General features: G+C 30.8%; 1 long non-coding RNA gene across 1 annotated transcript; it reads right to left on the bottom strand.

Annotated features, from left to right (window-relative positions):
* Positions 1-16336: 16336 nt before the first annotated feature.
* On the bottom strand, positions 16337-71400 carry LOC128200298 (uncharacterized). The gene is made up of 3 exons (XR_008252662.1): positions 71255-71400; positions 58413-58662; positions 16337-17316 (listed from the first exon to the last, which is right to left on the bottom strand). It is a non-coding gene; the product is annotated as an uncharacterized LOC128200298 (long non-coding RNA).
* Positions 71401-72089: the final 689 nt, after the last annotated feature.

The raw sequence follows: 72089 nt of genomic DNA, 5'->3' as shown, positions 1-72089 counted from the left end.
ATTATTATAGATAACTAAATATATTTTTAGATAAAAAAAAAATTTTCCAAATCGGTTTACAATTGACGAAATTACTAGGTAACAAACATTAAAAAAATCCGAATTAGGAACCTCCTATTTTTTGAGACGATTAAAAATAGCATTATTAGTGTTACAGCACTAAACGACTAAATAAACAGAGCTTGTATTTTATCGTATTCGATATTTCAGCTACTAGGTATTCTCGTCCCATGGGAAAATTCGTTTAAATATTTACATACGTTATCTACGTGTACTTTCCTTCTCAAAGAAGGTGGTATTTTGTACGTATTTGAAATAAATTATCTATAAAATTATATGTAGCGCTTAACACTTAATATGATACTCATGTAACTAATATTAATAATTCACTTATTTTAATGTTGCCCACTGACCTTCCAAATTAAACGAAATCTAATTACAAAAGCTTTCTAGTTATTTATAATAATCCATAATAGCCATTTTAACTTTAGTAAAAGTTTTAAACGTTTGTTACTTTAAGATTTGAATCTAAATATTATCTAATCCAGGGCAATTTATTACGCACAAATTTTGCCATCTCAACGGCAGTATTAATAAGTTTGCACATTTTCATAAAGTTACCTCTGTAGTAATCGCTTTACTTGGTCCAGATGATTTTAGATATGCCAGTACAACGGCCATCCAACAGGGACGGAGGATTTTAAATGCAACTGGTTCGAAAAAGACAACATTTCCCTCTTTTATGCTTAAACTGTCTTAAATTTTTAAATACCGTTTTCCTAAACTGAATCTTAATCATTTTATACATAGAGTTTATTTTTAAACGAATTGCGAAAATGGATATTGCAATTTCTATTTGAACATTGAGGTGGCTTCACATTTTTATTTGTGGGAAGAGTGAGTTGGAGAACGTCTGCTGGCCAGTGTGCGACAGAGATGGTGATATCTGGCATTTATATTCTGGGTACGTGTAAGTTTCAGGCAACGGTCGCCGTGAAACTCGTAAATGGGAAAAAAGCAACAACGGAGAACTCAACCGCCTCTAGTGAAGGGATATCAAGTTTGGAAATTTTATAAATATACAGCAATAATGGCAACTTTATTGATTTGCTTTAAAAAATTTACAATTTCGATGTGTGTTAAAGAATTTTAAATCTAGTAAATTCAAAAAGTACTTCAAAATTTAAACAAATATTTTTACATAATATTCAGATTTTTAATTAACATAACGTAATTGGGGAAAGTAAAGATGGAATAAATACCTAAATTCTTTTTTTATTTTATTTAAAAGTAGATATTTGCAAACTCATACGCAAATGATATTGGATAAAATATATATTGTTCTACGATTGACGTTATTCATTTAGTCTAATAGAATACTACTTTTTAATTATAAAAGTAATAAAATTGACTGTATTCGTATTTTGAAATTTGGATGTTATTATAGTTACTAGTCGCGTTATAAACGGTCTTATCTACGATCGATGTAGGTATTGAAAAATCCATAGGTTTTGCGAATCACCGACAACCGCAAATAACAGACTAAATCATAATTAATACAGGGTTTGAATACCTACTTGTCTTTGTGTGTTGAAGGTCGATTCAGACTGATTAAATAATCGGGGCACGTGTAATCACTCACACGGTGAGGTAAGATGTTATATCCGCGACAATGGCACGATATTGTGGGTAAGTCGACTGAATGAGACGCAATAACAATTATTATACTATGCTCGTTTTAGCGTGATGCGGATGACACTGACAGGTGACATTTTGACAGTTTTGAGTATAAAAGACCTGTATTTTTAAATGATTAACAGATTAAAAACTTTATTTTCGCTAGTTTCATTAGATGGAATTCGCACTTATATTTCTCTGCTATCTGGGTTTAGTGTGTTTCCAATTACATATGGAAGAAATACTAGCAGTCGTTAAATTTTTGATCGATTTTCCTTAAAACTTATTACTCAGTCGTTATTGTATTTGTATTTAAGATTATGATTATAATAATTAGTGCATTAAATGAGACGTAAAAATTTTATATTCTTTTACAATGTAAAGTAATAGATTTAAAATTTTTATTTTTACATTTTTCTAAGGTAAAAAATTAAACGTTATATTTTTAGGACTCGAATTCGATATTTTTCTATTTATATCGATATCCCCACATCACTGGTTCCGTCATCAGAGCAGGAGCCGCGTTGATATTTCCACGTAGATTTCACTCCGTAAAACCTTCGACGTTTATTTTTGTATACATTTTTGGTCGACATATCTCTTTTTATTTAAGACTACTTCAATACCTCATGTAGGCTTTCGCTAGACCACAAGTTGTGCGATTGTATTAGGCTACTGAGGTTCTAAAACCAATCGTTGCTTTCAAAACTGGATACTTACTTGGAGACCAAAACGATCACTTGAGCTTACTTTCTGTCCCACTTTGAGAAAGTCAACCTACAATGTGAACTTAGTAAAGTAACAGATGCAATAAATATAGTTTTCAACTTCAACAACTCACTTCAGGAGTAGGTTTTCAGTACGACTGTATTTTTGAGAATATTATATATGTAGTTGTTCACTATTAGAATTCTGAACCAATTTTTATGATATCTTTTTGCAATCTATAAGGTTAATTGCTGTTTTGATCCTGTATGTTAATAATAGCACCGACTTTTTTAAAGTCAAAATGTGAAATCACTCAAACAAGCCTCATATATAGTCATACTCGTATATATGAAACTTATACATACTCATATAGTAATAGCATTACTCATATCACTTTCAAAATATTTATTTATTTATTCATTAGTACATATATGTGTACATGGCGGACTTAATGCTAAAAGCAATCTCTCCCAGTCAACCATAGGAAAGTGTCAGAATACTTGAATGCAATACTAGTAATTATTGATATACATACATAATAAAATTACATATATAAACGAATAAATATATATAAGGAACAAATATACTTATACATATATGAAATATACTATATTATCCACGAAATTAAGAATAATATAAAGTATTTACTCCTCGGATAAAGTAAAAATGTGAGCATGAACTTTTTTTGAAAGACGGTTTAGTCCGTAGTCTCTGGTAATGGTATCAGAGTCGTGAAGAATATAGGAGAAAAGAATTTGAAGCGAAACCAGTATGGTGAGAGGGGATAGATAGTTGGAGAGTATTACTAGAACGAAGGTTACGATCGTGAGTTTCAAAAAGGTACTGGAATTTTCCGTTTAAGTAGTTAGGAGACATATATATAGTATAAAGGTCTTGATTGAAATACAAAATATTTTAATTCGCCGTCTTTATTTGTGAAACTGAAAGATCTAGAACCAAACATAAACTCAGTTATGGTTGTAAATTTTTTAAAAACCTATCAATTTCAATAGTAATCGTACAAATAGCAATTTAGAAAATAGCTTTGTTTAATAACAAGTATCGTGTGTTAACTATTCGTCAGTTATTTACCAGATGACAACTGATAACTTTTTCATGTTCTATTCATTCATGCAACGCTATTTTCTAAATTGATTTCTGGTATGAAAGGAAATAAAAAGTCGAAATAAGATAAAATCGTTATGAATTTCTGTGATTATAACCTTCTTAAATTATTTAAAGCTGGTTTTCAAATCGTTTGTTTTGTGTTTATGTTACGCGATATCTTCGATTGAGAAAAATTTTTAGCAATTGATAGGTTATGGTATCGAATTCCGTAGTCTTATATTAATTTATTTTATGAATAAATATTGTTGATTAACGTTGATGTTTTTAGAATAATACCTACTGTATCTTATAATATAATAGAATGTTAACTAGCCGATTCTGTAAATGGGAGATAAATAAGAAAAATTGATGCGTCTTAATAAGATCAATAGAAGCCAAAATTTATTGGGGGATTTTGCCAATAGTTGCCACGCTTGACAGGCGGGTTGGCAACCGCAGTTAGACTTTGGTTATGTTCTACAAGAGATGATTTTGCCCATCCCTTGACTATTAAGTTCCTTTAGTTATCAGTTACGACACCTACGGGAAAGAACCCATTCTTTGAATTAATGAAAGAAAACTGTTCCTTGTTCCTTTCAAAGAATGATTTCGATTATAAAGGTTAAGAACATGCTTCTATTAAATTTCTATAAATCTCCTATTGACTATTAAAAATGTATTTTATATACAAACACGTCTTATTATAGTTTCAGTATGCGTACACTTGTGCTGCCTTCTAATTTATCCGTACAGAATCGTTTCACTCGTTAAGCTTGTGGTAAACTTCCGCTGTACTTACTGTGCTAGTAAGGATGTACTCACTGAATATTATAGGATAGGAGCTCGCTAAAGAATTTGTATCAAATTAATATACATAGCTTGCCGAATACAGTTACATTTTGCAACGTAAATTCAAGCAAACATATACGCTAAGTAACGGCAATATGTACATTAGATACAATTGAAAATATTTGAATTTAGAATGCAGAACAGTTTACCCACAAGTAGGTATTAATTCGTAACAAGCAGCAGGAAGGAAAGTTTTGGAGTGGTGACCCCGTATGGACAAATGCAGTGTAGAACGACCCCCCACTAAATGGAGTGTCGATCTCAAATGCATCGCAGGGAATGCAAGTAACTCAGGATCGTTCCTTAGTGGAGGCCTTTGTTCAGCTGTGGCCAGATAACGGTTGATATGATGAATGTGATGAAGCAGCTTTTTACTCTGAAAGGAATATCACAGAATTGATAAGAGACCAACTAATATGTGAAAAAACATTATCCATTACAAAAAGAACTATTAAAATCGGTTTCAGAATTGGTGACGGAATCATTTGACATGGCCATATAAAATACAGACGAACTGAGGATCTTCTTCTTCTTGGAACCTTTTAAAAATGATACATTACGTATTCGGACAAATCAGGAAGTGAATTGAGTATTATCAATTATTTTTCCCGCGATTTTCACTGCTCACCAATTACTTGAATAATCGAACACAATCTGCAACTTTATGCGTAACGTAATAAGAAAGCGTTATAGCTCAAGTCACTGTGTACTTATTACCTATGTACTTTCCACATTACTCAACTACGTTACATAACGTCAAAGATGACTGAGGCTGCACTGATTTCGTCAACAGAGCGACTGGCTGTATTTATTATGTAAAGAGAAAGCTTAACTGTACACAAATATGATAAGTAATAAACATTAGTACATAACAATTTATTACTATTAAACAAATAAATAATTCCGGTCATTCACAGAGCGCTATGTAACCTCAAATAAAGCAGTTTTAGCTTCTGGTATCTTAGGCATTTGATCTTTTTTCATACCACAATAGTGGTAAATAAATATACGGCCAGTTTTATAGTAAACAATCATTGTAACCAATGGATACTTACGACACCAAGAATGACACGTGCGTGTTACTGACCCTTAAGGAATTTTATTACGCCTCTCTTTGAAGAAGCTTACGCTGAAGCCTCTAGAGTAAACTTCAGCCGGAAAGTCATTTTATAATCTGAGTGTTGAATTTTCCAAACCCTCGGTAAATATATCGCAGTATTTGATACAATGTTTTCTCTAACTGTAATATTATATTCCAAATTTAAATTAAAAATAATATAAGATTAAAACAAAAGTAAACTATATCGGTTAATATTGACGAAGATACCGTGAACACAGAAAATGAAAACAATTGATTTGGAAGTCTCCTTCTACATGTGTACGAGTATGTTCGCCTCACATCGTAGGCAGACTTTGCCGCTTTGACTGTTTTGTCCATATCTATAGAGGACGGTTACCACATTCCATCAGGTGGCCCATTAGACACGTCATTCTCAGTAATATAAAAAATGTAAGGGTTACACATAGAATCAAGGCGCGGGTCGATGTAGCCAGTATGGGGTTTATAGACGGCGTAGTCGTGGTACTAACACAGCCCGCCTCAGCGTATGCACCGATTAACTAATATCTCTGTAGAGCTGTTTCCCTATTTATACAATGTCGTGTATAAATAGGGACTTTTTTAATAAGATGACAATAGAATATTAAACTCGCCCATGCCATCACATACAGCACAGGCGTCCAGCCTGGCACTGGCACATCAGTGGTAGATGACAGATGAGGATAAAAGCAGGTCCGTCAGCTTTTCATGATGAATTTCCTAAGAATTAACCACGATGATTTCCAGGGTCTAGAAATTTCTTCCTATAAATAGGACTGATCTCTACTCTATTCTATTCTACTCTACTCATATTTACCGTATGTATTTATTTTAATTCAATTTTTAAATCATTAAAAATAATCATATTTATTACATTAACTAGGTAAAATTTCATTTTAAACAATAATAATTGAAGATTAATCATTGCCAATTACAGTCATTGTGCCTAAACCATTATAAAATATTTATTATTTTAAATTAATTTAAAAAGATCCACTGCTGAATTTCTTGGTGCTAATTCTTGGCAGATAATAATTTTCTAAAGCCAAATGTAGAATAAAAATAATGTTGACAGAGCTTATAAACAACTCTATTTTTAAAATTAGATAAAGCAGTTTTATAGATATTTAGTAGCCTACTAAAGATCTATAAGTATTAGGCTTACATGTAATATGTACAATATACGTGTAATAATAACATCTTTCATGATCATGAAAATATTAATCTTCTTTGTTATCATAGACGTATAATGCTAAAAGTCGTCACAGATTTCTAAGAAAGTGGTGTTGAAATTTCCTTAGAATTTATGTCATTACATTATTTCCGTAGAATTTGATACTGATACATTGTCAAATTGGTTAATTTATGTTTGGCACCGCGCAATATAGTTTATGTTGATATACCTATTGAAAATTTTACGTATTCGTGTTCAGTATAGATCTGTTATAAATAATAACTATGATAGTAAATTGTCACAGTGAAGTGATACTTGTCACATATCAAGAGTCACACTCGAATGTTTACATGTATGTGGACAGATCCCAATGCGATAGCGGACGAGATGTCGACTGCACTGTCGCAGCCTCTCTAGCTCCCCTCTCCCCTCGAAAGTCATTGAACGTCTTCAGGACTAGCTCATAGTATTTTAACCGATCCAAAACAATGTCAGAGAGTGTTTAGTAACTCAATTAGAATTCAATAGATGGACAAGTTGTATTGTTTAGTTAGACATATTTGAATGTATAAACGGAGAGGCTCTTTACCTAATGTTGATTATACAAGGAAGTGATTGACAACTATTTTTTTTTGTATCAATTATAAAAAAGGAAATAGTACCTACTCAATTCATTGGATGTTTTCGTTAGTATATTAAAGTAGTATACTCATATACTTGTTTGTTTGTTAGTTCAGAATAGATATAATTTATTTATGCAGTTTAAAATGGCAAGTAACCGTTCGTATCACCTGTATATAGATATATACATATGACGGAATATACTGTTACGATTATGGTAAAATTAAAAACCTATTTTAATCTTGACAAATGAAAAAATGTATATACATTTTGGTGGTTTATTTTTTTAATATAGACTATAATTATATTATAGTATCACAGAAGTACCTACAATATTGTTTTTCACATATTTGGCTCGAGCTCAATCTATTGCATTCATTTTTGCTGCAGACAAATGCCCTTGTCATAAGATCGTATTCTGACAATGACGCACAGTGACTTTGTGATAGTCACACGTTCACCATTTGTATATAGAGAGATTTTTTATTAGATCCAATATCTGCGTCTTCATTCGAAATTCAAATAAAAATTAAAAATTGAATAACCATTGCTAATAAAAGAAATTCTGTATATGCTGAATATAGCTCGTTCCTAGCGCGGAAATATTTGGTTAACCAAATCTGCAAAAGTCATTCAGATGGTTGATTTCTGCAGACTAGCCTTTAAATAAAGACTATTTGCTTAACGACATTATCATCATCATTTCAGTAATTCATTTTGTGTTGCTGAACATGGAATTTCTTTATAGAAAGCTCAGAGCTACCTGCAATCATTGATTCTTTTTTACATATTAGGAGCTGTTACTACATGTAGCGCAAAATAATGCGATCCTCACGTTAATATACACTCTGTGTGTCTGTGTAAGATCGGCATTAAAAAGAAGATAAATTAAGATTGCCGAAAATATATATTTTGTACTAAACGCTATTAACAGAAAAACGTGTAATTGAGCTAACAAATATCAAAAAGAGCAGCATACAGCTAACCGTTTCAACTCCTATGAGTGAATACTCATCGACAGGTCAAAACAAAGTTCAAACTAAGATTGTTCCCAGCTTAATACAGGGTTGCGCTGTTGTCACCAAAATACTTGAGCATCTGTAGCGGAGATAAAGCGGTATCCGGGCATTGTGAGTCAGATGTCGTTGCTACAGTACGAGATAATTTCACCTGACCTCTGCCGGTTCATTGACTGCGTGCTGCATAGACATACGCATGTCTAGCGCGCGATTGGCACAAGTTAGAAGCGGTATTATTCAAATGTATTTAAATATAGTTCACGCTACGGCAATATTATTTTGAAACATTTCATAAATTACGAGTAGATATGCAATTAGAATTAAAAGGCGACACAGCGGTTTTATCTATATAGAACCCGTTGCGTATCATTGTTGTTCAAATAATAATCAATTTTTCAATTGTAATTTTAATATTATTAGTGGTATAAAAGCAATGCATTCCATTTATATCAATTTATATTAGTGTTTGTATTTACATTGTTATTTATTTATTTTAAATAAATAATTTTTAATTAGTTTATTGTAAAAGTATTTACTTATATAAATACTTTTACACTGATTTAGTCAGTATCTAGAACTATGTGATATTATATAATAAATAAATAAATTTTACAGAATTAATTTTATTATACAATAAACTAATCAATAATACAACGATAAAACAGAATTTGACAAATTAACACTAATTTCATAAAAGGACAAATAAAAAACACTAATTACACAATAATATTACATATTTGTAATATTATGACATGCTAATGAACTTCAAAGGGAATCCAGCATACAAAATAAACAGAATATTTATTTATAATTGCACCTTGTTGTATTAATTGTAAACGTTTATAGAAAGATAAAAATGTGAAAATAATATTTAGTTATTTTTCTAATAGTGAAAAGTTTATGCTCTCTACCAAACCAGCATCTAAGCGAGAGCCTACTGCGTATAAAGTGCTCGAATGTAAAAAGGAGACATAGAAACAGTAAGGAAATTTATCTCACCGCGCGTGGGTGTGATGGTATAGCCTATGCTAGGGACCTCATTGTTTTGTACTTACGATTATTTTAAATATTCGAACATATTATACCACAAGATTTTAGCTTTTTAACAAAGCAATTTTTCTTTTTGGTAGACGTCTTTGGCGTAAAAATATATAGATAGATAGATAGATAGATATATCATAAAAACAGAGAAATTTGAATAGTGTTAATATTTACTTAAGTGGAGTACAAAGTTTATAAACGACTAAATAATATATTCAGTTATGACCTCCATTCCATATACCTACATGGACTACTCGTAGAATGTCATAAAGTCATTTAGAACACCTACTTTCAGTCGTGTGTTATGAATTGATACCATCGGAAGTCGCTATAAACACATCTACTACATAGTAAACATGACCTTATTGACTTTAAGAAAATGATAATCATAAATCAATTTTACAATGATTTGTAATTATGATTTATGTTGTAATTCAATTTGTTAAAATCCGTACTAATATTTGTGAACGTAAAAGTGAGTTAATGTTTTTGTTTGTTACATTTTAACTCGATGAAATGTTATGGAAATTGGCATACCTACAGTACTCATATTTGGAATAGAGAAGGTCATAGGCCACCTTTTGTTGTAGAGAAAAAAGTGGCAGGTACAGTTTAATATAATTAGGTACAAATAATGATGTGCCAAACAGGAAATATATCATAACTTGCAAAGTACCTATAAATTAAACATCTATATTTTTATTTATAAGTAATACAAGACATACAAGATAGTGCTGATTTATAACTGTAGTATTAGTAAAGTTATAGAGTAGAAAACAAGCTCGCAAGTAGGAAATATCCACTGTTTTGAATCTAGAATCTTCGCTGCGCGGACTGCAGAGTGCTCGATAGGACATCGCTCGTAAACTCTCGCAGGGACACGAACACAAATGATTCCTACGATATGCATATGAATCTATTAGAATTGACACCTTACTAATATTTTTTTCTGACGGGTGAAAATGGTATGGTAACCCCGCTTGCGCTAACGGTATACGCTGGCGGAGCACCAGTGAAGGGTGATAGATGAGAATGAAAACAGGCCAATTAGCCCATCATGATGAATTTATCAGGAATTAACCACGATAGTTTCCAGGAAGAACCGCGAGGAGTTCGACCTGGTTGGGTATATAGATAGCAATGGGATTCTCAGTCTTCATTACTCACAATCCCTTTTCCCCCACCTTACTAATATTATAAAGCTATAACCAACATAGCGAAATTTTCCAGATAAAAATATATTATGATTATTTTATAAATTATGAGTGCAAGAGTAGGAAAAGTTAAAGTCGTTTTGTATAAAACTAAATCTTAAATCAATAGGACAAGCATTAAAATTGGTAGCAGTACACACTCTGGTTTATTATGTATGGTCGTTGAATCACGTCACTGACATATCATCATATATTCAAATTGCCGATTTAAAATAAACTACTGTTTAACGCTTGTTTTTCTCGACAGATTTTCAATTTCAACAGGCAACTTTACAAATCTAGCAATAGACTCAAACTCATTCCGCAGACTGTTCGACTCTTATAGTTTTATAAAAAAGTTATATGAATGTGAAATTATCTAACATTTTTCTGAAATAAGTGTTTAAATAATTTACTAAGATACTTTTGCATACTAGTCTTCAGACAAAGAAGCTACGTAGTCTTCAGATATCTGTTTAAAGAAAATATTCTAGCAGTAACGAAGCTAGTCAGGATACTCTTGAATAACTTACTTAGATTTAAGCAGCTAAATATAAAATTAAAATAAATATACTCACGACACTGAAGGGAAAAGCAATTTTTTATACTGTTTTTATTGCAATATAATATCTGTAGGTATATTTGACTTACATTTCCCTAACGTTATTTAAATCTCAATTAGGAAAAAGGAAATATATGATTGTATATAATTCTAATAGCCTTTATAAGTCTATGAACAGAACGGCTTGGTCACCTGGTGGTAGGCAACTTAGGCGACTGGCCGGTTTGCGATTCTCTGCACTAAATATTACTATAGCAAACTTTTGTCTACATATAGATGTAAGTGCATTCATTTGAATTGATTTGCAAGATATATTCTTGTTCTTTCTATAATAAATGTGAGATCAGATTATAGGTGCTAAAAATAGAGATTATACTTTGTATTAAGTACTATTTATTAGCCGTGTGGTCTCGGCATAGAATGGACCACCCTTTCCTTTCCCGTGGGTGTCGTAAGAGCCGACTAAGGGAGGGCGAGGAAGGGCAGCAGCGTCCCTCTTAAAAATCTTTAAAGCCTGACTGCTGTTGCCAATCCGCCTGCCAAGCGTGGCAACTACTGGCAAAACCCTCCAAGAGGAAGGCTTATGTTCAGTAGTGGCCAGTTAAGGGGTGATATGATGATGACTGTTTATTACTTATAAACAATATGAAACATTAAATATGATAATTATTAAAAAATATTTTTAAAATTGGTACTTCATGATAAATGTGTATGATTGATAATAACCTATTACCAATAGAATCAAGCACATGGCAAAGATTACTGTGGATGGAAAGGATATCCATTATATCGACAAGTTTTACTAGGTCTTTTTTTTTTTAAATAATTAACAAGAAAAGGAAGTAAAAAAACTTACCTATTCGTAGACGTGGTACTTCCACTTCTGGTCCAAAACGGCATTAACAGAGGACAAGCCTTTATTGAATCTAACATAATTTATTGAAAATGCATATTAGTTGATAAGTATATGCCTTTTCTGTTTTAACTTACTAAATGATCTAATTTGGTTCTTAAAGGAAGCTTAAAATCTTCTTTTTAAACTTTCACATATCATAACTTTCGAAATACATTGTACGTTACTAAAATGTTATTTGTACCACGTAAAAAACATAGTAGACATAGGAAAAAGTTTAAGTTTTCCCAGGTTTTCCTTTATTATTCCAGGAATTCTATTAACCCTGTTTTATGGTATATAATATTTTTCAATCTAAAATATTATATTAATTTTAGATGTTAGAGTGTTTGACTCTGTAATTATGTTATATTCTATTGTATTTTGCTATACAAAAGAGCAGCTAACGTTGTACATAAGGTGTCATAAAAGAACTTTACATTGGAAGTTGTGAACACACATGTGAACACATGATAGACTGTGTATTAGAAATGATGATTGATAAAGAATTTTTAAAGTTGTGCAAACTTGTGTGAAACAAAATGATAAATACCAATGACAGACCTAGAACAATACCTCTGTAAACAGTTTTCAAACATTTACAAATTTGATCGATAGACAATTTACTTATATTTGTTAAAATAATAAAACGATAAAATAACGACATAGTGTGATAACGTTACATAAATTATAGAATAATAAATTATCAAAAAGTAAATTATTCAAATTGTTGCAAATATTATTCATTTAACTTTACCAAATAATAAATCACATATTAATGACTATATTATATTCACTGTAATGTATAATTAATTTAATAAGCGTATAATTGTGACATAATTCATTTAAAAGATAATTTATCAATATACATGAAGTCACCCATTATCAAATTAATTTAAATATTAGAAAACTTAAAAGATAAATATAATTCTAATTTATTGACTATAACATACATAACATGGTGTCCTAAAATTGTTAATGTGAGCTATACGAGTAACATTTATACGTCCCTACATATATATGCCTTTATAAGTTTCTATATATAATATAATACTACTTTTTCTTATTTAAAAGTTTTCTCTTGTCGGGGCAATTCTGGTTAATTCATGCATTCTATTCTAGCCAGCTCTATCCAGACCATATCTTTGACCTCCCTATATGACATGACATCTAGTGTTTCCTTTATTTGTCCCATGTAGTTATTTCTCGGTCTTCCCCTTTCTATTTTTCCTTCTATTATGCTCTTAAGAAAATTATTATGTCGTATAAAGTGGCCTAGCATTTTGCCTCCTCTATTCTATGTTGTTTTTATTAATACTCTTTTCTCATTTACCATTTTTAAGAGTTCCTAATTCATTATCTTTTCTGTCCAGCTTATCGTTTTCTTTCTCCTCCATATCCACATTTTAAATGCTTTGAGCATTTAAAATGTGGATATGGAGCTTAGTGGAACTTAGTGGAGCAAAACTTACATTTGGAGCATAGCATGCTCCAAATGTAAGTTTTTATAATTTTTGTTATAGATAATAATTTTCGACATTTTTGACATAAATATAAAAATAATCAAAATAAATCAGTACTCATAATAGAGGTAGGACTAGTTTTGCGTAGTTTGATCAGATTTAAATGGGAGAAGATTTTGAGGTGTCATATTTATCTTAGTATAATTAAATATTCAATTTTAGAGAGCGGACTAGATATTATTTTCGAAATTATAGATTTTTAAAAAATAATAATAATATAATTAAGCATGCTTGCTTAATTATGGAATAAACAATAGTTTATTCCATTATTAAGCGTACTAAATAACTACACCAGCCCAAGGAGAATATCCTTAAAAAACTGGAGCATAAATGATCGTTTTAAATATTATTTATAAAAAAAATTAATTAATATCAACCATATAACTTTATGTATTCTAACCTAAAACAAATCATCATATCACTAATGTAACATTGCGATAAGGTTATTATTTTTTATCCATTCGTTATTGTGATGTCTTCATCTGCCAACACTAACCGTTTTGTGGGCGGTGGTATGGCCAATTTTGCATAATTTTATGATTCTATTAGCTTATGGAGCTGTCGTATCGATAGCGACGTAATGAAAGCATTATCAGTTCCACGTTGAATGATTTATATTTTTTTTACCCAGAAGGCTTTTGACTAGGTAAATTATTTATTCTTTTATATAACTAGTTATTAAATACTAATTATATTGGCAATCTTGTTTACTTATTACCAAGTCGCAATTAATTAAGTGTAAAGATATATAAGTAATTCTTTTTAAATAACTGACAACTTAATAATAGGGAGGAGTTAAGTTATATCCCATAATTCTCTTAACAGAGTCTGATAAGGCATTTACCTGTTTTTACGTCCACCATCAACCCGAAATTTTATAACACAAGGCATCGTGATTGGTATTATAAAATTTCGTTGAAATCCGTTCAACCATTTTCATTCGGTGACGCAATAAAATTCTAAAAATAACTGATTGTGTTGGTTATTTCTAGCTTTATCATTTTCCCAATAAAAAAAAATCGGACCTTTTAACCGTTGTAATTTTAATGTTCTTAATACATTTTGTATACATCCTTATTGTCATATGGTAACCAAGTAGGAATAACATTGTATTATTTATTAGCCTTTTTTATCCACAGGATGTCGTAAGAAGACGGTCACGGAGCACAATGTATCAGTACAAGAGAAGGAAAACTCGAAATATAAAGGCAGTCCAGGGTAGTTAAATACTAAGGGTTATACGGAATAATGTATTTTTAGTCGAGAGGTTAATAGGTCAATATGCATGGATATCCTTATATAAAAAAACCCCGCGTTTATTCGTGCTAATCTTCAAAACCGTTCAACCGATTTCAACTTGACAATAGTTTTTTTATCCCAATAAGTAAAAAAACCAATAGGTGTATAACCATAATATATAATTATTTTACAAATATTGATTGTAATAATAGTAATGTTTCTGTAATGCATTTTGTTAGTTGTCCGTATTAGTAACTGCCCATAAGTGAAATTCAACTTTAATATAGCAAAAATAACTCATATTTAATATATACTATCATGTAGAAATACTAAGAGGATAGTGGAATTTTCGAAAAAATTAACAACAGAATTTATCACTTAAATATTACTTTAATATTTCTAATCAAATCGTAAAACGAAATACAAACCATTGTTACTAATTATCCATTGTGTACTTAAGACTGTGTAAGTAATTAACGCGGCGCATATAACGTTTTGATTTAAACGTTAGCGTTGTTAACAGAATAATAATTCATAAGTTGACAGCACGTGAATAATTCGCGAACGCGACGCAAGTTATCAGCGCACTTGCGCAGTGCAATCGTCCTCTTGTTCGCGCGTGCCGAGTCCAGCCAGTTAGTACTATGAAATCCAACGACTGCGAACACGTTGTAACGTTATCAATAAAAACGTTATACATTGACGCTTTTGTCTTTCACATCACTATTTTTAAACGTTACTTTGTACGATTTATTATTTAATAAAAATATTTCGACTTATTTTACTATAATCCTTTTAAATAGTTTAATATATATTACGTTTACGTTAATTACAATAGTTTTTGGATAAGGTTAAATTAATTACTTATTAGAATAATATGTTAATATGTTTTATCTTTTAATAAAAAATAAAGTTTTGATTTTTATAAACAGAAGTCAATGAATGTTAAACATAATTCCCACACGCTGCAGCATTTGACGTCAGCCACGACTAATTGCCCGATAAGTCGTCGATTCGCGTCTCGTTTTAATAAGGTACGCTGTGTGCAAATGTATGTGTGGATGTCGATGGAATGCCACGGTCACTTCAGTAGTGAGCGAGGATTGTCTATGTGTGCGAGTGACGTCTGCCGCACGAATCGACGACCATCTTACACAGACCTGCACCTCCTCCCAAATATCTCATAATTCTGATGTGGGCGGGTAAACTCGGTGATTAAATGAAGATCAATATAAAATGGCCATATTACAGTAACTATGTGTACGTTGTTGCCACGTGAAGGCACACTGTGGTTTGTTGTGATTGTGTGTAACCTCGATTCGGACACACTACAATATGTGGCATTATGGTTATAAACACAGAATAATTCGCAGAATATCATTATCCAAATGAATAACCACTTCAAGAGCAGCGGTCAATATACTTTGTGATTTGATTGGCTGTGTGAATATGTACGTTGGGCAACGAGACGTGAAATGTTATTATGTGGAACCAGCCTAAGCCTTTTGGGGTCATTAACTACATTTTTTGCGGATGCGTTCATTTGATTAAATATATCATTCTATTTTTAAAATAAAGAAGATCTCACGATGAAACAACTTGTACTAATAAGCGATTTAAACGCGAATAAAAATCACAGGTAGGCACTTAAACTTCAAGTTCGAAAGAATTCGCATCAAAATAACAAATGAACGCTTTATGTTTTACTGTTCACACCGTATACGCAGGCTTTTCCCACGGTTAGTTGACTGTGTGCCCCCTCTTGCCCCTACTACAGCCAACATCCCCCCGCATCGGCCTGTGTTTGTAGTTCAGTACGGGTTTAGCATTCAAAGCGGTATCATGCTCCCCCGACATTATACTTTCATATTTATTGCTAAAACGCCTCGTCCTACATAATACTTAGATGCACATTCGACCGCTAAAGAATACATGTCTTAAGATAAGGACAATTTAAATTGAATCTTTTTTGACATTGCCACTAACAAAATAATAGTTCTACGAACTATTATTGTTATAATATTAGACAGCTACGCATAGTGCGTAGCTATGTTTTGCCTTGTTTAGAGTAAATTTATCGTAAAGAATTTTTATTTTATAATCGTATTGAATATTTTTTTATCATTAAATAATTAACATTGAATAAAGATAAATCATTAAATTTCGTGTTAGTTTTATTTAATTCTACAAAATAAACACACTAACCGATTTCTCTACCATTTGTTTTATTTAAAAAATAATATAATTCAACCTTACAAATATGTCTTCACCGAGCAATTATTATACTTTGAAATTAATCTTTGATCACTGTAATTAAACAATCAACAATGAATAAACATTAATCACTTTTGAATTTGCTGATGAACATGTTTCATTGTTTTTACCTTAATTACCAACTAATTGACATTTTAATTAATTTGGTAATATTAATAAATTTGTCTTAGAAAAAATTGTCCATTATTTTATGAGCAATATAGCTCTTTGTCTAGTTAAAGCATTTAATTTGATGTCGGTTAACAATTAATGAACCCTCCACGCTTCCAATATGGATTTATATCCTCACTGGCCTAGTTCCAACCGCGCCGAATGTAGACGCCGAAACCGGAGGATCTCTGAAATAAATAAGCCAATTCATCAATATATAAATAAAGTTTATTTGTTTCAGTGTGGGGGAACGACTTAGTTCGTCTCTCGCGTTATTTTCGTCGCCACCTTACGCGTCGACAATTATTCGGGAATTTCAAAAGATCACCCCGGAGCGCCGGTCGTTGCCTTCACTGACTCACTCTTTTGTTTTTACACACTGTTCACTACCAGTATAAGGATAAAATACGAACTAATGCTCGTACTCGGTATCTGTTCAATCGTAGTCACGATTTTATACGTTGAAATTTTCAAGTTCTCAGGATAATCTAATTAAATATGAAACGGTCGTCTGGCCAGCATTATGGCAACAAGTTGTTTCATGTAGTAATGTAGGATCACAAACGACGAAGTTTATCACTGATAATGTATTTGGTAATAGATTTAAGTACATAAAGGGAATTATTTTAAGATGCCATACAATATTCATGATAATAAAGTACGACCATTTAGGTCACTGAACTCATCTGTAGGATTTCAATGATCGATGACAAGAACTTTATTCCATCTTTCATTCACTATTTCTGTGACATTTCGGTTTTGAAAATAGTAAGTTTACTAAAGAACTGGTTATTATACATATAATTATTAAGTAATGTATGATATTTATTACAAAAATATAAATTTTCTGAAATCTTTAAAACTAAGAATAAAGATATAAATAACACTATGAATAAATGAAGTTTATAAATCAAAATTACTTCTTTTTCTGTAAGTTGTGTCAAAACTAAACCATTAGGATATAGGCACGTTTATTGTTTATTTATTGAACATTGAACTTCTAAAATTTATGACTTTACACTCGATAAAATAAATAAAAATGTTAGACAGAAAAAAGTCGATTCAATCGATGAGTTATAAATAATTTTCGCATTAAATTATGTTAATTAAAGAAATAAAAAAAAAACATTACAGCAATTTTAATAAATTATAGGAAATGGAATCGATTAGATAATCAAATAAGTATAAGAATCAAATCGAGTAGCTGCACGTAACATCGATCTGCCGCAACACGTACACGCTACGAGTAATTTGGATGCTGCTAATTATAGGTGCTATTGCGGTTATAATAAGATCCTCCCAACTTCCCAGAAACGAGGCCGAGCCGCTTTATTAATATTTATCCGATATACGCCGAATGCTCGGTCCCAAGCTAACTGACGCAGTCAAAGAAAACATGCTCGCCAGAAATAAAGTCGTAAAGCACCGGAACGGTTTCAATCGATGTTCTCGATGTGTATATCGAGTTATAAATACGCAGAAAGTATCGAAGAAGCACCGATTAAAGTAATCGGTTCAGTTTTGTTAATTTAAACTACTATTATCTCTATAGAATATTATTGACGCAATAATTTGATTCTATAGATGTTATAGAATTTTAAAATGATTAGAATTGGCGATAAGAAAATTATGTACTTAAAAAATCTTGAAAATTTTTAATTACTTTATTAAAAGCCTCAGAAATATCTTAATATCTTGAACTTCCTAGTAAAGATTATTCTCATAAAGAAATACAATTTAGTCAATATTTACAACAATTTAATTAATTTAAAAATTCATATTCCACCTTCAAAATAAAAACATAATGTGTTAACTTTTTCCCATATTAATAATTCATATTGAAATTAGTATTTTGTTTTGAATTGAACTGGCAGAAGAGCTAATCTTAGCGATCAGGAAAATTATTTGCCATGGGCTTCTATAGAAGTTAAGAGCTAACACGCATATAGCACCGCACGCGCTTCCAAAACGCGTTTTATGAATGACAGACATGCCTATAGGGAAAGTGAAATTCTTTTTAAATCGCCTCTAAGATTATTCTTTATATAATATATAATAACAAAATAAATGAAGTTTCATTAAAAATAACAATAACTTTATTCCTTATAAATGATATCTATCGTTCCTGATGAATGGAAAATTTCGTTAACAAATTAAATTAATTTTTAGACATCAACGTGTTTAATATTGGTTTCAAATTAAATAAATCATATTTTTGCCAACACACTTGCAAGTTGAGTGTTCTTCAACACGAAATTTACTATCTCCTAGATTCTCATCTAGAAAAACAAAAAATTTACAATTTTCATAATTTTAATTTTGGATTGGAAAAAAGAAATTAAAAGAATGTGCATATTATGTAAAAATTGAGATTAATCCAAAGAATTACAATTAAATTTAATGAAAATTACTTAATATGAGATGTTGATAACTATATTAATATATATATTTTTGATGAAAATATGTAGCGTAGTTTTCTAAACGCTGTCAGTTTTCCAAACGAAACAGAATAAAATATTATTATGAAAAGGGTTGAAACACCTATTTCTTCGATGTTGCTGGTGCTCCTAGCAACAGAAGTCGGGAACCAACAGGAAAGCCGCGTGTTCGTTTATTTCCTGTGTTATAAAAAAAACCTGGTCGACTGATGAATGCACAAACCAAGCTACGAGTATTAGGTATAGAGAAATATTTTTTATGTTTCATATTTAAAACAGAAAAAAAAAATAGAGTATTGAGTATTTATAAATTACAGAGGCAGACTTATGCCTTGAAGGAATTTCTTCTATTCAACCTTGAGAAACATAAAGGAGAAAGAAGTTTGTATACAAAGCGTAAATAATGTGATAAATAATAAATGTGTAAGGGTTTTCTGTAAGTGAATATTGAGAAAAGGTTACGCGCAGAATAAACATTAAAGTTACATAGATAACATTTTTCCTATTATGTTTTAATTCCCAAATGTGATATTTACAATGATTGACGTAAGTATTTATTATAGCGTTTATCCGTGGTTACCAGACAGAGGACGTGTTGGCCATACGCCAACACATTGGCCTCAAATTGATTTTGCCACTGTTGTAACAAACTCTTTGCGCACACTGCATGAATTAAAACTTTATACATTTTTTACAAAAGTTGTTAAAACAAAATAGACAAGTTAATATAAAGTTCATAAGGTATGGTTTAAGTTGTTAACTCGGTTGTTTATGTGATATCATTTCGTATATAAATAGTCGATCAAAAAACCAAAACTATACAACATTGTTTAATTAATGTATTAATAACGTGTTATTGAGTAACTTCCCAATTTGACTGTAGGTATATCATCACCAACATATCGGCTTTTAACTGTCCACTGTTGAACATAAGCCTCCCCTTAGGAGGTTTTTGCCAGTAGTTGCCACGCTTAGCAGGTAGATTAGCTGCAGTTAGGCTTTCGAGTTGTTTTAAGAGCAACGCTGCTGTCCATCCCACGCCCTACCTTAGTCGCCTCTTACGACAGTCATGGGAAAGGAAGAGGTGCCTTATTCTATGCTGGAACCACACGGGATATAGGTATATATGTGGATATAACTGATAATAATTATCAAATGAGTTCATAATGATAATGATAGCATACTATAGATCTATACTTTACTAAGCATATATCTATAGTATGCTATCATTAAGTACTTCTAATTTAGAAACATTACTTTTATCTATTGTAACCAACTTAATCTGTATTATTGTAATCAACTTATAATTTTACCATTCTTGTGATATTACCATACATGAAAATTGTATTAAATCATATTTAATACAATTTTCATGTATATAAATATTAATACTTAGTTACACATTATAAATAGTACAATATATACATAATTATGGGTCTTCTTCGCCACCCGAGTATGAGAGCTCAGGTGGAGGTTTTGGGGTGAGCTCCTTTACCCCGACTTCAACTCCGAGGGCGACTACCTCCGGATCACTACTTCTGATGTCTTGATAGCTAGATTCATTGGAGATTAGCTGGTAATATTCTGGGCTATGGGCTTTTTCCCTTCCTTTTTGATGCATTTTTTTCCGTAATATACACGTTCGATTCTACACTAAAAGCGTAACGATCAGAAAATTGTTACACGTAGCCAGTGAAAGCAGGTGGGTCAAGACCGTTCCTTATAGCAGTCTAGGGGAAAACTCAAATTCAGCAGTAGATATTGACAGCTGAAATAATGATAATGGGATATTGTATAAACAATAGATATATATTTATTTATTTAAACTTTAATACACAGTAAAATTCTATATACATTTGACGGACTTAACAATATTATCTACAAAATATTAAATGTTTCACTGAATAAGAACTTTATTGAGTAGCTATTAGCTAGCATTTAAGAGTGGTGACAGCTTAGTTGAACAATGCTTGAATGCGATTCAATTATTATGATGATTGAGTCCCAGCTTTTTTTTAATGGGCGATATTGGAATGGCAATTCCACCGGCGCTATCGGTACACACACCAGTGAAGCATGATAGGTGACGATGAAAGCAGGTCAGTTAACCCACCGTGTTGAAGTCCACTAGAATTAACCACGATGATTTTCAGGGGGAACCGCGTAGAGGTCGACTTGCTATGGTGTATTGCTAGCAATGGGTCAGTTAGGCCCCATTACTAACAATCCCTTTCTCTCCTTGAGTCCCAGCTTTAATCTTTGAATTTTCAAATTATTATTATTGTCGCTCTGTTTATGCTTCGAATTCCAAATTCGTGGTTAAAGGAACGTGGTCTAAAAACTCTGAACACTAAAGGGTAACACTATCTCACGAAAAGAAGCAGTAATACCAAATAATTAATAATTTGACGGAAACATTTGAAAACACTAGATAAGGTGTTTATTAGTCTATCACTATTTGGACCTCTTATCTCAGACAACGAACATTGTAACCCAAGACCGGTCAGATGTCTGGCTTGTCGCCAGAATACTTTGGTTTAAATTGCTTTCTACTCTCTCTACTTTCTCATGATTTTCAGACATAATCTAACTAAAAGGTATCTCCATATATTCTTAGATATATATTACAGTTCGATGTATCTATCAAATAAAGGATTGGTTTACTAAAATATATTGTATTATATGTATATTTCCAAATTAAAATGTGTGTGAGTGTTCTATGAATCAAAAATACGAAAGCGTAATTAAAGGTAAGTTAAATCCTGTATCATACTGCATAGCCAACATAGTAACACACACACACACACACACACACACACACACACACACACACACACATATATATATATATATATATATATATATATATATATATATATATATATATATATATATATATATACACAATGAACTAGCTACTCTAAAACAAGAAAGTTCTTTGTGTGTGTGTTCTAATTCGATTTTACATTTAATTTGGTGTTTCAGTACAATCGTGATAAAATTACTACAGGACCGCCAATAATCGCCTCTACTGATTACAAAGAGAATTTTCAAAATCATGGAATTACGCATAAAAGCACAATTTAAATGATCAATGAACAATCCTCCCAAAATTTTGAGGAACTGCGAATAACTTAAGAAGAAAACAATAAAACATTATTTATCACTTAGTTAATTGTTATCTAAATTATATATATGATAAAAAGAAAACATTTTATTATTTTATTTGTAACGGATAAAATTAAGAAATACGTAACCGATTTTGAAGATAGGCTACAGTGACCGTCTACCATTATATTTGCCACCTTTGTGATATAAAAAAATCATATTCAAGAACTATATTATCAGTGGATAACATGGGTTGTATTTTAATATTTTCTGTACTCATACAAAACCAGAGCGGATCTCTAGTGTATTTCTAGTTACAAACTTTGTATCAGACTAACAACAAAGTATAAGAGAAAGATACTCTTAAATTAACAATATAAATTATATATTATATTTTGTCATAACGGCAGATGCTTTCATTATTAATGCGACAAAGTACTTCCATGTTTAAATTAAAAAAAAAAAACTTCAGAATTAAGTAGGTATGACGTTGCAGGGTGTCTGTATTGGTGTCCGGGTGTCGTAGCAAGCTTATTTCTACTGGCCGGATGCCAGAAGCCTCTGTTCAAAATTGCTTTTACCCTACAATGTAACAATCACAGAATAAATTCATATAGAAAAGCCATATTATTCAAAGTAATCTTGTATACTCATCGTCCGCTCACAGATCAGACGTTTAATTTTATCAATAAATCTAATATTTACTGTCGCAAAAATGTAATATTAAGTAAACACGATATATAATATTTTATTATATATTTATTTAAAACTAGATTATACTCGTGATTTTCATCTCCTTCTCTATCTCATTTAGTAAATTTAATTTTGATTGAAGCTGTTAAGGCACTAAGAAGTAACAAACAAACAAACTCACTTTCACATTTATATTATTAATAAGAATTATGAGAAAACGAGAGGAAGGTGACAATGATTTTTATTTAAATTCAGGCACCAGTTGATTTCAGTGTTAGCTATAAGTATTATATGACCTTAAATTATTATATGTACTTTATTGGAGAAAAATTAATAATTTATTTTTAAGCAATATCCCATTACTTCACATGGTGATGAAGTATAATAATACCAGCTATAGCCAGTTCTTATCATCCTAAGGAGATTGTAAATGATGATATTTGAACGAAGTAAACGCAGAATGCTCTTGCTTAGTCAATGTGATAATTTTAAATTATTTGTTTGAGAAATTAGTTCAGGGTACGATAGAGCTTATATACTTGAAGAAAGTAAAAGCCCTTGAAATAATATTTTTAAAAAAGTAACAATCTTCTCTAATGGCAAAAGACCAGAAACCAGCAGAGATGGTAAATAATAATGATAATGATAAAGAAATAAATAATTAAAAATTCTATTTATGGAAGCGACAGATAATTTTTGTGGAAACAATGGTAGTTCCATTTTATTCATTTCTAAGATATCAATGACACTACTATATATCAGTTGCATAGAATCCGTGTCGGATATAATGTGCAATAACAAATATTTGATCAAAATATCACGAATGTTCCACCAACTTGGTTTATCTGTGCAGCATTACGATACAACTTATAGCCGACTACATATGTGGGTATCTTTTACTAAATACTGTTCTTGAAAATAATCATTATTGGGCGTAGAACAAAGTACCATCTAGTACTAAGCAGAATTTGAACTATGAGTACTAAACAAATGAAAGAAATAGATAACTGATATACAGTTTTTGTAAATACATACATACTCGTATTGTGCATAGAAAATACTGAAAACAATACAAATATAAACATAATACAAATATTTGTATTGTATGGAGTTAGAATCTGCAACTATTGGAAGTGAAGACGATATGTTAACAAGACTTTTAATAGCAGTAACAAGTAGGTACAAAATATTATGTGTAATATCTTATATACCCACGTATTCAAAGATCAATTAGAAATATTTATTGTCCTTATAAGATCGTCATTTTTTTTTGTTCAATTCTGTTTTCTTTAATTTAGTAGTTTAACGAATACCAAATCAGTTTGGGATACTAATAAACCAATTTCTGGCTCAGTCGTTTTAAAGAAGTTGATGTTCATACTTGACACACAAGCGAAAACTTCACAAGCCCATCAAATTGCAGTTTCAAACGTTTACATTATGCAAATTTTGAATACGTGATCTGCAAACGGCGATGACGATTGACAGTAGTCATTTAATATACCTAACCATTCTGAATACCCTTAACTGTTTATAACAAAGTATAGATACGCGCCCGATCATTACCGACCCAAATTCTAATGACCCATTTGTATCTTTTCTTTTTCGCCTCGAATTTAATCAAATTATAGGTTGAGCCGTATTCATAATATTTCAATACTCGAACCGATACCGTTTGTGGAATTTTAACTTTTATTGTTCGATTTGTTCTCGTCTCGGTATAATTTCGAGGGTCTAGACGTATCAAAAAAGATCGTTTTTGAAATTGTTTTGTAAATGTAATTAATCATGTTCTTTGATAGTTACAATTTGTTTTCTCTTGAATTGGAATTATTTGTTGACTTCTATTATTATTATATTAATTTACTCTTTATTTATGATAAACGATTATACACCTTACATAATTGTGATTGCCTGTTGATATGTCTAGTTGCAGTATTGTTAGAGGAACCTATATAAAGTCAGCATGAATACCAATGTCTCACACAAGTTTTTGTACCTAGGCAATGTTCTTGTATGATTCTTATTACGGTTTAAAAATCAAGATATGACAGTGACATTTATTAGGTACAGAGTTATTATATCTCAATCTTTTAGACGCTTCATTCGTACTTGACCTTGGGCCGCATGGGCGGAGCTTTCCCTTTTCTCCCCGCTACCCTCTAAGAATTATCACGATGACAAACAGTACAGTTAAAGACAATGAAAAAAGGAGACCCTCTTCAACTCTCCAATAGGTAATTAATATAAATATAGGATTTGGCATCAAAATTTTGAAAAAAATAAATATTAAATATACAGATTCTATCTACCGGTTTTCGCGAAATATTGATTTTTATAAAATGAAAGATATTTTTATTCTTTGTAACTTATAATTCAGTTAAAATAATTTTAAACACACAGATTATACACTAGTTTAAGAATAGAATTTTTATATATATTTTCTTCAGATATTTTCCTATTAATCTATTCTAGAAACAAAGTTTTAAAAACGTCCTTTAATGACATAATGCGTCTTAAGAATAGCAACACATTTGTCAACTTGTTTACCATTGCCATTTCAAGTTGTCTAAATTTTTGTATGAAATATATTGCAAAATTAATCATTTTAGGATTATATCACTGAAGATGTCAATTTAGGTTAATTTATTTTCAAACTAAGTAAACAGTGCTGTTAGTAACAAGTCTCAGAACAAATTCTAAAGTTCCTTTCTTTATTTCAACATGAATGGTACCTAGGACACTTTATTATTGACTATATTGATATCCTACGCTGTGGATATATATGTCTTTACGCTAACTCCTTTACACGATAAACAGATAGAAATAATTATGGGTGCTCTATTGTTATATACATATGTATAAACTCTTGGCACATCCAATTTCAACTTTATTGGTTGATAAACTATTTAATTGTTTAATTGTCATATGTGTTGTTAAACTAAAGCATGGGACGCTTCACTTACCTCAGATAACATACAAGTACGAGCTACCTGAACATGATAAGTTAGTTTAGATCTCTCCCTGTACCATCATCCTTCCAATATCAAATTATTAAACTGCTTTTTCATCAGAATTTCACATACAATGTGAAACTCTCCCCATATACTCATACTGACTTAGCCTGCTACATACCATGTTAGTCTAGGTAGCATTTTTCATTGTTTCTCATTTTAACTTCGATAATAATAGCTACATATAATTAACGTTTATCTGGAATAGAAGTTATTAAGGTACATAAATAATTACTTGCAATTTATAAGAATATGTCTAAATCTTAATTCAGCATAACAATGATGTTCTGCAACATCGAGACAAGTTTGAAAGTCATACGACTGAAGTAACGATCGTCTGGACTCTTGAAGGTGAACAAAAATTCAGTTAGATTCATACGAAAATTCGACTGCTAAGACCTTCTACGGGCAAACAAAGTAAATGGTAGCAATACGTACACTCCACGGTGACTTAATGTTACATCGTACTCTCTTTGTTCAATGGCAAACGATGAATAAGGACAAAACTTTCATGGCATTTTCATCCCTTTGCACAGACGTGATGGAACAAATACATGAATATAATACTAAAAATCTAGAATTTACGTGCGTTTATTGTAAAAACAACCTAATTTACTAATATATAAGGTAAGTATTGTAATGGCTTTCAAAATATTTTTTGAATTCCTAAGGTAAAAAATTCTGAGATTCGATTAAATTGCGACTTTAATTTACCTTTGCGTTAAGTCTATGTTATGAAACAATATTTTTGCAATAAGACTTTTTGGTAATGCGTAACCATTGGCTATCCTTTTCGTTTCGTGTATTTTATGAAAGAGAGGGGAATAAGGGGTGATCCTCCACCTCCAGGCATCGCGGGAGGTAAAAGATTAACCCAGTTTTGTTATTTGTCCACTGTCAGTTGAGTACCTATCCACAATGCGGCTGGAGTCTGCTCCACTGGATCTTGGGCCGTTTAACGTAATTGTAAATGATTAATGTGTCTGTACCTAGTTGTAACAGCGACAAGAGATTGGAAACCGATGCTCCCATTTTGATTTATAACCTTGTATTGCGTAATCAAAGTATGAACGAAATGGAATGTACTTAATAGTTTAAACGTTAATAGATTTTTATATCTAGAGATAATAATTTATTCATATTATTGGATTATATGTTTTCATTACAAATGTTTCATTTAGATGAAATCTAAAATAATTTTTGAAAAATAGACGTCAAATTTTTTTAAGTAAATACGCTATCAAAGAATTTTACCTATTATAAATGAGAAAGCTTTTAAAAGAACTTTGTACTTCAATTACGCCTTTGCACTTGAACAGATTTTAATTTAATTTTATACATGGATAAACCATTGCCTTATAATGCATGGCATACTTTTTATCTTAATTCAAATGGCTCTATCTTAATTAAAATTCAAATTCAGAGGGAGATTTGTACAAAAGCAGTCTACATGGGTCAATATATGGGGCAATATCAGTCACAAACGGTAGACCTTGTATGACTGTATTTTGATTTGAAAGATTAGATATGACAGTAAAAATGTAACACATTACAACACAGTACAAGAATGGGATAGGGCTATTTAGTTTTTTTTTTTTACGCTAGAATTAATTAGATTAAAGACGAAGTTTTCTAATACCCGGACTAGCCACTTTTATACTATTCCAAATTTCAGAACCATAAATAAATTCACGTTTAAAGAGTTATGAAATCTTAATACGTCCTTTTGAAAATAAAATACGCCTGTCGTAGTTTTAAGAAAGACCTCGGTAGAAAGCTCTTTTCAAAACATAACCGTTCGCGGGAGGAAACTGTTCTGAAACCACACTGTATACGAGCATTTCTTATCCTGAAGTTGCAGTGATAAGTACAACTATTTTATACCTCCCATTTTATCAGCATAGTAAAAATTAATTTCTAAAAGCAGTTGTTATTGTTTTACTTACAAAATTAAGGGATTTTTTTTTTCTTAAAAATGGCTAATAAAGGAAAATTGTTCGATATTCTACGTGAACTCTTATAATAGAGACGTAAAGCATGTCTCGTGGTTAGGTTGATCAATTTTGATGAATATATACGCAGCGTTTTAAGTTTTATTACTGTCTTATTTGTTAATTTATTATGTCCACTGAATTATAAAATTTCTTTGAAATCCGTATACCAATTTTTTCTTGATGACATATATTACTTCTAACAATATTTATTTTAGCTTAACTATATTACTCAACAAAACTTTGCAACTCGACTTATTTGTTTACGAGTGATATTAGTATAATAAATTTCATAAATAGTCGTCTTATTACTTACATTAGTTAAAGTGTACAACGTTAACAAGTTATATGTCCAATGACGTATTTAATCGAACGTATAAGTTGAGTTTCGAGAGTAATTTCGATACGAGATGTTCACTTGATCAATCTCTGTAGTTATCGGCTCCAATCTGACCGTATTGACAAGAAAAATAATATATCAAAATATAGGTAATAATAATAATAATATATATATATATATATATATATATATATATATATATATATATATATATATATATATATATATATATATATATATATATATATAATATAGGTAATAAACAGAAAAAATAAATAAATGTAAGCCTGATAACATAAATAGGTATTTATCAGCGATATCGTAGCATATATATAGTAAAGGTATGAAATTAATGAAATAAAATATTACATTTTAATAAATAAATACCGCTGGATATTAATATATCCAGTGGTATTTGATAACTGATGACGAAGATAGGTTTTTGAGTGGTGACCCCATACGGGCAAAGGGAATGCAGAACGACAATTACGGGAAAGGAAGTGGTGGCCTTTTATATGCCGGGACCGTACACGTAAACACCCATTATAGCTAATTAAATTAATAATTTTAATAATAGTTTTTTTTTAATTTAATCCTTTTTAAATTTAATAAAAAACAAAACTCATTCTGTGTCGTATCGTGCCGATACATGGTGTATAAATTAACAAATAAAAAATTCACATAAAGTAGGTTGTATTCGAGAATGTGTCAGTGTGTAAGCTGTTAAATTATCGATGAATCATCGCGTTTAAAATCAATATGAACTTTATTGTGTCAGATATGAATTATGTATTAGGTACTAACTTCTAGGTTAATGCAGTTTCAAGGTCTAACGAGTGTGAATTGTATCTTTTTCATTAAACAATTTAAAATACCTATAAATTCTCGCATCTGTGTGACTTTTGAACTGTCGAAGGAAATTCCGCTTTTTAAGCTGAATCTAAATAGGAATAAATTTATACGGCACTTCAAACGGACGAGGTCCTCAATTTGCCTGAATTTTTTGTGTGTATATTAAAGCGATATTCTTGCCAGTATTGAGCCGATATCGGTGATTCTTTTAATAGAAATGATTTGTTGTTTTTTTTTGTTCTTAATTGCTTATTTCACATACAAAAACTACAGTCATATTGAGAATTTTTCATTTTTGAAGTTTTTCTTTTTAATTATAGTTTTATGCATAATGAAGTGAGATTTACTTTTCTTATAAATTTCTGACAATATTACATCTAAAATGATAATTACTGAAATACATAACATTAATAAATATATAGATACATGTTTGTTTACTACAACATGTTTACACGCGTATTGAAATGCGAAAAACAAAAGAGAGCATTTTCATATCAAGGGGCGAGGAAACGAGGAAAATCTAAGCTCCCTCCGTCCTAAGCCCCGATCCTCGTGTTTTTCTCTTATATGCCGATAATGTTATATCTATAAGGAATACAATTGTCAGTTATGAGTGTAATAAAAGTACGTATAATGTGTGTATACATTTAACAAGTAGATTTTGTTCTGCATAAAAGAAAAGGACAGTGATGTCGAGTTAAAATAATATTGACGGGTAGTCTGATTATTCCGATCACAGATATATATTTTATATAGAGTAGGTTTAAATAGTAACTATGTTTTACCTGCGACTTCGTTCACGTTACTGGAACAAAAAGTAGCATATGTTCTTTTCTATTCCATATAGTACACATACTATATGAAATAGAAAATCATGTACATATATACATGTATATATGTATGTATTAAATTTTACAACGTTCGTGAAGCTATGGCTACGGCTATATTTATAATGCCAGTAAGAATTCATCTTAGAATCTTGTTTCAAAATTATTAAAACACGGATAAATGATAAGATTACTCAGATACATTTGAAATTAGAACACGTAATCGAAAAGTATTTTTATTCACAATGAAAACGGTCGCTTTGATCCCAATTAAATTATTTGTTTATTTATTTATTTAAACTCGATTGATCAATAAAATGTAGTACAAAAGTCGGATTTAATGCTATAAGCATTTTATACCAGTCAACCTTTAGAATTTGCAGAAATACTCGGTGGTGGTTTAAATAATAAAATAATTTATATTTTAGTGTAATAGGGTATATTAAATACATACAAATAATTTAATTAATATGGTAAATAAACAATAAATAAGTAAACGCAACAGATTACAAGATATATACAGTTTAGAATTATTGAAGATATTGTGTATATAAAAAAATATATATAGTAAATATAGACGAATTGAGAACCATTTCTTCTTGGAAGTAGATTAAAAATAGAATGCACAAGTTTTAATTGTGAAAATTATTTTGTAGCTACAATATATTAATTGGATGTCTACTAAATACACTTTTTATGTTTCATACGTATTTCTGTTACAGTAATTATTTTAAAAGTAAGGTTTAATCATAAAATATAAGATATTAATTTGATATGTGGTACGAGTATATGATTCAGAGTTTAGCTCATTTACAACTCTAAAAAAGATTTTGTCTTTAACATAACTCTTTATTTGCGCGGTACATAAATAATGCCTCAGGTTCACTTTTCGGAGAAGTGAAATAAGCAAACCAATTTTATGTGATAATTTTAAATTACTAATTATTACCAGAGGGACACATTGTACAAAAGTCGTTTGCTTGGGTGCCTCTGTCCTATTCGTGTTTTTAACGTGAAGCATTTATGTTTGCATGGCTGTGTTTCGGTTTGAGGGGTGGGATATGGCAGTGAATTTACAAGGTACAGAGATATAATATTTTAGTTCTCAGAAATAACAACGTGTAGAAGGTGTCATGGACGAAACAGTATAGGTACTTTGTTACGCCCATGGTACTGTTCATGTCTATAGGCGACAGTTACCACTTTCCATTAGGTGGACCGTAAGCTAGTTTTCCATTTTAAGTTACATAAAAAAATACTCCAAAATCATTGCACGACAAAAAATACTTTATCTTGGATGCGACTCTGAATTATTTAGAAATATATTTTACCCGCGACTTCATTCACGTGCCCTGGATATATTGATTGCCTAGGATTAAACAGTAGCCTATGGGTCTTGTCCATCCCCAACGAGTAGTAGTGCGGTTAAAGCACCAAGAAATAGCAAACAAACTCCATTTTGCATTTACCAGAGGGAGACTTTGTGTAAAAGTCTGCATACGTACCTCTGTTCGATCCTTGTTTCCGCCGAGAAATAGCTATGCTTGTGTGGCTGAGTTTCAGTTGGAAGGGTGGGATATGACAGTGAAATTAAAAGATACAAAAACATAATATCTTAATTCTCAGAAATGGTAATGAATGAAAGGTGCCACAAACGCCACAGTGTATTCACATGTTGCAGTCTTCTATTGAACAAGAATATAACAAATAGGGATAATATTGTCCTTACTACTACTATGGCTTTATACCCAAATAACCTCTCAACCCGTTCTCGGATTAATAGAAACCTGACAATTGATTTTTCCTCGTATTGTTATGAATATTTGAAGAGATACCCTGACAAATCGTATTTCTTTGAAATTATTATAGCTGTCTTCGAGAAAACTACCTATTATTATTTTTTAGTAGTGTATTTTTTACAGAATTGTTTTTCTAAGAGGTATGTTTTATTTGATTTCATTATATCTTTATTAATATTAGAAAAGGAAAGTGACTTTATTTGTTTGTTTAGATTATTATCTCTCCAAGTCGAAGTCGTTAAGACTCAACTAATTGACATTAAATTTAGTGCACACTTAGTATTCTGACCGTAGAAAAATTTAGGCAACATATTTTTTTTTATACAACATAAAAGGGCAAACAAGCTGACGGTCCATCTGATGGAAAGTGGTAACCGTCGCCTATAGACATGAGCAGTACCATGGACATAACAGAGTATACTGTTTCACCCATGATACCTTCCATGCGTTGCCATTCCTGAGAACTCAGGTGTTATTCCTCTGTACCCAGTAAATTCACGCCATGTATCTCGGTCAATCTTTATCCCAGTTATGAGGACCAAGACGCGGGTATAATTATAATTGTTTAGAGAGAATTATTGACTTGTGTCTTATTCACTCAAGGCTCTTTATTAATATCGTATACCCGCTCTTGGAAACACTAAAATTATTCTGTCTATTGTAATTACGCATCTCTCTCTGAAATTATGGTAAATAGCATTGATAAATCTATTAATAGTGTGCTGCCATTTATATTTGTACTTCGGTGAATTATTAGCATAGTAGATTTTCTAATTATAGATAAGTATAAGTATTTATGGGAGTCAATAGATGCAGGTGGCTCAGGATTTTTATGGAAGTCTATGGGGGAGGCTTATGTCTAGCAGTGGATGGATAATGATGATGATGATAAGTATTCATTACTTATTTAAATTAGAAAACAAACAGTACAAGTCAAAATGTATAACCATTTCGAAATGACAGTTCAAATTTGTTTTGTTATTATTATTGTTTGTCATTATAAAAGATACTTCATAAAACATCACATTACGTGTCTTTTCTTTGCTTCACGTAAAGCTGTATATTACATGATATATATGTATAAACATCAGGATGCTATGTAAATAAAATTATACGTGTTTCTTTGACTACGCCATTATGCTTTCAGCCATCTATATAGCTCTTGTTAATGCTTTTTAAATTTTATGAATAAAAATCTTCACTTAATTGTAATTATACAATACTCAAAGCGGAAATTAAAAATAACATTTTTTTATTAATTATAAAATTATTATTATAAAAATTATAATATATAATTATGTATAAATATGGTCTATTTTCGGGCATCCATGTATTTATACATAGACGATTAAAACGACTATTTGAAACTACATATTATTAACACAGTTTAAATAGCTTTTTAGAATTCTCATATAATTTTCGGATTATACTAAAGACGTTTAACAACTGGTTGTTCCTCACATTGTGCTATTATACTGTAATCCTTCTTTTCAATAACATAAAAAATAAATAATTGTCAAAATTACGTGAAGTTTAATTACACGAATAGCGTAAAGGCGAAGGTTAGCGAAGCTTTTCTATGCCCGAGACTTAACCCGCCGCGATTTTTAAAATCAGGAAGAGAGGGACGGGAGCGCCCGGCGATCCGTACCCTCCACGATTGCGTCCCCGCCTGAGCAGCTTGAAGGGTTGAGACCGAGGGGACATACCCGAAACGAAGAAAACTGTTATTAAAACACGAGAGATTATATTAAAGATTGCATTACACTGAAAATTGGTTTAGAATACATTGCTGCCTGTATTTGAAATGTATTTAATATAAAAAATATACATTTTCATTTCGAGTTTTTGTAGGTTGCTGCTGATATGTGCGCTAATTGAATGTATGTATACATGAATTCCATTTATATTTGTATATTGTTTAGCTACATAACTACTTATTTATTTGAACTTTTGCACAGATTAAAGTATGTCTACAGGGCAGATTAAATACCTGATGGTATTTTCTATCTGTCACTTATTTATTCATTTATCCACTTGTATAATTTTTCTGAATAAATATATTTTCAACAGTTTCGAAAAAGGTTACAAAAGAGGTCAATTCGGTTGTATTCTTTATATTTGCTACCTCATAACTCCGTCATTTATAATCACATTTGAATTTATTTTTATTTAAAAGGAGTTTTAAATTAGTCCCATAGAAATTTTATAAGGAACGGTTCAGTAAGTTAGTTATTAAATTGAAATAGCTTTTAGCACAATCGAAGTCGGTACTTTTTGTGAAACAAATCTTTAATTATTTTTATATCATTATATAAAGGTATATATTTATGTATATGTATGTGTGTATTTGTACTATATAATATAATCTAATTAATTTAATTTTGGCTATTTAAAAATTGTACACTGCTGTATCCGCTGACATTGATGCTTCTTTCCACTTTGGGTTTGCTGGAAGAAAACTCTATCAGAGTTAAGCTCGCCTTTGTACTTTTGTTTACCTCTGTCATATTTTTATAACTAATGTGTACAATAAAGTATTAAATAAATAAATAAATAAAGAAATTGTGGACAACTTGAAATCTGATCGATGTTAACGAAGGCTACGAGATATTTTTTAAATATTCCTTTTTAATTTTAGTTGATTTAATTTGCTACTATAAAGAGACTTGCCATTTAAATAAATAAGCCTTTTATTGATAATGTATGAGTCAATTGTTCAATTAAAAAAATATTCAATTTATTTGCTTTAGAATTATTGTCATCATCTATCAAATATTAAAACCCTTGAATTAACACGCGATAGTTCTGTCATTTGTCCAAGGAATAACAAGTTGTATTAATAGCTTGCAGTCAGTGACTCTTTCCGTATAATAAAAAAAAACTGACCTGTAAACGCTTGTATATCATTTTATATCGTAGAGATCTTTAAATAAATAAATGAAGTGACTTTAAAAGTACAAACGCTTGGGCTGACCATTCAAATCGGTTGAGAATTGTGGAAACAAATGGAAGTGCTAATATTCCGCCCGGCCAATACGACAGGCGTAATTTAATCCCAGCGTGGCGGGGCATCCAGGGAAAATCTATAAATCTGCCGCCATTAGAGCGAGGACTCCCCAGGACTCTTATTTACTTCGGGCACAAATTCAGATGACAATGTTTTAGGGGAAGGAGCCTGTTACTGGCCCGCCAGGGTTGGCACTTTAAATGTTTGAAAGCTTAATAAAAATGTTCAACGTTTTATATTTTTTGAGAAAATTTTACAAAATTTAATTAACAAGAATTATATTATTTTTGCCAATAATGGTTTTTCTGATCAAGATTCCTTACTACTTGATTCGCGTTGGATTTACTAAAGGGTTAGTTTTGAATTAAATCTAATTACGTATATCCAATCGCCATATTTCAGATAATGATACGTTTTTTGCAATGGTTACCATTTGATCGTTTCAAATCTCTTCCTTTTATCATTGTGCATCCAGCATCCTATTAGACGAGAAGGTGAAATAAAAAATGAAATTAATATTTTATTGTTTACATAAAAGATTTCATTATTTCACACTAGTTGTTTCCCGCAATTTTACCCTCGTGAATCATATATAAAGCATCATATGTTCTAAGTTAGAATGTAACCTATTCGTACATCGAATTTTATTCAAATCTGTTCAGTAGTTTTTACATGAAAGAGTAACAAAAATCCGTCCATTATTACGGATTTATTCCGAATTATAATTCAGTTATACCGTTAGTTCAGTATACACTAATATGTAGAAATTAATTTCTTAGATGATCGTATTTTAAATTTGCCTGTTTTATTGCTGCAACCCTATCACTATCCGTCCCCTCTTGGCCCCGTCAATTACCAACCCTGACCGATCCGAGGCGAGACTTATTGACGTACTGTTCGCGTTCCATTGCTGCCTTTTTGTTCTAGCCAACGCTGTTAAACTGAGCAGTGACAATGTTGTTTTATTAAATATTGACTAATTTTATAATAATACTGGCGATCCGACCTGGCTTTGCACGGGTAGTTAGATTTTCGAAAACAATATAGCTTATATTACTCGCTAATAATGTAGATTTCTATACGTATTTTTTGAATTTATCCATTACAAACAAATAAAACAAACAATCAAATCTTTCCTCCTTGTAATATTAGTATAGAATAGGAGAAAAGGATAAACATGAACACACTAATATATTATAGTTTGAGTTTTGTGTTTTTTCTGTTCGTTGAAGTGGGATGATTTGAAGGTATTTTGAGATGACATATGTTCGCTATCAGTATACGCTTCATAATGTTAAATACTAGAGTTCACATAGATTACCACCACATAGACGTATATATCTTTGGTGGCATGAATATCTACCAACGTTAGCAGTCAACGCGGATCATCGTCAAATATGACGGATCACATTGTAAGTTTCTTACAAGCAAATCGATATATTGACATTTCATCGTAGACAATAGGTAACTGAAGATCGGGATAAAGGCGCTAATCAGTGCTATGTAATTTTTTTATGGGTACACGATTGTCACTTACACTGCCTTACTTAATTCTAGGTGTTTAGATATTAGGCACATTTAAGGCTATATATTTTTTTTATGATGTAAGGACTAAGAGTCCAGATGGACGTTTGTCACTAAATAAAGACAGGTAGTTGGTTTCTAGAGTGATTATTAAGTAGGTTGTTACTATTTAACACGGTGCGCAGGTGTCAGGGGTGTAGTTTAAGGGCCGTCTCTGTCGCGGCGTCTTTGTTTCAAAATATTGTTTCTATCGAACACCGATAGCGTACACTCTCTATTCCTACAAAAAAAAAAAAATATATATATATATATATATATATATATAGATATTCATTGACCTAATTTGTACCCGTGATTACGTTCGCGTGACCGCGATATACTGATATTCTATATTTCTATTTACGTCTAAATTTACGTACCTGTAGCTATGAGTATCTATACCCACTAAGAAACCTCAATATGGATAAATTTCAACAAGAGAAGTGGTAATGATTCAGCAACTTTGTGCCAATGTCAGATCGATATCTCAGACATTTATCTCGCTTATAGCACACTCACCATTAACCGGTCGATTTCTGCTGCATATTCACATTCATGGCTTTTTATTTATTTAGATATATAAATAATACAAATTTTATTGTAACAATTGAACTACCGTCAAAAATAAAAAAAAATACCGATATAATAAAATCACAAGGTTCACTTATAATCCAATATAGTAAGTACAGGCGATGCGTAAATATAAACGAAAAGGCCAGTCCTAATTTCTTTCCTAAATTCTAAGGGAACGTATTCGTAGCAATAAATGTACTGCGAGGGTAGACAGAACAGGGAATCATCCGCGAATGATACACCAAAAGCTCAATCGAAACGATATATCCAACCGATATGAGCCATGGCGGACGCTAATCCAGTTATGGGTATCATAGAGTAATACCGTACTTCAAGTAGAAGCTACTTATATTTTACTTAACAGTTTTAGTTTTAATTTTTTTTATGTTTTTAATAATGCATATTTTTGTCTTTTTAATTATTTTTTATCATATTGGTTTTTTTTTTCAAAGAAATTAAGTCTAAATAATAATATTTTTAAGGGGAGGTCTATGTTTTGGCAGTGGACAGATAACGGATGATATAATGATGAAAATAAAAAAAAAACATTTTTTATATCATTTTAAAAACAATTAGACTTTCACTGAATTTTAAATTATTGTCGTTTTCCGAAATTGAAACCAAGAAATCTTAATATTTGTTTTTTTCATGAGATTAGGATGTCATGAAATGTATAAACCTTGATTCCATAACATACAAAATATACTCGCTACGTACTTTTTAAATATGTAAACAAACTCTTGAAGTTTAATATTACTACCTATAAAAATTAGGAGGATGTTTGATAAAAAAAATTAGAAAAAACGAGAAAAAATTAGATTCTTTATAATATGCTTGAATTTTGTGAATTAATATATAAAAATGTTCTGATTGTTACTTCTGTCCCGCCTTGTCTAGTCTTTGGACGTGTTGCATTTATATTTCATGCAAGCAGAGCGGTATTGGCATTTGATACCTGCAACCCCAGCCTCCGCGTGAAACATGTAGTGATACAGTAAATACATTAACTTGTTTACTAATATCATAAAAGGGTGCCCTGAATGTGTTATTAAACTGCAATACATATTATGGTATAATACATATAGTGTACTCATATATGTGTTACATACAAAATAATCTGCTTATATTTATAATTACAATTAATTATTTTTTTGTGTTAGTATAATTTTTAGATAATGGAGAATAAATAGTGTTAACGACTAACGACGGCTCTCTCTTTGTTACGTAGGTAGATGATATCCCATGTATTTAATAGCTCACTCTAGATACAAATAAAATTTTGTTAGAAAACTATAGATTGAAGTATAGTTTAGATTAATTTTTGCATAGGAAGAAATATCTCATATTTAAACCTAAGGTTTGAACACATATTTATATAAATTTTTAATCATATAAAATAATAATAGTGCTATATATTTTAATAATAAAATAACTCATATATATTTTTGCTGGTTATTTACGATTGGTTTTATAAGTATGGAACCGAACATAATAAGCAAAACACTAATTCCTGAGTAGGAGGAATAACACTATTAAGTAAACTTACCACTTTTCATTGGATAGCATAAAATATTTGAACAAATCACATTTTTTTTAATATAGATATATTGAGATGAGATGAAATAATTCTAGTTAAATACTCCTCTAGAATTTAATACGTATCTTCCCTCACAGTTTACACCATAACAGAGATTCTATCGATATTTCATAGGAATGGGTAATATCGGTTTAAAGTGGCCGACTTGTTATTGCCTATGCGAGGTTTATGGAGCGCCACCCCTGATACATAAATTTGGCAAAGTGCACCGATTTTATGGAAAGGTAAAATCTGCTATATTGCAAAGTATTCATGTGGTCACTAAATCACATTTCAGATACGTAGTTTTGTTGTAATTTGATGTTTGTACTCAAAGATTTAAGTCAAAGACGACATTAATCTCTGGATTTGACAACATGCATGATATTATATAAGATCTTTTCTTACGAGAATAATAATTTAATTATGTTAAATATTTTTTGAAGTATGCAAAAGTTTAAACAAATAAATATTATGATGAAAAATAATATACAGGTGCCATACCTAAAGACAGAAATCAATCCGAAACAGTATACTCTGTTATGTCCATGGTACTGCTCATGTCTATAGGCGACGGTTATTACTTTCCATCAGGTGGATCGTCAGCTTGTTTGTCATTCTAAGTTGTATAAAAAAAAATCCAAAAAGATGTTTAATAGAAATAATGTGGTCCTTGCCTCAAGTCAGTTGCAAAATAATACATACCTAATAGTTAAAGTGAATTATGTCTACACCTAATTGCAATAACTTTCCTATAAAACATTACATCTGTGTAGATGCACTATTATAACAATTGCAAATTTGATATTTGTTGTAAAATACATCAACCCCAGTATAATACATGTATATTAAGTAATCTACAGATATACATTTAGCAAGGCATACGGCTCACATACAATGTTGTGGGGCCCGTCACAATCATCTCGCGTCCACAATGGCGTCCCCTTTCAATCTTCACTGTAATAAATAAAAGGGGCAATAAAAAATACGAGGAACATTCGGCGGTGGTACCCTCTATTCATTCAAATTCGCAGATGCTGTAAGTATTTATACTTTGATATAGGCCTTATTTAAGAGTTAGAAGGTGAAGCTTCTCAAACAAATGGGTTAGACAAGTTGCTAATTTGTGGAATTAAAGATTTGGAGTCGAGGGTTTAGAAATCTGGTGACAGAGTTTTGTGTCACGTACCCAAGAGAATATACCAGAACGAAAAATATAGGGTTAAAGAGGAAGGAGGATACTGAGAAATAACTGCATGGAACTGATAAAGAAAAAACTAGGTGTCATGTCATATGAGGAGATCAAATATATGGCCTGGAATAGAGCTTGTTGAAAAAGAATGCATGAATTAGTTGGCCCGACAAGAGGAATCTTTTAAATGAGAAGAGACCCGAGTAGTAACTACTGTCTGGCCTATTACGATTCTGTAGTTAGTTTTAGTTTATTGTGTTGTTGAAGACTAATCTAAGCGATCTTTCTTTTAGTACTACCTGGTGGTAAATGATGATAAGATCTAGGATGGAGCGCGCTTACCCAGAAAATATTCACTATCGACTTAAAGAGTCCCAAATTATATTATCTATCTAAAAAATGGTACTTAATATGCACTTACCTAATTCCTCAGAATCGGACACAGTATATTTTTGATGGCTGTAGTGTTATTCATATCATAAATTTTAGAAGGTTAACACTTTCTATCAGGTGGAGTATTTTAACTTGTTTTCTATTCTCGGTATCTAGTTAAGAAAAATCATATAAAACCATTACAAACGCTTTTAACTGGTTTGTCGTCTCATTATAATGAAATTCAATCTACGGTTTTATATGAGTATAATCGTTTAAGTTTAGCATAAATTGTTTTTATGCTAAACTCAAACGATTAGAATTTTGTACCACTATGGTGGTAAACTTAAGCAGCCCTTACAGTACCTATTGAAACATATCCACCTGAAATATGTGAAATAATCAGGGCTTAAGTTTGAAACAAACATTTTCATGATAAATAGTAAAGTTTGAGTTCAAAATACCCATAAATGTGACACGGTGTGCGTCGCTGTAAATACAATATGTACACTGGGCACCTCGCGAGTATGTACACCCACCCCAGATGAAAGACAGATATTATGTAAAAACCTAACGGGAGTCACTTCAATCAATACACGTTACTAGTTGTAAAAGCTTTCTTCTTCATTCTAAACTAAATTTAGAGCTATAAAACCTAGGACATAAAGTTCATATTCGAATCCTGGAAAAAAGGGATTTTTTTCTCCAGACAGTGTGAACAACAACCATCCTGTTGAAGAATAATCGTCCTTAAATGCAGGCGACAACATCACATATTTGAAGCTCCTGGTGTTTTAAGTACCCCGTAGAAGAGTTACTTTTTTTTGTGAATATCAAAATATGAGCCCCCTTTTACAATCCCATTGTATCCGATATTGATCCTCATAATAGTTTGAGCTGGTCCACATAGTCTCTTAATAAAAGGGAAGAATGATGAATGCAATGTAATAAAAGTAAGTGTTTTGTTTGTTAGACATTTCACAGGAAAATCTATTTTCAGGTATCATAACAAAACACACTAGACAGACTATTATTTCTACTGCATTGTACCTGAACACTAATTATGTAGTATGTTGTTATTTATCTATATTTAGATTTTCAATAATTCTTTAATATAAATGTATATTAAATAAAAGTATATTATTCCTTAAATTTGTCTAAGACAATGTTTTTATTTGTAACATTATAACTAGTGTAACTACCGATACTCTATTTAAAGGGGAGGACTTTTAATAATAATAATACTCTATTAATGAGGTCGTCAATGGAAAAATGGAGAATATATGGAAAAAATATGTGTTTACATACATAGATCACAAAAACATTTAAAAACTTATATCAAATCATATATGAATTTTTTAGTATACTTATGAAATAGTATATGAAAATGAGTTTGTTTGTTATCTTAAAGCGTCGTAACGGCTTAACCAATCACTATGAGATTTAGTATACGCATACTGGATAGGATGCAGAAGGATATACCTAGGTATCCCAGTTACACGAACGAAGTCGCAGCTAAAAGCTAGTAATATATACTCATAATTCACACATTATAAATTATGTTGACAATAACATAGGTAAAACATACAAAAACCTACAAAGTTTTACATGTTTAATTTTCTTCGCGCTATAAAAAAAAACCGTGTGCGTTTTCAATAAAAGCTAAAAAAAAAAACATTAATACGTTTAGGAGACAGTTTAAGACACAAACGTCGTAAACTTAAACATTTATGGTTCTTTATAATTAATTACATCCAACAAGGTGTGATCTGATTAAATATTATAATACTGATTAATGAATGCGATAGTGTGTTGATGAAATGTGTTTGTTTTTATGATTTAGTTAAAATGCGTTTAGCGAAATATTAACATAATGGAATAAGATTAGATTTGTATCGCGTACATTTATTCAACGCTAATTAAGTAAACGGCTTCAACTAACAATACGGTGTAACAAAGAATGTTCGCCATTATTCATAACAATTAGCGAAATCTCTCGTTGAACCCACTGTGTGAATTTTAATAGAATTCTATTGAAACAAATGTAAGTATTTTTAAAACAAGGTGCTATAAACGTTCGCAATTTAAAAAACAAAGTAATGAGTAGATGTTAATTAGAGATAAATGTCGTTTCATTTTTAGTACATACGAGGAAGCTTGTGATGCGTGAAGTGTTGTGAACTACCTGTGATAACTATGCAAATCACTATGATCATTATGCAGATGTTATGATAAGTGATAAGAATGATCCAAATAAAAATCATCTATATTTTTCTGGATTATAAGAAGATGAGATGACGATATCCGTTCTGTGTAAGTATGCAGATGTTATCACAAAGTACAAGAGAAGAGATAAGAATGATCCAGAAAGAGAAATTTGTTAAATAAGAATATCAGTATCTTGTACGGTATATCCGGAATTATTATTTTAATGAACGGTATTTATCATCACTGGAGTATCATTAATGAAAATTTTGTGATTAGTCATCTATAATATAACAAAGAACAAGAGTTTGCTTGTTTGTTTAGATGCGGTAATTTCTGGAACTGATAGTCTGATTTGTAAAATATTTTTCATATTTATAGCTCGTTCCTTGAAGAAGATTATAAGCTATTTAATATTACAATAGGACCAGGAGGAGCTGCAGGATACAAGTAGTCTATGATAAAATGTCACAAACATTTATTTTGTAGTATGGTAAACATAAATGACACTACTTGCCTGACACAATAATGACACAAATTAATTTTATAGAGTTAATTTAATAATAACTATCGATATACTGAAGCAGTTTGATTACAGAATAATATGAGTGCTAATAACAATGCCTACGTGCCCGTAAATATAGATACCTACTATTAAAATAATGTAGGCAGTAGTGTAAGTTCATTTTATTACGTTGTTGTGATATTACTAAGGTTTTCAAATGTTGTACAACATTCTTCAAAATTCCTCCAACTTCCATTACGGAATTATAATTTGAATACATCTAGAATACATTATAAATTCATCCATTATTAGTTCAATATAAGCCTCTCCATTGAAACTCATATCTATTTTAGTCTTTAATATACGACAAGCTGCTATAAATATGTCTATAAATGTCTAAATTGTGCAAGTATATACAAATGAATTCACGAGATTACACTGCTGCTTGCACTATTTTCACTATACCCGTAAGCTACGTTTAGTTACGTAACCGCGTAACGGACCGGTCAATGACCTCGCGGCGACCTGCGCGCGCGCCTGTCGTCGCCCTACCAGGCCAACTTGGTCGATAGAATAGAAAAATCGTAGACATGGTTATAGGTATAACACTTATTTATTAATAAAGGTTTCATATTTAATATATCTTATGAATTAATAAAACTTGAACTAGAGGTAATTGTTTCATGGCTATGACGGAGAGGATTTTTGAGAGTTTGAGGGTTTACGAAGAAAAGAATAGAACAAATACACCAAGATAGTGAAAAACATATTGCATAAAAAATATAAATAAGAAAAAGAATAATAAAAACTAAGCAGATTATGGCTATATAATGAATTTCACATTTTTGGAAATATATTTTATCTTATTATAAAACGAATCAATTATAAATGAACCATATCTATTGTACACATGAAATAATACAGGTAAATTAAGAACTTTTACAAGTCGTTTATTAGGTACTTTCTTTTTAAAGAATAAAATTATTTAAAGGCCCTCTAAATAAAATACATATATAAATAAAACATTATAAAAAGTTATAAATCACATATTTGCAAGGTATCTTTAACAATTATCTTTTAAAAATTTATATATATATATATATATATATATATATATATATATATATATATATATATAGAGAGAGAGAGAGAGAGAGAGAGAGAGAGAGAAATTAAGAAATATTTATTCAGTGCTCAAATTCATACATAATTATAAAGATACATATTTTTTCTTGAATTATAAAAAATATTAAGAAAAAATCTTTATTGCTAAACTAATTATATACATAATTTTAAAATATTAGCTAATAACTGCTACGTAAAAGTTTCATGCCCAGTCTGTATTAGAATAATCTATGGCCGTGGCACTAGGACGTGTTTCGTTCTCGTTAACAGATCTGCCCTGCACCATGGGACGCCAAACAACGTGACGTTTATGGCTCTTATTATAGCCTTTGTTAGGACTCAGCGGTACCTCCTGTCTCCCGAGTAATTGGCCGTTAATTTATTTTGAACTTAGTGCAGTGTTAAAATGAGTAAATTACGATTTGACGTTTAGTCCGACGGCCGTCGTTACAGTATCGTCGATACAGTTATATACTGAGGAAATTGACTTGTGAAATTCAAATATCAATTTTAATTGATTCTTTGTCGTCCATCTTTATGTTTGCTTGAAATTATTTACTAACAGAATTCGGTATATTTGTTAGTATTGCCCTTGATATATATATATATATATATATATATATATATATATATATATATATATATATAGAAAGTTTAAGTTTTGATCACAAGTTTATTCATAATTGTAAACTTCTAAATAATGCAATTAAATTCTATAGTACTTTTTTTAATATACTGAATTTTTATTTTATAGAAAACAAGCAGGTATTGTTAATAATAAATTTAACATTATACGAGTATTATCAACGTGATCACCAGAAGTGAAATAATTTATAATCGATTTTGTTTATATGAAGTATTTATGACATGTATGTATATACAAAAACAAAAGTATTTAAGCATAGTCTATCCATTGTCTAGTACTAATAGAACAAGCTTTGCTTAATTTGAAACTAGATGGTGCTCTGCGAATATGTTCAGTGGTATTTATTCAGTTTATTTCACATAAAACTTCTCTTTGTATTCTAGCGTAACGCCTAAGGGTTAGTGATCCATCAGATACGTATACGTAAACGCCAATTGATTTCCGCATACTGCGCCCGCGCTGGCGCGCGCTTAGACATCATCTGATTGAGTTAACCGTAAAGTTACGAGCCGCGGTGTTTGCACACACTATAGTACCTTCTGACCGGTATTTAAATAAAAAACGTTTACAAAATTTATTTGATTGTATACTAGCTATAATCTACAGCTTTGTCCGTTAAGATATATATAAAAATAACCTATATGTATATCTATCTGTGTATTAAATTTTATTCAAATTAGATTAACCATAAACATTTTTTGAATATGTAAACATTCATATATATTCACTAGAAATTAAAAAATAACCATAATTAGTAAAAATTATAGCAACATGTGAAATTACATAGACATATCTATATACGATTAGTTTAACGGTCTGTTGGTTCTAACATCATGTCAAGTTCATACGAGTATGTAAGTTATTATAAACATAAAGCTGTGGATATACTAGCTAAATAGTTCAAATGATTAAAGAGGGGAAAAAATATTTCTTGTAGATGTAAAAGAAACAAATGTAAGAATTTATAAGTATAAATAACGAATGGATGTACGTATGGATACTTTTTTTAATGGATGTTGATGGAGTGGTAACTTCGCCTGCCCTAATGCTGTACGTTGGCAGAGCACCAGTGATATGATAGGTGAGAATAAAAAGCCAGGTCGGTTGACACAATGTGATGAATTCACTTGGAATTAAAGACAATTGTTTTCAGAGAGCCGCGAGGAGGTTGACCTGAAAAGGTGTATTACTAGAAATGGGGCTACTAATACCCATAACTAACAATCCATTCCCACAAACAAATAATATAAATATTTTTTTAAATACATAAAATACATTATATTTTGGAAACATTTAGACATTGGTCTGAATGAACAGAATTTGCGACCATCGGATGGTAAGACTAGGTGAAAAATAATAAATCTAGTCAATCACTAAAAGTATAAGTAATAAAATTAATCATAGCTTTAATTACAAAAGCCAGTTTGTCATAAAGCACATAATTAAACTGAACCGGTGCAGCGTTAACAAATTATCACGCAATAAGCTCTGCCAATCAAACATTGTAGGCTACTCATATAATGGCACGGCAAAATGAATTAGCTATAAAATACAATGTTAGCAGGAACGCTGTCAGAAACACGATACTAACCTTAAATAAATACTATAGTTTGTCAATATTAACTTACTGGCCACTAGATGGACATTTCTTTGTCTAGTTCCGCTATCGGTACGAATGTAGAATAACACTTTTATTCATAAGAACGTCAAACGTGTTATAAACCTAATTTAGCTATTAAACTGTTTTGTCTCTTTTTTTGGTAATAAATTCTCAATTTGAAAAAAAAATGACAAAATACTATATAGTGGTATAATAGTTAAAATGATGTATATTAAGTTTTAATTTTTATGAATAAGGTTAAATAAAAATAGGTAAATTGAAAAATTTTCGAAATTCATATAGGATGAATTTAAAAAAATTAAACATGCTTCTCACATGTTTCGTATCTGGATGGGTACGTAAAGCCATCGTCTAATCACTTCAGAAGTCTTATGGCAATCATATTCTCATTTATGGGACTTAAAAAAACTTTTGATACCAGAGATGATATTCTTTGTATTAATAATATTAGTAAACATATAAAGTAACCACGTTACAAAATACGAGTATAATTATTTCAGCCGTTGTCAGTCCACTGTTGAACATAAACCTTCCCCTTTGACTGCCCTAAGGACCAGTCCTTAGGGGAAGGTTTATGCTGTTATATATGTGTATGTGTATGTTTATCCCGAGCCACCGACATCCACTGGCTTCCTACAATGCATTCGTGATCATCGCTCCATCCAGTGAGGGTAGTTCTACATTGCCATTTGGGTCATCTGTCTATACGGGGTCATTATTCAAATCTTTCTTCCACATTAGTTGTCGGTTCTTTGAGCTATATGACCAGCCTATATTGACACTTCAGCTTGTTTATCCTTCAGGCTTATTTGGTCGCTTTGATTCTTCTGCGGATATCGCCTCCGTGAAATTTATTTATAGGCGTTGACATAATAGATCATAATGAGTTAAGCACGATAATTTCTCTAAGGAGGAATACAAGATTTTTATATAAAATCTAAAAATAAATTCAAAGACTAAGAAGATATAATTGTCTAATTCTGTACACGATAATTACTTACCTAATAATAATTGCGGAATTAGTAAAAATAACTAGTACAAATCTAAAAGTATGATAGACTTGTTTTAGCTATATTGACTAGAAGGCAGGGATTGTTAGTAATGCAGGCTACCTGTCCTATTGCTGGCAATACACTCTGTCAGGTCGACCTCCACATGGTCCACTCTGGAAACCATCGTGTCTAATTCTAGGTGAATTTATCACGGTAGGCTAACTGACCTATTTTTTGTATTTTCACCTATCACTCCTCATTGGTGCCTCGCCAGTGTATACCGTTAGTACAGACGGGGGTTATCATTCCATTATCTGGATGATAATGGAATTAAAAAAACTATACTGACTTAGTAGGAATAAATACATGTAACAATAACATTTAGATTGCAAAATGAGGATAAATGGAAGTATGTGTCATTCTTTAATATGAATTAAAATCAATTTTAATATTGAAGCGATTTATAAAATTTGTCAGAAATAGTCGTAATTTACTAAGTATATTTTTATAAGAGTTACAATTAATTTAATAATTAATTTATGAAAAATAATACAATTAATACTAGATATTTAAAAAATTATGTACATTATAACATAGATACAATGAAAGAAACCACAAAAACTATATTTCCGTAAAAGTCTTTGATCGATATTGATGCAATAACGGAATAAATTTACTAAAAAAATTGTTAATAAAATTTAGTAATAGAAGTAATCAAATAATCCCAGACGAAATCTAAAAAAGTGTGCCTATCTATCTGTCTGACTGAAATTCGCAATAACTTCCTTTTGTAGTCCACATATAAAGGAAGTAGGTTCTATTTCACGCTTTCTCAACTTTAACTTCATTGTCATTGTGTTATTGTATGAAGATGTTTTTTCCTGATTACACAAATAGTCGTAACATTTGATCAAAGTATTTTTAATATTCCGAGTGATTGTAAATCTAAACATTTAACTAAACAGCGAGGCACTGCTTGCGGATTGCAATTGTAAATCTTTTAATAGGTGATAATAAAATGGTAACCCCGCCTGCACTATCAGTATACGTTGACAAGGCATCAGTGAGGGACGACGATGAGGACGAATTCCACTAAAATTAACCACGATGATTTTCAGGGGCATCCATGTAGAGGTCGACCTGATAGGATGTATTGTTAGCAAGGGGGCAGTTACATCCCATTACTTATAACCCCTTACCATTCTGTAAGTGAACTACTACTAAAATTGTCAAATAGATCAACTAACTTTTTGAGTGAAAAAGTTAAGCTCTGTGTAACAGTTAATTTTTAGGGAAAGAAAGTTAGTTAAATTAGTTATTATTCTTTCTCATGGTCATAGAAACTTAGATCCGTTGAATTTTATCTCCTTCTCTCTCAACTTTAGAATAATGTACACTATCTATTTACTAGTGAAATGTAACCGCATAAACAGCTCTTGCCAGTAATCCAGTTTCTAAGTACCGTATATGAAATTACCGGCTTTTACCACTTAGTGAGACAAAACTCATTTTTTGACGAACGATTCATATCGTGTGAGCAAAATAACAATCTCGAGCAACATCTGTACCTATTTAACGGTAATACATAATTGATGGCATCGTCTGAAAAAAAAAATGTAATGGTTACAATACCGCAGTTACAAAATTTGATTAGCGGAATGGTCACGTCGGAATTCGTCTGCGGATGCATCGGTAGAAATCAAGAATGGCGTATGGATGTGGCATATGCATGGGAAACAATATGTCAATAATAATAATTTATAATCTGTATCATTCATTGAAGGAAACAATAAAGAGTTTATTCATTTATTAATTTAAAAATAAATATTTGAATATGTATGTTTATCAAAATTAATTAGTATTTTCAATCTATTAAATTGTATTATAAATTTAGCATTATCCATGTACTTTGGAAAATGGCGTTTAAGTAAATCATTTTTATAACAACTTTTTTGAACGATCTTTTATACATTTACATCTGTATTTAAATGGGAAATTATCGTAGTAGCATGGAAGAAAAGATCGTCTATGGTGGTAGGTAATAATGATTAACGAGTAATGATAATAATAAAGCATTTTTTTAAGATTTAAGCTGTTTTATTATTTTAAAATTATATAATTATTTTCTTCTGTATTATGTGATGGCCAATTGCGAAAATGTTCGATTAAACTACTAAATGTATATACTATTAAGTGTAAATAAAGTAAATTAGTCATATACTGTTCACAACTGATATTAACAATACCACAGATAAATACAATACTATCCAATCATAGATAAAGGATAGTACACATATCCAATAGAAAATATAGATTGTAAATGGTATAATTATACCATTTACAATATATAAAGACAAATAAGAGTTCAGTTCATGAGAACAAGAAAATTTTATGTTTTTATGAAATTAATTAAATGTTCTAAAATATTTTACTGAAATAATAATTAAATTAAAGGAATATCCATATAATCACGTATATATATGTGACTTATGTGAATATTCTTTTAATTTTTTTACTATAAGTTTGCGTTATTGTAAATTTTTAATCATGAAAAATGAAACCACAGTTGCAATAAATATGAAAAATTTATTAATTTAAATATGTTTATTTTAGTGCAATCATAAGAAATGGCAAGTATAATGAAGATATTTAAAAAAAGAGTGAAAGCGGAAAATATTGCGAATAAGGCTCTTCATTCCTTTGTGAGAAGCGAGAATGACTTCGAAGATGTTCATTCAGCTGTTTGTTTACAATGGCACCAGAATAAATGCTTTTAAGTACTTTATTTTATAAATTAAAACTCACACTAGAACTAAATCCTGCGAATTTGCTCTCATGGAACACCCACCACCGGTATCTATGGAAATTCCCACCATGGAATTATATTAACAAATACAAGTTCTAGTTTCAATAGTTTTTGCCCTGATAGAAGAGTTAGAAAAATATATTTATTTGTATAGACAGAATAGACGCCTATTTGAATATATTTATAATATGTAAATAATAATTATATAGACACGATATTCGAAATCAAGTTTGAAGTCGAGACAAACGTAAAAAAAATAATTATAGAAAATATCGTTTGCTCAAATTGATTTATTACGAATGCCTCCTCCAAACCCCAAATACGCATTACATTAACAAATGAGCGGGCACTAGTTTCGTCGCGTTCAGAGGCAAGTGGAACGGTACCGCGGCCGACGACCCGAGATCTCAGTCGATAACTCATCGCCGTGTTTATTCACTATTATCGAATCGTGGGCAATGAGACTCGGCACTATTGTGATTTGTGTCTAACATTTGTCAATGATGTTGACGAACTTTTAGGAATGTATCTTGGACGTCAACCAGCTTGTGAACTTGTGGACAATGATCCTTATAAATAACAAAATTATTATGATTTATAACTTTTATATTATTTATAACTTTTATACATTATGTAAAATGTTTTTTTTTTTCAGATGAAAACCGTCGCTACCATATGAATCTCCCTGATATCCATTAAAGGTTGTCATTACTGAAATCTAAGTTATTATACCTCAATATGTATTTATTTCAATTATAACTATTGTAAATTAATCTTAAATTTTTGTTTCGTACTCACAAATAGTTGAGAAACGAACATTCAGCCTAAATTATAAGAAGTCAAAAATTATTTTAGTACTAACGCGGTCAGCGTGACACATAGAAAATGCTAAGTAAACTGAAGCTCTTTTCCTCAGAAATCTCCAGAAAATATTTTAGAAAACACCGCTCAAGATCACAATACATGTTTAACATTATTCTGTACCAATGAAGTATCTAAAAATGTAGATTTTGACGTTGCCGATATATCTTAGAAAAGATAAAAACAACTTATGTTTTTAATTTCTGATAAACACATTATTTGCATATTTATTTTGCCTATTTAATTCTACGTAAAATTGCCAATGGTATAAATATTAGATATAACAATCAAAACTTTTAGAAATTTTTGATATAAAAATTAGACAACCTCATTAGAGTCAATGTATTATATTATAAAATTATTTAATCAGTTATTGATTTATTGGAATTCATTTCGCTTTAGGGCGTACAAGATTAACTCTGATTTTATACAGCCTACGATTCAGTAGACATAACGTATTTTTATGGCTTAGCTTACAGTATATTTACTAACTTACAAAGATTTAGAACAAAAGAAAACAATTAGACAGTATTTTCTTTATTGAAGCTATTCAAAGTGACTACACTACATTTAATGGTAAGTAGGATATGTAATAAGGAAATAAGACACTTATTTCCTTATCATCACAGAAATAAGCTCTATGCTCTATGCGTTTTGATACTATTTCTAGTTTTGAGATATTTACTTGTAATGTATGTGTAGTAGTACTAAACTATTTCGTGATTGTGCAAAAATTACCAAAAACATATAACAATTTACATATTACAAAAACCGGCGCTGTCATACGAGTATATGATTTAAAAATACTAGATATCTACTTTTCTTGTTATTTGCTCAACGGTTTGCACCGTAAACACAAGGTAATTGTGATAATCGGAGTCGTATTCCACCTCGAGTTAACGGTGCAAGCGTCGCTTATGGACACGGAGGTCACGAGTTCGAATTCCAATGGAAACAATAAAATCTCCGCGCTTAGTTTAGAAGCGCTTTGGAATCACCTGTCGTAACAAAATAGCGCAAAAACTATTTTCTTTTGACGTATTACTGTGAATAAGTATTATATTGTAATGTTGGTTGATTTGACTTTTATTTCTATATATAGGCGTGATTCTAGTGTGAGCATTGATTTTTGGGAAGTTAGTGGATAATTTATTCAGTACTCTGACCCGCAAGACTAATGTAGTGAAATTGATTGACCCTGATATGTAAACATAAGTCAAGTGATACTTGTTTGAGTCCTGTTAAATCAGATCTAATCGGGAGGGAGAGAAGAATCATTAGTAATGGGGATGTTAATCCACATTGCTAACAATATATCCTGTTAAGTCGATCTCCACGAGAATCCCCTTGAAAACCATAGTGATTCATTATTGTTAAATTCAGCGCAAGGAGCCAACTGAACTGGCTTCATCCTCTCCTTTCATCTCCCATTGGTGCCCACCAGTGTATACTGATAGAGCAGGCGAAGTAATCATTTAATTATGATCCATTAAAATTAATCAGTTCTAATCTTCTCTAGTTCAAACAAATATTTTATATTGGTCACTAGGGTCGATTTCGAGGCGCTATCTATTTAAATCTATCTCCTAAATTAAAATTTGATATCACAACATAATCTTTATACTAAGATTTAAATCTAAATTAATATAAATTTATTTTATAATGGCCCATTAAACAGTAATTTCGCGAAACTACGAGTATCAAATTAAAATATAAGGTTAAGAGATAATTTACAAAAATGGCGCCTTAGAATCGAGTCCATTAGAAAAATGGCACCTTAAAATCGAGCCCACTGTTAATAAATCTAATTAAGGAATAACGAAAAAAATTAAAAGAATACATATGCTCACGACTACTATCATTAACGGGACAGTCAAACTTTTATCGTCAACTACAAACGTAGTAAACATATTGCTCAATTTGCTCACTTCTCATAAATTATATTAGAATCTATTATGTATCTTACGTATGATTTAATATTTTAATATGTTTACAAGATAATTTTTTTATGATTATAAATGAATAATTTTTATACTCCCTTTTTAAATATACGATAAATAGGCACTATTATATTATAAAACAAAAAACAACGCAACTAACAGATACTTTTAAAATACCGTTGAAATTTAACAAATAGAAAGAAACTGGTTTAAATCTTTTTTAAGTGTTTAATAACTCGTGACATTCCTTGTACTGTCATTGGTACTTTATTTTCACTATGATGAAAAGTTATACGGTTTCTAATTTGTAACCTACAAATACATAATTAGTATAAATTAATTACTATCAGAGTACTAGGTCATGATATTATCTGACCTCTTAGAAGTTGTTCTTCATACTTTCGATGTTTACATACTCGTACATTTCTTTAATAATAAGTATTGGCAATTTATTAAGTAGTCATTATTGTCATATTAATATGTTTGAGATAATTAGAGGTCATTAAAAATAACAGTTGTAAGAAACAAACTGACCAGTGATAGAATAATCATCATACTAAATGGCAGTGTATAAACTATGTATTCGTAGTATCGATGTATTAGTAAATTCTATAATTAAAAATTACATTTTATAATCTCGACAAAAAATAAATAAGGGCTCCAATTGAATTCGAAATTAGTTGATCGTCCCGTAATTAAAAAATGAATAGAGCTGACATACATAATCACAAAAAAAAATTGATTTTACTTAACAAATTACAAGAAATTCAAATACCCCAGATCAAGTCACCTGCCAAATGTGGCAATTACTGGCAACTCCCCCCCCCCCCCCCTTAAAAGAGAGGTCTATGTTTAGCAATGGGCAGTTAATGGCTGATACGATGATGATGATGATGAAGGTCAATATATTATTCAAATACGTGAACGGTTCACGATTTAGACAAGAAATAATTATCCAATATTATATGACGCCAAGAATCCTAGGTGTAATAAATTGTCTATTATAAATAAACAGGCCGCATATATAATATATTGAAATGCAGGAACTGGTTTGCCTCCAGCCCGAGGGAACGCTTTGACCCCGGGCAGACTCCCAGGGAATATACATAGAATCGCGACTTACGATCTTCTCAGTGCCAGGCTTGCGAATAAAGTGGCACTCGCTTCTTGAACAAGAATTATCCTATTAAAATATTTACCTCATGTTTTCTCATTTTTATTATTTATAATGCTGTGGTATAGAGTAAAATATTATTGTTTAATTGTATTAGAATTGCTGCGTCTACACAATAAGGGACGTGACTTGGAGTGTAGATATGTATATGTAAATAACAATAAAATTTTCGTTCGTCCTTTCAATTTCACAAAAAATCTTTTTACTATTTAAGCTATGTTTATATAATAGATATAATAAAAAAAAATTGTACATACTTATTTTTTATATTAATAGGCTATAATAATGTTTCACAAACTTATTGTCGTACGACATGATAAAGAACTGTGTATCTGTAACGCATTTATAATTATAGATTTACTTATTTTGAATAGAATTGAACAAATCCAAGTACATGTTTATTAAACATAATTAATTATAATGCAATAAGTGCATAACACGTATATCGTCGTTTGCTGTATTCAGTCTGTATGCAATCTCATTAACAAAGACAGGAAAATGAAAATATATGTTGAAATATGCATAAATATATATATTTTTTAATGTATTTACTCTTTATAATTTAGAAATGTGTAAGAATTTATCATAAATACTAAAATTTTTAGCTAATTATGATATACGAATATAATATATAAAAAAATAAATATACGAATAAAATACACCTAATTAATATATATATATATATATATATATATATATATATATATATATATATATATATATAGGTATATTTTTAGGTCAAATATTTTTGTCTAGAGTTGTCACTCTAAATAAAAATATTTGACCTTGATACAAGGTTGTAATTGTGACAAATGTGCACTCAGAACTAAAGCTAAATCCACAGGTAGGAACAATAAAAACATGACAGAAGGATCTTTGATGTTGTTATATGGCAATGTGTGTCCTTAAAAATGGAAAAAAAGTGCGCTGTCGCAAGGTTGGCGACGTTCGGTACAAATATCTATCTACCTAAAATCACTTTAATTGATACACATTTTGTAAAATTTCAATACATTGGTGATTATGTTCTGTGATCCATTGAAGCATTACCAGTAAATCAAGCAATGGATTTTTACCTAAAGAATGTCCTCGCAAAGTTAGTACTATATGTCTTAATTTTTTTCTCTGTACGTTTACCATATGCCACACACGAAATCTTAAACGTATATCGTCTGCTTGCTTCATCACTAAGTAACCTGTTTATAAAGAAATTGAATAACAATCAAAGTGCTTACTTTGGCTTGCTTCAATTTGATTTTAACAATAACATTTTTTAATACTCCTTGCAACATCTGTACAAGTTTACATCTTATATAGTACAGTTAAAAAAACATAGATTATATTAAAAGTGTACGTACGACAACTCTTTGCGGATTGCAGTGGGACTCAGATTGGGATGTTATTAATATTTGTAAACAGCATCGGTGCATTTGTGGGGAACTTGTGGATTACATAGGTCATCACGGACTGAGTTGCTTAAGGTGAGCTGGAAGGTTTCCTAGACATCATGCTATCAACGATATCATTCGAAGGGCAATGCGCAGTAGTGATATCCCTTGTGTACTGGAGCCACCTGGTCTGAATCGGTCGGATGGGAAACGGCCTGATGGTCTAACTTTGGTGCCTTGGAGGCGCTGTTTGATATGGGATGCAACTTGTGTGAGCACGTTCGCTGTGTCTCATCTGCGGGATACAATTCTTGTAGTTGGATCGGCCGCGAAAACTGCGGCTGGAATCAAACATTCAAAATATAAGATTCTCGAACCAGCTTACATCTTCGTTCCCGTTGCTTTTGAAACTACGGGCGTGTGGGGAGCGGAAGCCAAAATCCTTTATAAGAAAGTTGAGTCTGCGCATTGCGGATAGGGGCCATGATCGCCGTTCTGGTTCGTATCTGGCTCAAAGGATATCTCTGGCAATCCAACGCGGAAATGCCGCAAGTGTCATGGGGACCTTTGGGTCGGGTACGGATCATGAATGGGAGTTCCTGATCCCATTTTTTTGTGCTTTTTTGTGATTCTAAGAAGTATATTAGTTTTATATATATATATATATATATATATATATATATATATTATAGATTATGTAAGTAAATAAGTTCATAATTAAAAGTGTTAATTATTTTAGACACCTAATTACTTACTTTTAGAATTAATCTTCTGTGTATATATAGGTATGAACTTTGTAAAAATGGAGGTTTTAATACCACTATAAATTGTTTATCTTTGTTTATATTGTACAGATTTTAATGATTTATTAATTTTGTTAATTTTACTTGACTCGAATTAAATTATTAATTATATTATATGATTGGTATGGAAACGTATTTTTGTTTTTCATAAACCGATTAATTTACAAAAAGATACTAAATTCCTTATTATGTACTTAACAATACCTTCCTCCCAATATTATTCTCAAGCAGACCCTCTTTCTATATTACAATTTAGTTCAAGTCATCGTTAGTGTCGTTACTGTACAAATAATAATAATGTATAATCATCAGCACAGCAGAAAGAAGAGTTCTTGAATGGCGACCGCGTACGGGCAAACGTAGTGTAGGACGACCCCCCACTAGTTGGAGAGACGATCAGTGGCAAGTGAGCAAGTGGCTCAGGACTGTTCTTTATGGCAGTCTATGGGGGAGGCTTATGGCCAGCAGTGGATGGATAATGGCTGAAATGTTGAATCATCAGCATTTTGCTGAATAATAAATCTTCAATGTTAAAATCGAACTTTAGACTTATATTTCATATTCAATTTTTATAACATTAAATTTCAAATTACCAATCCATAAAGTACCTACATAATATAAAATAAAACGAGGTAAATAATTTGTTTATTTAATGAAGATGTCGCATTAATGTCATATGGTTAACAATAGTCTTAAACCACGCTTACGTCAATACTGCACAAAATAGTCTGAAGAACAATTAATTTGGTACTTACGTCAATGACAACATACCAGACTGCGATTATATGATTATATTATATTTATTTCTTTTAATTTATTAAAAATTTAAATTTATTATATTATAAAAAAAATAAATTTTATTGTTTTAAGTTAAGGAACTAAGATCATATACCCAACCGAGGTGAACTTAAGGGTAAGGGTAATGGATAGTAATGAAATGGTAATCCCTCCTGCGCTAATAGTATACGCTGGCGGGGCACAAGTGACGGGTATTAGGTGAGAATGAAGAGCAAGTCAGTTAACCCATAGCGTTGAATACACCGGGGATTCAGCACGATGGTTACCAGGAGGGAGCACGTGGAGGTCGACCTAACAGCGTATATTACTAGCAAAGGGACTAATAATTCGCATTACTAACAATCCCTTTCCTCTCACCCCACCACTTAGAGGTAGGATTTTACTTTCTTCCAAATATTATGTTTTTTCTATGGGAAAAGCAGATACTCCATAACTGCGATTCGTGATCAATAGTAGAATTATAGATTGATATGCAAGATATCAAGTATTATTTATCAAAATTTTAATCTTATAACTAACTACGTTATTGTAGAAATGATTGTTAGTATAACGATCAATGGCACCATTGCTAGCAACGCCAGATCGACCTTCACTCGGTCGTCTTTGGAAACCATCGTAGTTTAATTGCTGATGAATTTGTCACGATGAGTCATTGATATGATACCACCCTCAACTAAAATCCATTAGTGGTATGTACTCGCCACTGTAAACCTAATATGTAGGTTAAGGCTATCATTATCATCATAATCATCATCATCATCATCTTCATATCAGCAGTCGACTGTCCACTGCTGAACATGGGCATTTTCCAAAATGGGGATTTCACCAGTAGTTGCTACGCTTAGCAGGTGGATTAGCAACCATAGTTAGGCTTTGGTGATGTTTTAGGAGGGACGCTACTACCCATTAAATTCTTTTAGTCGCCTCTTACAACACCCACGGAAAAGGAAGGGGTGACCTATTCTCTGCTGACACCACAAAGTAACTATGACTTTCTATCATGATAAAAACGACTACATCTATTTAAATTAACTTAACGTCACGGGATTACAAGTAAATAGTACTTACATACCTGATTTTATTGCCGACGTACAACATTTAAAATCTTTCACATCAAATAAAAGTAACCTACGTATAGACAGAGATCGTATCGATCTTCTCCCAGTACGTAGCATTAAATATAATCCTACTGCGGCATGTTACTGGACATTTAATGGTGATTTGATGTAGTCCTCTTGTATCGCCATTCGGTCGGATAATACGCACTGACCATCCAAGTGTGGGTTTATAACAATATGTAACCTGCGCTGAGCCGTCGGCATCTGGAAGTAAAGTACTTTTGTTTGTAAGCGTTTAAAACTAAAGACCACCCGAAACTGTCAGATGTTGACGAAGCTAGTTTTGTTCTTGTTTTGGAACCTCGTTTACACAATAGAACATTGACTAGTGTGTCACAAAAGGCTTCATAATTTATGAAGATATCTATTACTCAATCAGGCCTACAAAACAGATTTAGTAAAAGACAAGCACACACATAAACAAGTATAAGTATTACATATGTATGTATAAACTGTATTATTATATAGTTTATCGGCAAAAAAGTAAATAAATAAATAAAATAATAAACCGTTTTGAAAATAACTATTTAGAAATTTTCTCATTCCAGTAATTTATATCTGAATCTAATTCTGAAATACAAGCAGACAAAATCACAATTGGAAGCTAACTTGAAATAAAAGTAAAGGTTTCAGTTAATATGCGGATCAGTATATGGATATATCGCCATCCAAAAGTCATCAAATCAATGTTCAACGTTTTTTTTTACTACCGATGTTTCGTACAAACGATCCAATAACAATATCGGTTTAACAGCAAACACGCACATATAAAAGTACCTTATCTAAAACATCGCAAAATTTCCCCTATTCTGTAAAACGAAACGCGTACCGATTAAATGAGGTGCTCGCGTTTCTCCAGATAGCCAAGCTTGCTTGCCCATCTCTCTCACACGTACTGAAATCGCATCAATTATCTCTTTCCCACTAGCCTACGCAGCCTCATCTCGCCGGCACCTCGGAGTCGCCTTCAAGTCACATATTTTATTTGTGGAGCCTTCCTGCATCCAGAGCGGACTAAAGCCTCCTATTCACAATAAGAATTTATTTTATTAGTCCTAAATCAGTTCAAAACTTGACCAGTTTTTTTACTCTGGTCAGATGTTTATCCAAAAGTGAAGATTTTATGTATGCAATCTCTATAGATATATGATAAATTTAAATTAAAACCTCTACTTTTCGATTAAACCAGTGTTCAAATAAACAAAATCGCATTGAAAACAATGGATGAATTTGGGAGTTATAATCGCACACTAAAGAAACTATATTATCTGAAGTTGTGAAATTATTTATAATACATACTATCGAATATTCTAAGTTTTTATCTGAAAATTAACCTATATTAATCTTGAATATAGTTCATGTATGTAACAAAATTAATTTAAATCCATGTACGCCTTATATGAATTTCGAAAATATCTTTACAAACTTATATATACTTATTGATATAAAAACGTAGTGATAAAAATTAGATGTAAGTTCCTTGTATTATGTATTGCATGAATCCTGGAAAACACTAACCTAATTTGAATATTCAAGTAAAATGTTTTACACGAAAGATTATATTAACTAAAAAATTATTAAGTAGCGAATTGAATGCCAGAATTATTCTGTTTGTCGAGTCAGGGACCTGCCAATAATATTCACCCACACGCTTGCCTGGATGCAGTAATCGTAGCCGATTTTATGCATTTAGCTATGGAACATTATTAGATCTAATGCTTTACATGGCGTTCAGCTTCTTTGTTGGTATATCTTATAATCTGAATTATTGTAACTCCTAAAATGTTCTGTGTATTACAGTTTGAATGAATTCAGAATGTATCAAGAGAAGAAATATTCTGATTTAAAATCTTAGGTATCATGGCGCCTGGTCAGCATGGTAAGTAACCAAATATCTTTTTTCTGTGGAAAGAACCCCGTGCTCACCAGTGTATCACAACTATACGTCAGTTTTCCTTGAATTAGCTACATTTAAGAAATGGTTTATAAATTGCTAAGTTATGTCACATTCGTTGCATCGAGTTTCTTACAATAGAAGATATTGAAGGTGTCTACGAGTAGTTTGTGAAACAAATAGTTGAAAATACAAATACAAGGATTCCCTAAATGGAAGTTGATAACTATTGCTGTAGCTATAAACTTCATTGTGGTCATCAAAGATATGCAACCCTGCATATTAAGGCACCTTTCAACACTAGAACTCAAAACTGATGTTCTATACTTGGGATTATCTTGCTGTTTTATTTAGACACATAGCAATCTTCTAAATCCGCCATTTGTATAATTATTAATATAAATAATATTGCAAAGTCATAGATCACATAATCGTAGAGATATTTGCTTGTTTCAAGATATCCAATCAAATAGCTCTGGCAAACCAAAAATATTGAAAGAACTGAATGATTTTTGATTCAATCGAATTGGTACAAATTGAAATCACACCGTATCAAATGCGTCATGCATTTGACATCGATGTGGTTACAATGTGATGCCAAATACAGTTAAAATAATGTTAACTCGAGTAGATAATAGTTATTTTCCATAAAAGAATGGATCTGCATCATAAGTTTAAATATAGATCTATGAAACAGATCTTAGTGAATATGCAACTACATGACTCACTTACGCATTGCATTCCATTGCATTAGGTATACATGCTCTGCACAATTGTAAATAGTCTTATGGCGTACTTATAGTATATGAACTAGTCATCGTGTCATTACCTCCACCTAGCGAAGGACCCATATATAATACTAATGATTTAGTCCGAATTTGCTTGGGCAGATAGAATTTTCGAAAATATTATATAGCCCATGTTACTCACTGATAATGTAGTTTTCTGTATGTGAAAGAATTTTCAAAAGCAGTTGAATAGTTTTTAAATTTATTAATTTCAAAACAAATATGATTTTTTTTCCTTTTTGTAATATTAGTATATGTAATCTGTTTTGTAAAAAAAGGAAAGCAAGACAATATCCACATATATACAATGAAATTACACAACGAACATTATAATAGACTGCCATATCTACTAAAAATTATCATAGGAACTTATAACAATCGAAAACTTTTCAAGACGATGGTGAATATATCTGATAGATGAGGACGTTTCATCTGAGGTCTTAACATTAGGTGAGACGGGATCAAGTTCGAAGCCATAATAAGATAAAAATATATACTTAATAGAAATAATCATTATAATGTTTTATTTTGATGATAAGAGCAAATGACATTTGACCTGACAGACGCTGTTCTGTGAATTGTTTGTTTTTAATCTTACTCTACATACCTTAATCGGACTATTGTAATAAGATACTATTACATACTAGTTGTATCCTGCAGCTTTGCTCACTTAATACAAGAAGTATCCTATATACTAAGTTAATATAACCTTTCAGGTATATGTTACAAATTTCATTTTAATCCGTTCAGTAGTTTTTGCGTGAAAAAGTAATATCATTCATTTGTACAAATACATAACACCTTAGTGCTTTGGAATGGCAACGCATGGGGCATAGGGGGTATCATGAGCGAAAGATACCCTGTTATGTCCATGTTATACGTACTGCTCAGGTCTATAGGCGACGGTTACCATTTTCCATCAGGTGGGCCATCAGCTTGCTTGCGATTCTAAGTTGCATAAAAAATAAACAAACTTTCCCATTTACAATATTAATAGGATTGGATTTTGTACTATTACAAATATTAAACATATTACAAATCAGAATAATCTTTCTCAATTAATACCTACTCGTATAAATGAATAGCTAACTGAACAATTCTACCATAAAAAAGCATTAAATTTTTATTTAAACAGATTATATTACGATTATTTATGAATAAATAAGTTACTATTATTATATTTTAATAGTTCTAACTACATTAATATTGTTTTAAACGAAATCAATTACGATTTCGTGGTATGTTTAAAGATTTCATAGAATTCTATTATTATGAACTCTGCGAATTGACTAAAAATTTGGATAATAAAATGTTACCCGTAGTTAAGTCTAGTTTATTGTAAAGGGTGCTTAATTGCGGTCGAAGGTACATGACCCGGAGACAGATCGGTTACGGTCTGAATCATGTTATAATAAAAAAAAATGTAGAAAAACAACGCTTATAATCAGAGATGGGTAATTTGGATTGGTAAAACCATTTGTGGTGTTTATACCTAACTGTATAAATAGTTGTAATTCATAGGTGATACGTTATTTGCATTGAATTTTATTAATAGATCTTTTAAATATACGAAGGAAAGTTTACAGAGGGAGACTTTGTACAAAAGTCGTTTGCTTGGGTACCTCTGTCCCATTCGTGTTTCAATCGTAAATCAGTTGTGTTTGCATGGCTGTGTTTCGGTTTGAAGAGTGGGATATGGCGTGAATTTACAGGGTACACAGGAATAACACTCGAGTTCTCAGGAATGGCAACGCATAGGGGGTATCATGGGCGAAACAGTACTTTGTTATATCCATGGTACTGCTCATGTCTATAGGCGACGGTTACCACTTTCCATCAAGTGGGCCGTCAGCTTGTTTGCCATTCTAAGTTGTATAAAAAATATATATAAAATATATAAATGTAACAAAAATAACTATGTACTTAAATCAGTTTATATTAAAAATTAACGCAGCGTATTTTATTAAGCGACTAGGGATGAAAAGAAGTAGTAACATATTGTATTCTTATACTGTCACTCTATTGAGATATCATCATATCAGACGTTAACTATCCACTGCTGTACATAGGCATCCTCCATAAGGGGAATTACCAGTAGTTTTCACGCTTGGCAGGAGGATTGGCAACCGCAGTTAGGCTTTTGTGATGTTTTAAAGGGACGCTGTTGCATATCCCTTGATAATTAAGTTCCCTTAGTCGCTTTTTACGATACTCACGGAACAGAAATGGATGGCCAATTCTATGCCTATAAATATGTCTAATATTACTATATTATTCATATTCCATTCTAAGTCATATTATTTGTGATCGTATACATATTGTTAGTAAGAAGATATTTTTGTCATGTCTTAATAATATAGTGTTTTTGTAAATTAAAATACTCGTAGGTATCATTACTTTTAAAAGCATTGTCAAGAGTTTATAACCACAGAGGTGATATTACAATAGCAATCGGACCATTTGCATCATTTTATGAACACACTTCATTAATTTACGTGACGTTTCCGAAGAAAACGTTTAACTCAAGCCCCTGATGTGTACTGCTAAGAAAGTACTAAAATGCTACATTCATTATACACTTCCCAAAGTGATCAGCTTCAATGTAACACGAATGAATGTGAATAAAAATCAAACTAGTGCACTACAGTATAAAGTTGAAACTGGCTCAAGTTGTAGAATCGGCGCAAAATTATTTTTGTCTCACGTCGTGTCGATAATATTGTGGCCCTTGAATTTGTGTCTTATTTTATTTGAGGTACGCAAAATATTTTATGGCTCTACAGTGTGAGGCTTACGTGTCAGTATTTTTATGTATTTTCGATACATTCTCTGCATGCCGCTCTTGAAAATCTTTGTGTTAAAGGCAATTTACATTTACGTTCGCATTCATGATTACATCATAAACACGGATATGTCGCATTAATTTTGCCTATTGTCCACGTGTAAGACCAAACTTAGACCGGCGGATTTTATTACTTTAGAATTATCAACCTTGTATTGAATAAACAAGTTATTTTTGGATTATAAATATTTTTAATCACGTAACAGTCATAAAAGAACTGAACTCGTTCACATAAATCTTGAACAAGTAAGTACGAACAAGTAAGTACATATTCCGGATTACATACTACAGAATTCTCACAAAATAAAATATTAAGTACATCTCGTATTTAAGTTACACACATTTACATATACAAAAGCAGTAAGATAACCAGGAAAAGATGCACTATTTAACAAAGCCAAGACAAAGGAACGGTGGTCGGCGTTCTCGACGCATATTTAAATAAATAAACTCAGATAGAACGTGCATTATTAAACTTTGCACAAAGTACAACACAGTTATCATACAAATATATGTATATCCTAATAATTCTAAATGTTATCCGAAATTTACAAACCTATAATTTTATCCACTACATGGTTAAACTGTGTGCTTAATTTCCATTCAATTCGTTCTGCATACTTATGTAATCAAAGGTTTTTATAAACCTTTAAATTTATAGTATTATAACCGTTATTACACATGTTCCAGTTTCGCACGGGTTTACTAATAAAAAAAGTACCACTCACTCACTTTTTCATATGGAAATTTATTACCTAAAATTGTTCATTGTTTCATGCGATTTTTCAAATATTTTCTTTTATAAAAATCTTGTCCTGATGATTACAAGTACAACAAAAAAAGAATTAGTCAAATAGGTGCAGTCGTTATAAAATTATGCGCTTACATGGATTCGGCAATTGATTTTTATTTATATACATTATTTAAATGTTTATTTATATATTAGAATGTTTAAAAATGTAATAAAAAAATATAAATTATCAGGTAAGAAGGATTAAAGTTTTATCCTCATGAAAAGCAACACCTGAACCCTACTTAGTACCTATTCTGTAGTATTCGTAATTTATCATTTTCCTATTCTGAATCTATGTCGATAATTACTTTTGTACCAAATCAAAAGAAAAAAAAATAGGGTAACGGTTTATCAAAATTTTATAAACAAAAGCATAATGTTTATGAGATAGTCCGCTAGATTTATATAAAAACTATGCAGTAACTGTCACGCTTCACAGATTTAGAGTGGTATCAAAGATTACAATCACCTTCCACGAACTGTAAATAAGTATTGACAAATAAAAATAAATGACGATCGTTTGTGTAACAGTATCACAGAACGAACAAAACCAAGTAATTAATTTTAAAATTATGGAAAATAATGTTTATAAAAAAATATTAATAAAATAAAATTATTTTTCTATGTATTTTCCCTAATAAAGTATTTTTATTATTAATATGTATATACACTTCACTATACTTTATGTATAGATAAAAATGTTTAAATTAATATATAACCTATGTTACTTGTTGATAATGTAGCTTTCTATAGGAGAAAGGGTTTTTAAAATCGGTTAAGTAGATTTTAAGTTTATCTATTCCAATAAGCAAATGATTCCTCTTTATAATATTAGCATAGATAATTACGTTTCTCTCGTGCAGTAGGTAAAATATATAAAATGTGATTTGCTTCAATTCTGTTATGATTCTTAAAATATAGATGATATGAATTATTATAATAAATATTAGAAATTTTGAAAACAACGAAAAACTAATCTGATTTACAAATATTTCAAAACTATAAAAATTAATAAAATATAGCAAAATATTACAATAGTTAATTATTGAGTAATTGAAAAATTTTGAAGCTGGCAGTATTTCAGAACCATTTAATACGATATAACATTTAAATAAATCCATTGTTTTAGTCAATAAATATACAAATATATATCTTATTTGATATGTAAAAACTATAATAAGATTTATTTTTCTATGTGCATTAATGAAAAAATAAGATAGTATAATATTATTCTCTATCTATGATCACAAGTTATTACAGAAACAAAGTAATTAAAATGTTTCTTTAGTTAATGTTAAATGTTAAATAATTTCAGAAAATATACCTATGTATATATTTTTAAAGAAAACTTAATTTAAATAAATTAAATGCTTATAAGCATAAAAAAAATAATATGATATCAGAAACAAAGCATTTAATGGATTGGATAAGGTGTCATCTTTATATCGAATGTCACCACAAGGTCACTGTGTTGACAATTGCGAGAATGAGTTTTCCTGCTTCCTGACCTGTGCATCTCGCGGAACAACCTCGCTCATCGCATTTGAGGTCGCTGTTCGAAAATAAATTTTCTTGTTTAATTATTGATAATATAAACTATAAGGACATAAAAATAACCTAATATTATAATGTAAATAAATCCTTAGTGATGTTGTAAATATAAAAGTGAGATTGTTACTTTTCAATCACTTAGTGAATTGTCATGAAATTTGGTTATACAAGCACTATTTAGGATTGAAAATGGCATGGGCTACTGTTTATCCTAATAACGATGGCGAAGTCATGAATAAATATTATAGAACTATAAAGATACAAAAATAAAAAAATAAATATGAATGAATTAATAGTTACAATAATCAAGTCCCATGAATTTGAACTAATCTTGTAACATATATTAACAAAAACATTAACAAAAAATATACAATAAGATATTTAACCCGACAATGTTATTCAATTCTACAGTTAATAAATATTAATCTATACTGTATTGTTTTGAGTTTACAATACAACAAAGTTACTAGTATTATATCAAAATTTCTTCTTCTTTTGTTTTATAAATTGTGTAAGTGTATTTATTTTGTTAGAAATATTAATCTTAGTATAATAATACACGGTGAATAGGACACTTTCTTATTTTCCCAAGTTGTTGAGATAATCTAGTAATAGGCAATTATGGGACTCTCTCTCTCGCATGGTGAAAGTATGTTGCATAAGTGACCCTACCATATCTACCGCAAACCATAGAATTGACTTACTTTTCAGCATTGGTTCTGATTATAAGGAATTAACATGTATGCTCTGAGGTGAGGAAATTGAAGTGATTGCGAGAGCCTATTGAAGAAACTGGCGTTAAGCAATAATCACCGAAGTGTGACCGACGTCGAATTCAAATAAATGTAACGATTTTAATCGTACATCTACAAATTATATTTTTATGGCCATACAACTAACCTATTTAGTCTATCACCACACTAGAATGCTTATGGAGTGGGCAGGAAGAACTAAATACCTTTATTCACTTATATAACACGTCTTACGCATACTTACTTTAGATTAGTTTTTCCCTAACATTTGTATCTTTCTATTTTATATCATATAATATATTATTATATACTAGCTTTAACTCGCGACTTTGTTCGAGTGACAGAGATATGTTTACTGACCAGGATAAAAAGTAGCTTATATCCTTCTCTATCATATATGTATATAGTATGTATATATTAGATTTCATAATGATTAGTTAAGCTGTTAAAGCGCTATAAGGCGTTATAACTAATAAACAAACTTACTTTCACATTTATAACATTAATAAGAAATATATAGATATTGCATTTACCAAAGTATTGGTAATCCCTTCATCCGTTTTCTTATACAACTCAAACTGGCAAATAATTTGACGGCCATCTGATGGAAAGTGATACTTGTCACTTGTAGATTTGAAAAGTACTTTGAAAAATATACTGTGACGTCCCTGGTATCCCTCATTGTTGCCATTCCTGAGGGCTAATTTATTATACCTCCACATCATGTAATTTCACTGTTATATCCTATATTTCAAATGGAAGCACTATTTAGGTATACGTAATATTGCTTCAATAGTAAGCACGAAAACAGCAGCAGTAAAGGACAGGCTCACTCTCTACTAACTTAAATAATGTGCTAGGCGAAATGCAGACATGTGGAGTGTTAAGTTGACCGCAAAGGTAATACTAATCGACAAATACTTTTAGTTATATAACCCAGCATAGAATGGGCCATCCTTTCCTCTCCCGTGGGTGGTTAAAGAGGCGACTAAGGGAACTTAATGGTCGAGGGATTGGCATCAGCGTCCCTCTTAAAATATCACCAAAAGCCTAACTGTGGTCGCTAACTCGCCTGCCAAGCGTAACAACTACTGGCCTATGTTCAGTTAATATCTGATATAATAAATAAAAATGCTTTTATTAGCAGCGATTATAGTGTTTTTTTTTTTTTTTATTATTATTTTTTAACAATAAATAATCGATTTTTAATGAATTAGAAACAAGCAACAGAAATTAACTTACGACCACTTATCATGATTGTGTGTGAATAGTAAGTGACTAGACCACAGTGTTTTCATATAGATATTTGGCGGTCATATTCAGATATTATAACAATGAAAATTACTAAAAAAGGAAGCGTGGTTATTATTAAACGACACGTAAGGAGTGAGTCAATGGAACAGACAAGCCGAGACGGGTGCTTCTCGGAACCCTTTTGTTGTTGCATATCATGCTCATTGCCCAATAAGACAAATCCAACTATATTACACTGACGTTTATAACAGCTCTTCACTTAGTTGAGATTTCTAACGATTATACTAATATATTTTTTAATATCAAATATAAAATTTATTTACATTATGTATGATTTATATTTATGTCAAATGTAGATATGTGTAAATTTTTTTATAGATGGGTAATTAATAAAACTTTAGTTTTACAATATTTATTCAAGTTTCTCACTTTTAAATGCTTATAAATAGTTTACTTCTAAATAGTAAAATTATACAAATTTAATAAAATAGAATTATTTAGTAAAAGGTATTTTACATGTACAGTTAGCAGTCAATAGAATGCTATGAAAATGAAATCAAAATGAAGTAGATACTACGTACATAATTCATAGAACTTGCTTTTAATAAAAAAAAACAATTTTATCGTGTTCTGTTTCAAAATTAAAGTTATAGCTAAATAGCTATAATAAATAAAAAAAAAAATGAGCCTACAATTGATACGTTGCAATTATACGCTCTCTTTATTAGAGCGTTTTTCAACGCCCATGTAGAGGTTTGTGACAACGGCGCGTCGGCGGTCCCTTGGTCCCGTGGGTCGGCATCGGCAGGTAATGACACAAAACAACATACAAGTGAACGGCCACATAACTCACACACGGATCACAACAGAGATTCGAGGCATACCAAGAGCAAAGTAATAAATAGACCACTCAATAAAAGATGCCTCATAGCTGTTTGTTGAATCCGATGATGTGGACTTTTTGTTTCACTTATACATATAACTTTTTCGTTATAAGTACAAAGAGGCCGTATAGCAACGAGAAAGCTGAGGAATTGAAATCAAAACATATTTAAAAGATCGCCAACTTGAAATGGTAATAAGCCGACCACGAAACTCGGAATAGCAACAATCCATGCGAATATGTTATTGGTTGCTGATCCTGTAAACACACATAATATAGGATGACCTGTACTGGACCGAGTGACAACTTCAAATACATATGTTGCATGGAGTCAAAGAATGAGAGCTGCTTAAAACAATTCCTTGTGGTAGTTTGTTTGTGGATATAGAAATATATAAGTGGATATAGAAATATATAAGTGGATATAGAAATATATAGTATATAAGTGGATATAGAAAGGTTGACATAATGACAATGAAAATCTAAAACACCCCGTAATACGTATCACTGTTTCTGTTGTCAGTCTGCGGTACGTAAAATATCTTTAAATAGCAATCATATAATTTTTGGTTTATCGACCAAACGTTTAAAAATCTTTACATCGTTAAAAAATTCAAATCGCAGAAGCGTATAGGTATGTTATACCGGAAATACATTTTACCATGATTTTAGAAGTTGTTGTGTCTGTTATAAATAAAATAATAACTATGTCTCTGGTTTATATGTAGTGAGTCACAGTGCATATATACGAGTACTATACCAAAGAGACATGAAGTTAGCTGTGCAAGAGATTTTATAAATATTTCGTTAGTAGTGATAGCTTAAACAGTACAGAAAGTCGTAACATAGCGTAACGATATTTTTGTATTTCACTGCTAGACCATCGTGAGTCAATGGAATACTAAAAATTATAATGCGTAGAAATCGGTTTATTAAATCCCTAGCTAAGATATCACTGCTTATTGGCCTTGGTATCAGTAAAATGATCTAAATCGAACACTACATTAGTTACCAGAATTTTGTTAATAAGTTCTCACAAATAAGCAATGCTCTACATCAAATGGGTCGGCAGCACGCATATGAACTATATTGTTTCATATATTGAAGATGTATTGTTAGATACATTGAAGGTGTCACAGATTTTTCTGGAATGGAATATTGGATGGATGTTCCTAGCTATTGGAGTTTTTTTAATTACGTCTTCACCATCAAGATCAAGTACTCGTCCATCGTAACTATCTGATTCTACATTTACATCGACATGGAATGTATTCTTTATTATAATGAGCATTTAGTAGTATCTAGTAATCTCTTGCTAGCATTTTTTTTTTGTTTAAATCAATCAGTCTCATCTTCTATGTTACAAATGCTACAGTAAAATCCGATCATGCTGTGTCGCGCTCATTGAAATACTTGTATTAGTATTTATATGTTCCAATATGGCAATTCTTTATCGATTAGTATAACACCTTTGCATTTAGATAGAAGTCGTTGATACGAACCATCTGTCAGGCTAAAACGAAGGTAATTTGTACAAATAAAGCTTCTTGCATTAATTTTTAGAACATCTTTAGAATATATTTAACTGCAAAACCTTTGTACTCATAGGTATTTACACGTATTAATAATTATATTTTTGCATAATAGCACGCTTCAGTGAATGATTAGATGCGTATGCCGACCTTTGCATAGTCTAGATGGTTGCCTAAGATATGACATCACTTCATCAGCTCGGTAATCAATCAGTTACACATATTTAATGCTAATATATATAAGACTGAGTCAATGATGTATTAAACCCATACAATACTCTATAATACAATATTCTTAAACAATTTAAGATTTTTTCCCATAAAAACAGCTAATTTAACGATGAAAAAATTTATTTCAGGCCATCACAAAAATAAACTTTATGTATATATTTCAAGTAGGTGTGATTGCAATGTAACAAAATACTTAAAAAAAATAAGTAATTAAAATTATAAATCTATTCGTTAAATTAAAACCTCAACGCACTAAACCTTACTTTTATTACTTACATTGCTTTTTATTACAAATTATACTCAGATCACCGTACAAGATGTGTTTAACTGCTATAAGTTATGTAAGATGTCTACATTCTCAATAACTATTTGCCATTACGTTCTGATCTAAATACATTATTAAACTCAGTAAAGCATAAATTCGTACTAGGTGTAATGCTCACTTAATCAAAATTCACGATAACCTATTCTATCTTCAGTTCATTTCCTTATCTTACTTATATATAATACAATTGTAACTTGATGACGTCTGTACATGGGAAATATTTAAGAAAAATTTATATAAGGAGTCTATATTAATGAAGAGTCAAGGTTGACTGGAAAAAATCCCTTTACGAGATAAGTCCGTCTGTGTCCATTTTTGTTATAACCTAATATCTCAATTTTAAGTGATTGTATAAAAGCGTACAAATAAATAAAAAATAAGAGTAATATTAATAATATTCAGAAGTTTTATCTGTCTGTCTTTTTGTATATTTGTTAAGGTAGAACTTAAACTCTGGTAGGTATATAAGTTATATTTATACACCATCTAGATGTGACCATTTCTACTGGTTTTCTTTTGAAATTTATGCGTATGCAGTAGTGGGCAAAAAGCTTGTTTTCTCTAAAAAAAAGTATATATACAATACACTTATATTTTTTAACGATATTTCGAATAGAAAGTGAAAATGCTGATAGCCCACCTGATGGAAAGTTACTACTGTAGTTAATCGGTTAATTTACTTAATATCTATAGGGTATGACCCCACAATAACTAATTCCTAAGAACTTGTTATGCTTATTATTATTGCTTGAGAAGTGTTATGCTTCCATATTTTGTAATTTTACT

The sequence above is a fragment of the Galleria mellonella genome, unplaced genomic scaffold, assembly GCF_026898425.1.
Source record: "Galleria mellonella isolate WM207_F2 unplaced genomic scaffold, CSIRO_AGI_GalMel_v1 utg173, whole genome shotgun sequence".
In the NCBI taxonomy this organism is placed as follows: Eukaryota; Metazoa; Arthropoda; class Insecta; order Lepidoptera; family Pyralidae; genus Galleria; species Galleria mellonella.
The sequence above is the reverse complement of the archived record's forward strand: the minus strand, read 5'-3'. Positions and strand labels throughout refer to the sequence as shown.